This window comes from Rhyacophila brunnea, unplaced genomic scaffold, assembly GCF_057557595.1.
Source record: "Rhyacophila brunnea isolate RB1 unplaced genomic scaffold, BYU_Rbru_1.0 scaffold_13, whole genome shotgun sequence".
Lineage (NCBI taxonomy): Eukaryota > Metazoa > Arthropoda > Insecta > Trichoptera > Rhyacophilidae > Rhyacophila > Rhyacophila brunnea.
The window spans coordinates 14,352,239-14,424,327 of NW_028232785.1; the positions used below are offsets into that span (position 1 = coordinate 14,352,239).

General features: G+C 34.0%; 2 protein-coding genes and 1 long non-coding RNA gene across 6 annotated transcripts; 2 read left to right on the forward strand and 1 right to left on the reverse strand.

The window, feature by feature from the left end:
• Positions 1-4,050: 4,050 nt before the first annotated feature.
• On the forward strand, positions 4,051-12,360 carry LOC147076590 (uncharacterized). 4 transcript variants are annotated; one of them, XM_085940345.1, is made up of 4 exons: positions 4,051-4,303; positions 6,653-6,805; positions 10,006-10,160; positions 10,418-12,358. In XM_085940345.1, exons 1-3 carry the CDS (start codon positions 4,160-4,162, stop codon positions 10,024-10,026), a joined length of 318 nt encoding a protein of 105 aa, XP_085796471.1. In that variant the 5' UTR covers positions 4,051-4,159; the 3' UTR covers positions 10,027-10,160; positions 10,418-12,358. The 4 variants fall into 4 exon arrangements, 1 of the variants encoding a protein (XP_085796471.1); XR_015069323.1 differs by having other exon boundaries at positions 4,063-4,303; positions 9,981-10,160; positions 10,418-12,360; XR_015069324.1 differs by lacking the exon at positions 4,051-4,303 and adding an exon at positions 6,379-6,536 and having other exon boundaries at positions 9,981-10,160; positions 10,418-12,360.
• Positions 12,361-22,794: 10,434 nt separating this feature from the next.
• Positions 22,795-32,745, forward strand: LOC147076591 (uncharacterized). The gene is made up of 6 exons (XM_085940346.1): positions 22,795-23,329; positions 23,437-23,589; positions 25,101-25,253; positions 26,313-26,465; positions 29,832-30,011; positions 30,692-32,745. Exons 1-6 carry the CDS (start codon positions 23,183-23,185, stop codon positions 30,707-30,709), a joined length of 804 nt encoding a protein of 267 aa, XP_085796472.1. The 5' UTR covers positions 22,795-23,182; the 3' UTR covers positions 30,710-32,745.
• Positions 32,746-39,178: 6,433 nt separating this feature from the next.
• On the reverse strand, positions 39,179-45,225 carry LOC147076592 (uncharacterized). Its single transcript, XR_015069657.1, has 4 exons — positions 44,860-45,225; positions 44,499-44,750; positions 42,409-42,531; positions 39,179-40,459 (listed from the first exon to the last, which is right to left on the reverse strand). It is a non-coding gene; the product is annotated as an uncharacterized LOC147076592 (long non-coding RNA).
• Positions 45,226-72,089: the final 26,864 nt, after the last annotated feature.

The window sequence follows — 72,089 nt, forward strand, 5'->3', positions numbered from 1 at the left end:
AAAACTGTGAAACATTTTGTCGGAGTTATAATAAAACTTGAGCAAGATAACAGAATTCTGACAAAGAATGCTCGAAAACTTAAAACGATTAAAAAAGAAAACAAAACTATGTTTTCATTTCCAAGAGTAGAAGACATTTACGAAGTGAAAGAAGAGAATGTCATCTGCATATTGCCTCATCCATCAACTCGACGAAAAGGCGAAATAATTTTCAAAACAAAAATCTCTGGTTACAATATTCTGTAGGTACCTAGTCATGCAATTTCAAATATTGCAATTTGAAATAATTAAGTTAGAATAAATTGTTTTGTAAGTAAGCACTTAACTTGGATTGTAAGTACAGTAAAAACGAAAGAATGATTCGAGAATGAGACCCAAAACATTACTAGAGATTTAATGTTTTTGTGTAATGATTATTATTTTTTCTTTTATATCTTACTCTCTATTTGTATCCACATTTTATTTTTGTTAATTGTTATTTAATTTTGTAATAATACGAAAATAATCATGTTAGGTATATTAAATCTCATCGACTGTTTGTTAATGCTAACTGTTTCAAGCTAAAAAATATTATGTTTTACCCTGTTAATTCTTGGTGAAGCTATTAACTCATTCTTTCGTACACTTATTCTCACGCCGCACACAATCGACAAACCTTTTTAACGTTTCGATTTTACTGTAAGTGTTTACGTATTTGTCACGTAAGTACTGACTATTTTTAGGCTTTCTCTGCATTCCTGTATTGTATACTCTTTCGTATGCTCTTTCGAGACGAATAAAATTATAAGTAAATCAATAAAAGCCTTTGATTGATTTACCTACCACTCCTGTTGCTGAGATAACCACATTAAATAATTAGGTACCTACCTAATAAAAAACTTCATTTTCGTTTCAGGACATTACTAGCTCTACATACATTAGTATGACACACTTACCCAAAAAAAATGATAGAGATCATTTTTGTTGAAAATCTATACAAAAGTTGTAATTTAAGAATCAATATCCATTAAATGATATATTACCTTTCTATGCATGTAATACGTTATGGTTTTGAAGAACTTTTAGAATAATGGTGAATTTAGTTACACTTACCCCAATATTGGGGTAAGTGTAACAAACTGACTAGTAATCAAAAAATATTAAAATGTCGTATTATAGTAAGATATACAGTGGGTTTCTTCTGTACATATTAATTGTAATTATATTGTAGATCATTTGGAAAAGTTTTCAACTGTTTAAAACATCCCTATTCATCATGAACCAGGTTGAAATTCATCTCATTAAATTATATGTCACACTTATTCCGACTCACCTTACTTTGAATTATAATTGATTTAATTTTGTTTTATTGGATTTGAGTCTTTTTTTCAACCCTATTATAATTTACTACAATTTCTTTGTACTTATGTTTAACTAATTACATAGGTGCTATACCTTCCTAAAACTTGACATTTTGGTGACACAGTTGATGCGACGGTTATCGAGGTTGGTACCTACCTACCTATATTATTTACATTTCTCATAAGCCAATTTTATTAAAAATACATAACCTAGTGCCATTGTTTACTAGTAATGATAATTTAATGCGCTTACTTACTGAATGTATTAATAGTTATTACCTAGGTACCTATTCAATGTATTTTACAGGTTTTTACAAACATTTGTCGTCGTCGTCAGTGTGCATTTAATATGTCTGAAGCATAGATTAGGTATGAGAATACCGAAAGGCAAAATCCAGGTGGCAAGAAACCACTCAAATGGAATATCACATAAGCTAAATCAATTAAAACTCATTTAATAAGTTTGAGTTGAATGTAGACTGCTTCCTTCTATACATAACACCAGTCAGTTTAGAAGTGATCAATGATTGATCGTTGGGCACAGGAAAACCTGGGAATAGTCAAAATCATACATATAGAATTATGTATAGAGTACAGAACATTCTTAACGATACAATATAGGTAGTATCACTTCCTCCATTTTGCGTGTGAATTTCTCAACTGTCACTTTGTGTTTTGTTATCTGGTTATTTTCGTCTGGATTCGGGATGGAAGGTGGATAATTAAGCCACCGGAATTATGATGGAAGACGACGAGTTTATTTACGTTAATATTATACTATATGGTTACATTTTGAATAATTTATTTTATCCGTACGAAATCGGCGTGCTCGCGATTTTTCTGTTTGTCGCGAACTGCGCGCCATCTTGTGATTTTTTTCAACGAGAGCCGTTGGCAAAAGAAGGCGACGTTGCAACATCTCCAACGGTTATATTATAATCTACTCTACGGCATTGCCGGCTCGGCTCTGTTATTATTATTTATTTTCGTAATCAGCGCTTTATTATTTGTTGGCTTCGATAACGATTCGGGCCTCTCAAGATACACAAAGACATTCCACAAATGGGGACCATACGGGGTTGTCACAGTAGGTACTGAGATATCCCGGGACCTGGTGACTAGCTCGGGATGTTGGCGAGACCAGGGATTCACAAAAATTAAAACTAAATAGGTATCTATCTGTTTCATGGTAGGGTTAAAAATGACACTAGTTTTATTATAATTCGGTTTATATATTTTTTATATTACACGTGTTAGTTAATTACCTACACTTCCAATGTTTTATGCACTAATTTTAGTTTGGTTATTAATAATTATTATCGTTCACAATTACGGCCTTTCACTCCGTATCCCATTTTTCACATCCATGCTCGATTTATATTTTTTTTACCCTTTGAGTCGCGAGGAACAGTGTTTTTTTGTTTTTTTTAAATGGCAACCTCTACTCTCTTCTTTTTCTTAAGCAGTGTTGCCATCCTTCCCTTACATACTCGTCTCTCTTATTCGACAAATCACATTCTTCTCTGACTATTATTATAATTAGATAGATACAATTTTTACGTGCTAAGTACATGTTAAACATTTTTACAATTAATCAAGGAATAATGGACGTACGTACGCACATTCTTGACTAGGAGGTCAGGTGCATTGGTTATACCTAATAATTAATTTAATCTATCGGGAGAGGCCCAACAATCATGGGTATGATAGTACCTATCCATTATGAAGGGAATTACATACCTACATGTTATATGTACCTAGATACAAGTTTGACTTTGTTCCTTTATAACTCAAAATGTATTAGACGATATCGATAAAAGTGATAAAACTTACGGAGATTATCGTTGTTTTTGGTATTTTCTACAAAATTGGTATTTTGTAGATTTTCATCCTATCGTAATCGTTGAACACCAAATGTCAAATCGAGGGCTTAGTGTCAAACAACACTATCTACAAAAGTGCAACTTTACAGGAGAGCCAAAAATCGTTATTTTAGATTCTTGTAACTCAACAAGGGAAATGTTTATTTAAAACCTAATGTTAATATTTTATAATTTATTGTGTATTGTACATTTATCTTGCTTATGATGATGTTAAAATTTATAGGGATAGTTTTAAAAAAATATGAAAACAAGGGTAACTTATGTAGTTAGCGGTAAACTTTACTAACGATTTAATAAGAAATTAGAAAAGATTGACATAACGTTGTTTGACTATCATGTTGCCGTAAATGTAAAATAACGTTATCTCAAAAAAAAAAAAAACACTTTTTTGTAGATAACGTTGTCTGATTTTAAGCACTCGAAATGCAATGCAACAAAGTGATTAGGCGCAAAAGCTGTAAATATTTACATACACTGTCACGTTGACACGCCATGGCCCATACGTGGGATGATTCGGTATATAATAACAGCGGTTCGCTGCAAGTCTCTTTTCCCGTGCTGTAGCGTTTATAACAAGTACCATAATAGGTACGCAATCATTCGGACCGAAAACCCCTGTTATTTTTTATTTATTAAGGAAAACAAAGAGTTACATATTGATTACAGAAATTTAAAATATGACAATAAAAAGTTATTACAACCAGCAAACTTTCCATATATACATTATAATATAGTTAAGCCTAACAAGGTAGAGAGTACGAGTATTACTAACTGTTCTAATCAATTTTTGGCAACACTGCGATAAAAAGACGTCCGCATATTAAATTAGTTTATGGTCTATTATCACGGCGGCCAGTGCTTGACAGTTCGTTTACACGTGTTTAGACTTTAGTGTGACACGATAATCTTTGAGAACGGACGCTTTAATTGCGTAAAATGGACTTAAAACGCGAAGCAGTTGACTTCGAACCTTATGCAGATGAGCAACATTCGGTCGATATGTCTCTACTTGGAAATAATCCAGAGTCAAATACCTGTATCAAACAAGAGTATGCTGATAATCCCGGCCACCTTGCTGAGGTTAGTTTTCAAATGTTATTAAGTATAAAAGCAATCTTAATATTTAGTCTTTGTTTTTTATTCCATCGATAATAGTAGTGTAGGATTCAATAAATTATATTAGGTTCGTATCATTGAACCTGAATTGAACTAATCAAATGGCACCGTTTGATTTATTTGATTTGGAACCGTTTGGTAGAATGTCCACGGAAACGCTTTTCTGACAACTGATTAGTGTTGCCAGTACTTAAAACTAATTGATAACATATTAGTCTCTAAAACAGAAACACATTTAAATTCTAATAGATTCAAGCTCTGTACTATTACATTTAAGTCAAATGAAGTTTTTAAGTTTAGTCAAATAAGTTTTTGACTTAAATGGAATAGTACAGAGCTTGAATCCATTAGTATTTAAATTCAAATTCCATCAAGTACCTTCGGTCGAAAGTATTAATATTAGAAACATATTTATTGAAACGTCAAGTTGTTATGAAATTCTAACCTCCTATCGTAGTCTACAATAATACAAATTTAACAAACTGTCGTATTCATTCATTTTAAATGTACAAAATATAAAGAATGCTTCATGAATAGGTAGCCGTTAAGTTAATCTATAAGATTTATAGGTATGACGAGTTTTTAAAAATTACTCTTGATTAAAGCTTTTCATAATTATTGACCACTTGTTCATGTCGACAGTATGATATTGTGACTTAGACGACAATCGAACATATTAAATTGATAAAATTGAGTTGAAAATGTCCCTCTGAGGCGGACGAAACCGGTACCAATCTCTTGATTAAAAGTGGAATAAGTACAAAAAAAAATATTATTATTACTAATTATTAAATAAAAACAACAATACATGAATACACCATGAATTGACAATTAACAAAAAAAAAAGAAATTAATAAAATTCGTTAGCTAATAAATAAAAATCATTCCGGGTTGATTTAACTCAGCGTGTAGCTTTGAATCTATGTTACAAAATATAAATTCTTGGTCTGACATAATAATTATAGTAATACTATTAAATCGAATTCTTTGCATAGAAAAAATGGCTGGATTTTGAGATAATAAGACCAAAAGCGGCGTCTTGTTCGCGTATGGTTACTTATGAATAACATGTATTGATTATTAATCTATAATATACATATTTCAAGTAAACTCCTATGGTGTAAATGTCTAACATACTTATATGCACACCTCACGATATATAAATGCCGAATAATGCTTATCAACACTTTGACAGATTGCCATTAGTCTATGGATCGTCCGAATTGGTTTGACGTTTCATGTCTCATAAACGTTATGGTTGTCAATCTTTAGTTCAAATATTGACTACAGCACTTTTATTGTGGTAGGTACTATGTTCAAGTAATAGAGGAATATTTTTAAATGGTTTATGAGAAAATAACAATAAACTGCTCAGCGCAAAATGGTACTTGCGAAAAAACAATAAAATAAAATGTAATATTATGCTTAATTAGACGCATAACGTTGAACACAACTAGAAAAATAAAAAAACATTAATTTAAATGCGATGTTTATGCGTTTAAGTGGTTTAGGCTTAAGTCCTTTATTGGTTTAAAATGGAATTTATTGAATTCGCTGTATAATTGGAATAGCTACCTACTTTAATAAAAAGGATCTCGAAATTTCTCATATTCAATGCTAGTTTTTTGTGAGAAACAAAAAACCTATACATTTTCAACAGATGACATCGCGTACCTACCTACTATAATTTTTGCCGAAATACATACAACAATAATTTCTTGGACCTCGTACAATAATTCGATGACCAAAAGATGGCAGCACTGCTCAGATGAGGCTTCGTAGCTTTATAAAAGAGGTGATAGATTTTACTTGTATACATAACTACCTATATACTTTTACTTACCTACTTATATATTTTAAAGTTTGATTTATATATCGACTCGAAAACTCTTTCAATTCGACTTTACAATAAATCCCTAACACTCAATTCCAAAGATTTGTCTATGGCGGATTGCAACGACAAACGAAGATCAGTAGGTACCTAGCTGTCAAACTACTTGTTCTGATAATTGACTATGTGAGGCATTTTTGCTTTAAAGACGTAGGTAACATGGATATTAAACTTGTACCACAACAATTACATACTAATGCAGAAGGTTAGCATTGGCTTGTTGTGCCAATATTCTATTCAAACAGCCCTGATGGCGACACGAATATTAAACAAGCGAATGCCGACGATGTCAGCTGTGCATCTGAGGTTAGTTTCAAAAACTGATTTTGTATTGATTCATATCTATTTTATTTATATCGCTTCTGCACTCTAAAGACATAACCGATTTCCTTTAAGTGTATGAAAACATGTTTTTTTTACAGGAACATTTAACAGACTCGCGTGTCATAAAATCTGAGGCGATTTTTGATGGACTTGACTTGAACAACGAGTATGTTGAAGACACAATACAGGAACTCAAATACGTGGACTCACAACCTGGCTGCTCTTATTTGGACTGTGGACCAGAAAATCAGGTACGCAATCTTCAATGACACTACAAACAGTCACAGTATCCAACTTTTGATGAATAAGTTTTACCAAGGTATATTTCGTTAAGGAGACTTTTAATACAGCAATGTGCCTCATGCAGTACCTAAACGTAGTTTTTTTCCGAAAATTATCAACCATTTAGGCCACAGTCATTCTATCTTTATACAATAAAACTAACTAGTATTTTTTTAGATGAATTGCTTATAAAATGCGTGAATTTAGGTTATTATTAAAAAAAATCTATAATGGAGGTACATAGTAAAGGGTGTTACGTACGTTCAATTAGAAGAATGTTGCATTCGCAAATGTTGTCAAATTATTTGTTGAGGAAGAAATTCGTCAGATATAGTTTATTATACTGATATAACTTATCCATTTATTATGTACTACAAATTAAACCCTTACTACATTTTCACTTCTTACAAAATATGTATGATTATTAGTTGTAATATTTAAATAATGCAACTCTGGCAAATATCAGACGATTAAAACATTAAATTAATGGTTTACTGCCGTGGAAAAGACTCGAAAATATCTTCCTGCCGATGAGATTGTATGAAATGATCAGTAATTATTACAGTTGGCTTAGTAAAAAATACCTTAGCGGCAGAATTGGTACGAACTTACATAAGTACCTACCTAATCAGTCAACACATTTTTATTTAATAAACTATGCATATGTAGGTACTTAGAACATGTGATGCATGCTCTAAGACTGATTAATAGTTTTGGAATGCCCATTACGGAAAAATGCCTATATTTCAGGAGGGCAAAGGGGTTATAATATATTAATTCAATTTTGAATGTAAGTACTAATACCATTCTGTCATAACTGTCTTAAAAATGTTGGATATCTACTTTTCATGCAACTATTCATTATTAAACGACCAATAATGTACAATGATGGCCGCGCGGCTTAAGCGTCGGCCAATAACGTCGTGGCTGCCAGGTTCAAACCTATTGTTTTTCAATTTGTGTATGAGTCTCAGTATGAACCTAGTAAGTTGAGCAAGTGGTTGACATCCATTTCTCGTAAAAACAAAATCTGTTAATGCAATGCACATTTATTATGATTTTATTGGGATTGTACATGGTCCGAATAATTCAAAGAGGTACCTTTTCTTTTTTTTAAATCATTTATTGACAGTGATATTCAATAATAATTAATACCTTTCCCAACTTTACGTGTTAATAAAACCAAGACTAAAAGTTTCCACTGGGTGTGTTTCACTAACTACACTCGGCGGACTGCATTTCACATACTGTTTATATGATGCGCCTTCATACCATGCTTACATTGCGATAGCCGTATGTTACTCGCTACGCATTTCACAAATTATATATATATGGCGGTGACTATCGGTTTTCTTCGTTGATTCAACCGTGACCCCTTCACTTTCTCAAGGCATTCCTTATGGCCAGACACTCCTCGTTATGTCTTTCTAGTTATAACTATGTATAACATCTTACCAAGTAGCTATAACTACTGATAGGATGCTCATATACGAATCACACTCTGCGCAGGGCATTGATTCTAGCAAATTCTGACGGCTACTACTTACTTTTAATTTTTGAAATATCTATAATGAATTATTATGGGTATTTTATTGAAAATAACCCCAATAACCCCATACCACTTTCATATGTGTGTGCCGATACGTGTTTCGCTGAAGTTTTAATTTTACATTATAATAATACATGAAAGCATTGACCGCCTTGTATAGAAATAACACCATAATCCCATTTAAAATTACGTCACCGTTTCAGTAATAAAATATAGCTATTGGAAAAAATCAAACTCTATAGGATTCCGGCCAATGTGCTGAAATAAACTAATAGTCCCGCAAGTGAAATGTTCATCCATCTTTGATTTCAATAGGTTGATAGCTACGCTAGTTGTACAGCCCCTCGTGGCATTGTCGTCCATATTTTCAACACCAAAAAAATATTGTAATGGTCCGGTATTTTACGATCTCCATTTACCGTAGCGCTACCTCCTGCCTCATTTTTGAAGAAATAAGATCCGATGATTCCACTTATATAGGTACTCAGTATTTTACGATAATTCGATCGGAGTTTTTTATGTATTTGATTTTGCATGATATATAGAGGTGCATTTTTTTACATACTAGATCATTTGGTAACATTATTTATTTGATGTCTATCCCTCTATATTTTATTAAGTATGCGGATCATTAAATTAAATATAGCAATTTGTCCACAGAAATATCCGTACTTTCATTAACAATTAAAGTATGAAACCAAGTTTCCGTATCTCGTAAAAAAAATCAAATTTGAACGCATAATTTTTACTTCGCCAGCTTTCGGAAATATCTGTGTATTTACATACATGATTATGAATATATTGTACAGAAATCACAGAAGCATTTTTATTTTTGTAGCCAATTATCAATCAACATAATCAATAATTATTAACACTTAGACAAGATCACAACCAGATTTTACGCGCTCAGTGATCTCAATCCTTTATTTCTGTCTTCGGGTGTTTCCCACTTATTTTCAAATTTTCCAATTTCGTAATAAGTCGCATCCCGGTGTACTTTTTGACTTAAATGTATTTTTAAAAGAACAATCTTCATTCAATCCATTTCTTTACAGACATGAACTCTCTTTGCATACTTACTTCTTGCAAATTCATTGAAGATGGCTTTTCTGTTCCGACGTTTTTAGAGAGCCTTTCCAATTTAAATTTATCGCAGGATTTCTTTTTAATAATCGCAATTGAAATATCACATCAACTACTTTTTGACAATATTGTAGGGGATAAGTTTTCTATAAGAATAATTATTTCTATGTTAACAAGTATAATTATTGTACCTTCTATATATTATGTACACTGAACACACCTGTAGTTCATACTAAAATGTGGCCACGAAAACTCTCTTTTACAATATTTTTGTGTGAGGACGTGTGAAAGCATGTGTGGGGACGCATTTTCATAGGTGAGCGCGCGCACATGCGCACACCTTACAGGGAATATTGCTAAGTAGGTAATATAATCGTCTATAATCGTCAGTTATACTTTCATTTCTTTACTTGATATTGTCTTAAGATGTTGAAGAAAATAATTTACATGGAATAAATACTATGAAACATTACGAATATATAAAATAAAATTCGATAATTTTGGTTTTCTAGGCTTCTAAGAATGGATGTTTTGCAGGGCATCACGATACAGTTATGAGTCAACAATCCTCGCTTGATGGATTCCAAGATCAAATGTTGCAGTATTCAAAGGTGAAGATAGATGAGCAAAATGTTAAAAAAGAAGTGTTAAGACTAAATACTCCGAAGGAACTTCGTCTTATTCTGAGAAGGGTAATATATTTCTCACGTAATTTGATTTTCAGCATTTGTAACGAAGTTTTTGGATGCAGGAGTGCTATAAAAAGTCGCAAAATAATTTGTACAGAGGTTATTGACTGTATGTATATGTATTTTTATGGTCATTGTCACTATCAGATATTTATCTTATTATGTCTAAAGTTGCAAAAAGAATCGACAAAATTACTTAAATAGAATAATAAAATCATAATTTTAAATTATAATATAAAGAACAATTTTGACTTTTCTAGGTTTCTACCGAGGGATTTTACAAACGAAATCGCGGTACAGATAGGAGTCAACATTGCTCACCTGATGGAATCCATGATAGGACTATACATTATTCAGAAGTGACGATTGATGAACAAAATATAAAAAAAGAAATCCTAAACTTTAATAATCCGAAGGAATTACGACTTATTCTCAGAAGGGTAATACATTTCTCATGTAATTTTATATGCAGTGTATGTAACGCAGTTTTTGGATGCTGTGGTGCTCTTAAAAGTCACAAAATAATTCACACGGACTCACAGTTTAGTACTCTAAAAATACATAAAATGAAACATACTGATGAAAAGCCCTATAAATGCAATGTGTGTTCCTATCGATGCTCGCAGCTTAGTACTCTTAAAACACATAAAATGACACATACTGGTGTAAAACCTTATAATTGCGATATATGCTCATTTATATGCACGACGCTTAGTAGTCTTAAAAGACATAAAATGATACATTGTTCTAAAAAACCTTATATGTGCAATGTATGCTCCTATAGATGCAGGGATCTTAGTGATCTTAAAAAACATAAAATGACACATACTGGTGAAAAACCTTTTAAATGCAATGTGTGTTCCTATATTTGCTCGCGACTTTCCCATCTTAAACGACATAACATGACACATACTGGTGAAAAACCTTGTAAATGCAATGTGTGCTCATATAGATGCGCGAATCTTAGTAGTCTTAAAACACATAAAATGACACATACTGGTGAAAAGCCCTATACATGCAATGTGTGTTTCTATCGATGCTCGCAGCTTAGTACTATTAAAACACATAAAATGACGCATTCTGGTGAAAAACCTTATAAATGCGATGTGTGCTCATATAGATGCACGAATCATAGTAGTATTAAAAGACATAAAATGACGCATACTGGTGCAAAAAAACCTTGTAAATGCAAAATGTGTTCCTAGATATGCTCGGATCGTATTAGGCTTAAAAGACATGAAATGACACATACTGGTGAAAAAAAATATTAGTGCTTGCGACTTCAAAGTCTTATTAAACATAAAATGTAACATTTTCGTAAAAATCTTTTTAAATGCATTGCATTAATATAGAGATCGTCGATTTGCTGATGACATTAAATTATTGCCTATATTTAAATAAAATACTTGTTGTTCTTGCATATTATAAAGACTTGCCGAATAATTTAAATCCTTCAAGAACGCTGATACTAGTAAGAAAAAAAAGTTTAGATAATATATGAGTATCAAAAAAAATAAACAAACTTCTCGTGATGGAAAATCCCATGACTCCATTGCCACCAAGTCTGTGGATTCAGTTGTGATGTTTTTTCATCTACACGCCGTTCTCCAATTCCCTTGATGTAGCATTATATTTTTTATGTTTAATTTTTAATTTATCTGATAATATCTACCTAATTATCAAAAAGGGTCAACGCAAAAAAGATTGCACTGTCCAATCTCTTAGGTCGATGCTTGTAACGTTATTATTCCCGGACTCGTGATTAATATACGTTTTCAAACCCTGGCAACTTGTGATTGTGTTACATCGTCGGATTGGCAGGATTGCGCGGAAACAATTTTTAAGTTGGCGTCTTGCCTGCGCGTCGCTGGAGAAATGGGCATCGCAGTGAAGTTAGTCGAGTGTGGATCGCGAAGAAGGAAGGACGTTGAACGGGCAGGCCGCTCGGCAGGCCAGCAAGATGGCGTCATGGATCCCCGGTATTTATCGTATCATATTGTTTGAAGGATTAGATTCCTTGTTCTTAAGATTTTTAATAACCTCCCCCCGGTTACTCTAGTTGTGTTGATAGGTATTCTGGCATTTGGTTCGAACCTAATTTTGTAACTTTCATAATGTAACTGTGGCTGTGTATCCGCGTGTATCTTTGTTGTTTTACTGGTTTCAATAAACATGCTTTAGTGTCCATTTTGGAACATTCTTAAATGATCTTAATATTTTTCTTGTCCTGATTTATCCCGTATATAGAAATATGCCAGGAGAGGAGTCAGGCAAGATGGCGCCCTCTGATACTATAATTAATTTAATATTTTCTTAATCCTAAGTGCTGAAACCTGGAAGATCTATAACCAAAAGACCACGTGGAAATCCACGACCTACTATTATGTAGGTATTGTAATCCTACAGGGATGGAATCCTCATGTTGTACCGCCTTTATTGTTTTTTATTGAGCTAAGTCCGGATGTTTAAACGAATTATCTATATCTATTTAGCCATGGTAGATTCGTATCATGCTATTTTGGAATAAAGCTTTGGCTAACACAGGTGCCATCGAAATCTGTTCTTGCGTTTTGTTGTACCTTTACGAAAATACTGGCAAAGACATCAATTTTCAATCTTACAATTTCGCTCTTTAGAATATGTATAATGTAATTGCCAGCATGTATCTATCTACGTACTATTGTGAACTTGGAAATACCGATCATTGCCCACGAATACTTCGTTATAGGTCACACAAAAAACGAGATTGATTTTAATGAGTTAATATAATAGAAAGTTAATAGATCATACTTCTCATTCAGGTGAAATGGAACAAAGACGAAAGTCATGTTCAACTGCTTTGCGGGCTAAAAGTGATCATTAGCTATGGCACTCAGCTCGAACAAGTGATAAACCACCTATTCAGCATATTTGATGAAATTGTTCGCAGAGTAAAACTAGGCTGGTGTGCATTTATCGACATGAGTATTGTCTTCAAAGATGTGCCCCCACTGTGCCTAAAGCACAAAATTCGTTGATAAGTTAAAATAATAAAATTATTTTTAGATGTAAGTACCACGTCTTATATTTTTTCAAAGCTGTTAATATAAGAAGTGGATTAAAAACCCGGTTAGGTTAGGTTGATTAATGATGGTGATGGGTTTCACCTTTTGTATATAAATTAAAATGTTAGCGTGGTAATAATGGTGTGTAATGTAATTAAAATATTTTAAATAAATAATAGAAAAATATTTAGTTTTTTTTTATGATTAAAATAATAGAGCGTAGTTATACACAAGCAGCCAAGCCACAATTTTGAAAAAAAAATGAATTATTCTGATTTACATAATCTCACACGTTTGTTTTACGTTCTGTACAAATCAGCCAAGCTGTTGTCATACAAAAATCTCATATAAATGCGTTTTAAAAATTTTGAAAATCGCCGAATATGACTTTTTCGATCTGCATAAAGATATCAAGCTGCTATCATACAAAAATGTCATATAAATGCGTTTTAAAAATATGCCATTTTCGATCTGCATAAAGCAACCATATGATAATATCTGTACTACAGAGGCAGACGGATGCAAATCCAAATACCTACCCAATTGTTCAGGAGAGCCAAAAAACAATTTTTATTTTAAACGAATACTCATAACTTCTAAGAAAATATACATAGAACGATCATTATTTTTTTTATTCTAATTCAATTCAAGTTGTTCTGGAATATGTAAGAAAGGAATAAATATAATACAATTTTATATCTAAAAAAATAAAATAAAAAACCTAGTGTGGATTTGCATCCTTCTGCCTCTAAAGATATTTTGTTAATGTGGATTTGTATCTTATTTACCTAGCCAAAATAAAAATTTATAGGTATAAATATAACAAAGCAAAACACATTTTTTTTTTAATTTTTATTATGTCATCATCATCATCACCAGCCTGAATCTATTCACTTCTGGATGAAGGCCTCGCTAATCTCCAAGCTGATTCCACTTCTCTCGTTCCTGTGCGTTGCGTTGCCAAGTTTTTCCGCAGAACTTTATCATTTCATCGATCCAGCGGCCTCTAGGTTTACCTTGCGGATATTTTTTACCTCTTGGATACCACTGCATGACTAAATTTGTCCAACGATCGTCCTTTCTTCGAGCCATATCCCAGCCCATTTCCATTTGAGGTTTTTAGCAAACTCTATCACATCATTAATCCTTGTCTGTTCCCTTATCCACTCATTCCCTTTTTTTGTCCTTTTGCGTAATGCCCAGCATGCACCTTTCCATACCACGTTGTGCTACTCCAAGTTTCTGGATCTCTCTTTTACTTAGGCTCAATGTTTCATACGCATGTGGTTACGGGAAGTACACACTGGTTGAACACTTTGCACTTAAGACATTTTCGAAGAAATGATTCAGGCGGCCAAAAGCACTCCAGCCTAGTGATACACCCCTGTTACAGGCGGGCTTCTCCCGGTGTAAAATAATCATTTAGTAGCTCAAGTCGAAACGTAACCCTGACCTCTAGAAACGGCTTCATAAAACATCTAATCTGATTCCTTGCTCAACCACGTAAGTATTTTTTTATTTAAAAAGTAAAAATGATGATGGATGAAAGAGATAATTTTAAGACTAAATATAAGGATTCAAAAATAATAAATTTTGCCGCGCTTGTCGGCAACGTCCAAATTTCGACGCGCCTGCGCCAGGGTGGTCCTCGTGATTCGTGACATCAAAAAAACATCACGCGATAAAATTTGGCCAATCACGAGAGTCCTTTTGTGGAATGGCGTGGGTACGCGAAGTTTGAAAAAGAAAAAAAAATTAGTAAGCGTCCCCTCTCCGATAGGACTCTAACCGTTTGAATTTCTTTTTTTGTGAATCCGGGGTTCGATGGACTCCTGAGCTAGCCGCTGGAACCCCGGGGATCTCACTAGCTTTACTCTGCAAACAATTTCATCAAATATACATCCATCTATAGACACTTATTGTGCCAGATAGATGTAGTTTTTCACCTGTTCGAGCTGAATGCCATTGATGAGGATCTCTTTTTGGCCCGCAAAGCAGTTGAACATGACTTTATTCTTTGATACATTTATTTTCAAGCCTACTTTGTTGCTTACTCCAGCGAGTTACTGCATTCTGCTTTGGAGGTCTTCTGAGTCTTGTAAACTACTATTTATTGTTATCGGCAAAGCGTAGATGACTCACGTATTCTCCATTTATGGGGACCCCTGTCATTTCAGTCAAGTTGTCTAAATAAGTCTTCAATTAATCTTCTATTGAAAATTTCTTTATGGAATCGAACGCTTTCTCATAGTCTATAAAACCCATGGATAGCGGCAGCTTGTATTCCTGTTACCGCTCTGATTTCTCTGATGACTTGGATAATATGGTCCATAGTGCTGTATCCTCCTCTAAAGCTCGTTCTCCTGGCTGGTTCTCGTCTAGTACATATTGCAGACGGTTTGAGAGAATTTTATCTTAGTAGATTATTGGATTTGCATCCTTCTGCTTCTAAGGTAGGTATGGCACTTGCATCTTTATGCTATGAATATCTTGGACTAGGACTTTCATCTCTCTGCCACTAATAGATAAAGCCTTTAGCATGACGATTCTTAAAAAAACTCATTTTCCCCAAAAACGGAGTTGCATCCGTCTGCCTCTGAGGTACAGATATTATGTACCTAATTATTCAAATCCTAATTGTGTAAGGTGTGTTTTTGTACATTCAATTAATAAACATTATTTACTCAATAATATTATATGTTTTTCATTTTATTATATATAAAATATAATTTAATATATAATTTTGTAATGTAAAAAATAGTGCCGGGCAGCTAAATATTAATATATAGTTTACAAAACTTTCGAATTATCTTCAGAACTTTGAAATTCCCATAATACTTGAGTAAATTAGAAGGATTTTTTAAAAAAAGTAGTCGCAAAAATAAAGATTTTTCTTACATAAATAAGATTTGGCTGCATTTCAGAATGAACATTCATTAAAAAAACGGTTTTGCACAATACAGCCTGGACTGCTAAAACAACATAATTTCATAAATTTATGCTTTTATTTTTGTAAAAGTTACACAAAAACATATTTATACATAATATCTGTCATTCAAAATTTATAAACAGTATACACAGGCTTTGTGGATTAAGTGAAACACAAATTTATATAAAAGTGCTTCTATCTCTGATTGAGATTGGTGTGGAATGGCTGCTTTGCGTATAACTACGCTTAATTCATAGTGCGTGTAATAATACGTAATAATATACTCACTCGAATAAGATTTTCGAAAAACAGCAACTCGACAGTCGTGGACGAGTCAGTCGGAAAATTTCCAGTCCAGATCACACGTCTGGCATCATTATAACAAATACTAATAACTTTTTATACTTAACTCAAATCGACTCTCTCCGCATTAATTATAAGAATAATACACTAGTAAAAAAAAGATATACATAATAAAAACAAACGATACGCTAGTGCTTATAATTTTAAAATAATAACTGTGTCAAGTATCCCGGACCCCACAGATATAATATATTAATAATATTATTTATTTAATAAATATTTTACCAGTCACTGACCTACTGAGCTAGCCAGGGTTCCCCTGCTTTCAGTATGTTCAATAAAAAGAATGTTACATTATAAAAATCTTGTGGATTACCTATTCGTTGAATAAAAAAATAGTTAATACCATTATGTATACACAGAGAAAACAAAAATAATGGGAACTGAAATACCTAACGGGTAAGGATATGCAGGAAACCGATCTCGAGTAAGGTATAATTTTGTTCTCCATACTAATCCTACTTGGCAAGTACCCATATACCTAATAAGAAAGAACCTTTTTGCAGTGAAAGTATTGTTAATGATTTATTAAAACTTCAAGAAGAAAAACGAACCTCCCGCGAATACTTAAACTAGCTAAAATATAACAGAAATATCGATATAATTAGGAGAAAATCCTGAAACTAAGGGCTGTTAGTTGACCAAAGGTTAAAAAGTAACTGAGGTACTTTGAATTCTAATTGATTTAACTTTTGTTCTGTTGGATTTGTGTCTTTTTTTCCAACCCTATTATAACTTACTATAATTTCTATGTATGTTTAATTAATTACCTACTATATTTTCTTAAAACTTGAAATTTTTGTGACACAGTTGATGCAACAGTGACTGATTAGGTATAGGTACCTGAACAATGTTTATTCAGTTGGTGGGTACATTTATTTATTGACATTTCTCATAATTCAATTTAATTAAAAATACATTACCTAGTTCCATTGTTTACGAGTAATTATAATTTAATGCACTTTCTTACTGAACGTATTAATAGTTAGTTCCTAGGTACCTATTCAATGTATTTTACAGTTTTTTACAAACATTTGTCGTCGTCGTCAGTGTGCATTTAATAATTTTGTCTGAAGCATACATTACGAATGAGAATACTGATAGGCAAAACACAGTCGCGAGAAACCACTCAAATGGAATATAGGTAAAAAAACTCAAATCAATTAAAATTCATTTAATCGGTTTGAGATGAATGTAGACTGCTTCCTTGTTTGTATAACACCAGTCAATTTAGAAGTGATAATAATTAATCGTTGGGCACAGGTAAACCATGGAATAGTCAAAATCAAACCTATAGAATAATTATGTATAGAGTACAGAACATTCTTAACGATACAATATATCCGTTATTGAGAGAATTAAATAAGATACCTGTTTGACTAATTCCATGATACCTACACCTTCTAAATTAATTTGTACGTTCCATTACCTATAACTCAAAACGTACTAAACGATAAAAGTGATAAAACTTGCCCAGATTATCGTTGTTTGTACCGATAGTCAAATGCAATGCAACCAACGGATTAGTCCCGAAAGCTCTGAATATTAACATACACTGTCACGTGGCCAAGTCACGGCGCATGCGTAGTTCAATAAGATATATAATTACAGCAACTCGCATGCAAGTCGCTTGCCAGTGCTGTTGTTTTTTTAACAAGTACCATATTACACAATGATTCGGACTGAAAAACCCCTCTTACAATAAATTGTTCTATTCATTTTATGGCAACACTATTGAAAAAAGACGTCCCCATGTTAAATAAGTTTATGGTCTCTTATCACGGCGGCCAGTGCTTGACAGTTCGTTTAAACGTATTTAGTCTTTAGTGTGACACGATAATCTTTGAGAACGGAAGCTTTCATTGCGTAAAATGGACGTAAAACGCGAAGCAGTTGACTTCAAACCTGATGCAGATGAGCAACATTCGGTCGATATGTCTTTACATGGAAATAACCCAGAGTCAAATATCTGCATCAAACAAGAGTATGCTGATAATCCCGGCCACGTTGCCGAGGTTAGTTTTCAAATGTTATTTATTATAAAAGCATTCTTAATATTATTTAGTCTTTGTTTTTTATTTAATCGATAATAGTAGTGTAGGTAGGTAGGTACCTAATAAATTATGTTGTAATATTCTAAGAATGTTGATTCCCAGAGAGAATCAACAAATAACACCAACAATATAGGTAGGTAGGTAAGTAAACATGAAGCAAGTGTGTTTCTGAAAGAAATGTGAGGTCCTCGCTTTCCTATTCGAAAATGCGTAGTACGGCGAATATAATATTGTCTTATCAGTCTGGCATAACCTATTAAATCTCAAAGAAGCCGCATTCACCTCATGGTGATCAATATTTAGTTCAAATTTTGACTACAGCACTATTAATTATGGTGATACTATTTTCTTAAAAGAGATAAAGTATTATATTTCAATGGTTTAGGAGAAAATAATAATAAACTACTGACCGTAAAATGGTACTAGCGAAAAAACAATGAAATACAATGTAATATGCTTATTTAGATTCATAACGTTGAACGCAACTAAAAAAGATAACAAAAAACATTAATTTAAATGTGATGTTTGTGCGTTTAAATCGTTGATTGATTTAAAATGGAATTTATTGAATTCGCTGTTCAATTGGAATAGCTACCTACTTAAATAAAGAGGACATTTTCAACAGAAATACATACCTACTACAATAATTTCTTGGACCTCGTACTATAATTCGATGACCAAAAGATGGCAGCCCTGCTCAGATGAGGCTTCGTAGCTTTATAAAAGAGGTGATAGATTTTACTTGTATACATAATGTAACTACCTATTGAAAAGGGAAGGAGACTCGGGTGGTCGAAATGAAACGCTCGATCGTCTCAACAGAGATCCATTTAATGCGGTAGACGACAGAAATATTGGGTTACAATCTTATTTATTACAAATACAGGTTTACTCGTAAAGTTACATAAAAACAAGAACATTTGATCAACTATTATATGAGGAATTTACATCGCCAAGCGTAGTGACCTGAAGGGGTTAATCCATCATGCAGGTACAGCACACATTATATTGTCATAGGAACACGTCAAATCACAAGTATCAAATCGAAAATCTTACTATTATAAAGAAAAATTGCATACCAATTTATTCCTATAAAGTACGAACAATATAGGGCTTTGTTTGGGACTACTGGGCCAAAGGCGCCCAGTGTGACAACCGCTGGTTGAAGCTTTATAGATTCAGCTACCCAAAGCCACTCCACAATCCTCGAATTAAGTCCTTTGCAGGGAGGGGTACGCCTGCGGGTTTTCTATCTCAATTATTTTATTTAATTAAGTGCATTTTTCCTCGTGTTCTATGGACTGAACACAGATGGCAATAGCATAAAAAGAAAGAAGAAATTATACTTATTTAATTTATATTCGAGGATTGTGGACCGTCAAAAGCTGGCTGGTCAGACGGGTGCGGTTGTATTGATGATTAGACCAACCGAAGACAAAGAAAGCCCTATATATACGTATATCTGGTGAGATGTGGCACCACAAAGCTCTCTGATCATATGACAATCACGTCCGGTGAAATGCCCTTTCTGCACGCGGGAAGAACGGTTTTGTCCCGCGGAAATTAACCCGGCGTAATTAATTTATTTGGTAGGATTGATTTGCCCGGGCGGAATAACGGAATGCGTAAACAAAACAATTTTAAAAAAAACTTAAGAAGGCCAAGCATAGAAATCGATATATCGACGCAAAAGGTTCGCGCGTCAGGTAACGTGCCTCTATCTGATTTTTACAGATGGCAGTACGGGTTCAGGAAATCGATAAACGCCGTTCTTTTTAAACCAAGAAAAAGGACGAAATATGAGAATTTAAGACGACAATTGACTACTTTACACCTCGCTTAGCGTATATTGTGGTACCACATACCACACTACAAACCTCACAGGTCAATTAGACTTAATTCCTTAACATGTAAAGGGCAATATTCGAATTAATAGAGCGGGAATTAAATTTAAACACAGCCGCGGAATAATCTAACGCACACATAAATCGGCAATACAAAAAAAAAACTTTTAAACATTAAAGGGATCCTATACGCTACGAAACAATTACACTATGACAATTAAAAATAATACCAATAATACCTAGAATTATTTTTTTCACTGACAGGGCGTGGCTTTAATATTATATAATCCCAAAGGGGGGCAAGCTTGGAATGAATTTGCGTAAAATTAGACACGAAATAAAAAGAATAAAAAAAGGGAAGACAAAAGTTATTAACAAACAAAGTTATACTTATAGTTATACAAATATTGTATAGTTATAGTTATACAATATATAAGTTATACTTACAAAGGAGAAATTAACAAAAAAAAAATATTGATACAGGGTACTCAGGGTTTGGCGGCGTGCTGGTGGATGGCACCTTCGGATGAAGGTCCTGTGGAGACCCAGGTAGGGTCTTCAAGGCGTCGGAGGAGAAAAGAGGCCTCTTCGAGTTGCGCAAGCTTCTTTTAAAAGCTTCTTTGTGCCGCCCGCGTGGAGGGGGCACCTCGGCGGCCGTCGTTAGTTCCGCTATCCGCCGCTGAGGTAGATCCCGGCCTTTTTTTACTACGGCACGGTATGTCGGTGGGATATTTAAACTGGCCGAAGGCCTTATGGGATGTCGTCCACCCCGCCCTCCTGGTTCTGGGGTTCTTGGCGTTCGCCTTCCTTCGCATAGGTGTAGAACGGCGATGCCTCACGCAGGTGACCGAGTTTGCCGCTACTCGCGGCGAGATGTCGCTAGGATGCCCGTTTTTGATATCCGATAGCTGCGGCGGGAAAAGTTCGATCTTTTGAAGATACCGACCTAACCACTATTGCCGGCTCATTTGAACATCAGTCATTTACAATATTAAGTCAATTGGAGTGGATATTCGAGCGGTAATGTCTATTTCCCGGGCTTTGAGAGCGTCAGGTTTTGCGCCGTTACGTAAGTCGATTTTTGCATCGGATGCCTTATTATTCACTTGCTCTGCGTAAAGCCGCGTTGACACGGTCCAAGTACGATCCAAGTAGACTTGGATAGGAATAATTAGTATGAAGATGTCTCATCCAAATGACGGCTTCATACTATTTATTCCTATCCAAGTTAACTTGGATAGGAATAATTAGTATGAAGATGTCTCATCCAAATGACGGCTTCATACTATTTATTCCTATCCAAGTTAACTTGGATGGCACTCGTATGTGACATCTTCATACTAATTATTCCTATCCAAGCTACTTGGACCGCGTCCTACTCATCCAAGTTAACTTGGATAGGAATAAATAGTATGGAGCTGTCACTTGGATAGGAATAAATAGTATGAAGCTGTCACTTGGATGAGACATCTTCATACTAATTATTCCTATCCAAGTCTACTTGGATCGTAATTGGACCGTGTCAACGCGGCTTAAGACAGCAGGTAGTACGGTAAAGGCCATATTCCATTGGCAGACGCACAGACCCAACCCGATCCAACGATCGACGCCAACCGTTGTCGCTAGCCATAGACTAATATACTATATACTACGCTAGCTATATGCAATTACACGCAACGATTCAATCTCGTTGGTACTTGATTTGATTTGTTAAAATAATACTAGTGTTGCTGTTATTAAAAATATAGGTTGAGTGAAAACTAGATATTTCTTAGATTGGTGGCTACACTGAACGCATTCCCGCGCAATTTTACGTCAACAAAACTGAGCTGTCAGCTGTCAAACCTAGCGAGCATCAGATCTGTTAAAATTTATGCGGCCGTTTGACATTTATAGAAAGTTTGTATACTTATTGTTAATAATTTACATCATGAATAAATGGGCGAGCTTGAATCTCCAAACCAATTGAGTAATTCGAATATCGAAATCGAATAATCCAAAGACTAATTTATTGTAGCGAGTATGGCTATATTTCAACTGGCTCAGGCTCAGGGTAAACGAAAACACTGAATATGGCGGGTTTTTTACGTTCCACACTATATCTTTGGCGTGTATTTATTCGACGAGGACTGTGTCCTCGGTGATACTCCATATATAATTTTTTAAGTTTCCGCCATCTTCTAGTTGTTCAGTTGAAATCGACCAGTAGAATGATATGAACGACCGTTTGCATGACTCAGGCGCATATTCGGCTATTTTCGTACGCTTTCGGCAATCTTCGCTTGATAATGAAAGGATCGCACGACGGATAATAGAAAATTTTCCACTTTCGACCCGATCGCTCACGATCCTTGAAAACCATAGAGAATAGAGTTTGACAGTCGTGGCAGAGGATCGGGCCAGACGCAATCTGCCAATGGAATATGGGCTTAAGGGTCGCATTGCTGACCTTGGAACGTCCGCGATCCGCCGCTTTCTGCGAAAGAAGAACCGTTATCCCTTTGCCCTGTCCAGTGCAGGGATAGACAACCTTAGCGCGACGGGGGTCGCACGTATTGATTTGGTGACACTATATACTTTTACTTACCCACTTATATATTTTTAAGTTTGATGTATATATCGACTCGAAAACTCTTTGAATTCGACTTTACAATAAATCCCTAACACTCAATTCTAAAGCTTTGTCTATGGCGGATGGTAACGACAAACGAAGATCAGTAGGTAGCTGTCAAACTAGGTACTTGTTCTGATAATTGACTGCGTGAGGCATTTTTGCTTTAAAGACGGTAACATGGATATTAAACTTGAACCACAACAATTACAAGCTAATGCAGAGGGTCAGCATTGGCTTGTTGTGCCAATATTTCATTCAAACAGCCCTGATAGCGACACGAATATTAAACAAGCGAACGCCGACGATGTCAGCTGTTCTTTTGAGGTTAGTTTGAAACTGATTTTTCCTTGAATCATATGTATTTTATGTGGCTTCTGCGCTCTAAATACATAACCGACTTCCCTTATATGAAAAAATGTTTTTTTTTACAGAAACCTTCGACAGACTTGCGTGTTATAAAATCAGAGGCGATTTTTGATGGAATTGACTTGAACAACAAGAATGTTGAAGACACAATACGGGAATTCAAATACGTGCACTCACAACCTGGCTGCTCTTATTTGGACTGTGGACCAGAAAATCAGGTAGGCAATCTTCAATGAAACTACAAACAGTCACAGTATCCAACTTTTGATGAATAAGTTTTACCAAGGTAGATGGGTATATTTCGTTAAAGAGACTTTTAATACAGCAATGTGCCTCATGCAGTACCTAAACGTAGTATGTTGCCGAAAATTATTAACCATTTAGGTCACAGTCATCCTATTTATTTACAATAAAATTAACTAGTATCTTCTAGATTAATTGCATATAAAAAGTGTTAATTTTGGTTGTAATTTAAAATAATAGAGGTACATAATCTGGGTTGTTATTTATGTGCAATAAGAAGAATGTTGCATTCGCAAATGTTGTCAAATTATTTGTTGAGGAAGAAATACGTGAGATATAGTTTATCATACTGATATAGCTTATCCATTTATTATGTACTTGCCCCTTAGTAAAAATTATACCCAAATCTATCCACTGCTGGATGAAGGCCTCCTTAAGCTGCTTCCACTTCTCTCGTTCCTGTGCGTTGCGTTGCCAAGTTTTTCCGAAGAACTTTATCATTTCATCGATCCAGCGGCCTTTAGGTCTACCTTGCGAATGTTTAGTACCTCTTGGATACCACTGGATGACTTAATTTGTCCAACGATTGTCCTTTCTTCGAGCTATGTGTTCAGCCCATTTCCATTTGAGGTTTTTAGCCAACTCTATCACATCATTAATCCTTGTCTGTTCCCTTATCCACTCATTCCTCTTTTTGAACTTTCGCATTATGCCCAGCATGCACCTCTCCATACCACGTTGTTCTACTCTAAGTTTCTGGATCTCTCTTTTACTTTGGGTCCAATGTTTCACACGCATGTGCGATCACGGGAAGCACACACTGGTTGAACACTTTGCGCTTTAGGCACAGTAGAAGGTCACTTTTGAAGATATTATTTAGGGGGCCAAAAGCACTCCAGCCTTGCTTTACTCTCCGAACGATTTCATCAAATAAACATCCATCTATAGACACTTGTTGTCCCAGATAGATGTAGCTTTTCACCTGTCCGAGCTGAGTGCCATTGATGGAAATTTCTTTTTGGCCTGCAAAGCAGTTGAGCATGACTTTCGTCTTTGTTACATTTATTTTCAAACGTACTTTATTGCTTACTTCAGCGAGTTCTTGCATTCTGCTTTGGAGGTCTTCTGAGTCTTGCGAGAAAATTACTATGTCATCGGCAAAGCGCAGATGACTCAGGTATTCTCCATTTATAGGGATTCCTTTGTCATTCCAGTCAAGTTGCCTGAATAAATCTTCAAGGGTAGCTGTAAATAGTTTAGGTGAGATTGTATCACCATGTCGGACTCCTTTGCTGATAGGAAATCGGTGCGATGGTTTACGGAGATTGACAGATGCTGTTGCGCTCGTTGACAGATGTCAGCTGTGCATCTGAGGTTAGTTTTAAAAACTGATTTTTCCTTGATTTACATCTATTTTATGTGGCTTCTGCGCTCTAAATACATAACTGACTTCCCTTATATATATGAAAATATGTTTTTTTTACAGAAACCTTCAACAGACTTGCATGTTATAAAATCAGAGGCGATTTTTGATGGAATTGACTTGAACAACGAGAATGTTGTCGACACAATACGGGAATTCAAATACGTGCACTCACAACCTGGCTGCTCTTATTTGGACTGTGGACCAGAAAATCAGGTACGCAATCTTCAATGAAACTACAAACAGTGACAGTATCCAACTTTTGATGAATAAGTTTTACCAAGGTAGGTGGGCATATTTCGTTAAAGAGACTTTTAATACAGCAATGTGCCTCATGCAGTACCTAAACGTAGTTTGTTGCCGAAAATTATTAACCATTTAGGTCCCAGTCATCCTATTTATTTACAATAAAATTAACTAGTATCTTCTAGATTAATTGCATATAAAAAGTGTTAATTTTGGTTGTAATTTAAAATAATAGAGGTACATAATCTGGGTTGTTATTTATGTGCAATAAGAAGAATGTTGCATTCGCAAATGTTGTCAAATTATTTGTTGAGGAAGAAATACGTGAGATATAGTTTATCATACTGATATAACTTATCCATTTATTATGTACTTGCCCTTAGTACAAACTAATCATTAGTACCTACTATAATTTTTGCCGAAATACTATAATTTCTTGGACCTCGTACTAGTCGTACTATAATTCGATGACCAAAAGATGGCAGCACTGAAATCAGATGAGGCTTCGTTGCTTTTTAAAAAAGGCGATAGATTTTACTTGTTTACTTAATATAACTACCTAAGTATATACTTTTACTTACCTACTTATATATTTTTAAAGTTTGATTTATATATCGACTCGAAAACTCTTTCAATTCGAAATTTACAATTTCAATTCCAAAGCTTTGTCTATGGCGGATGGCAACGACAAACGAAGATCAGTAGCTGTCAAACTACTTGTTCTGATAATTGACTGCGTGAGGCATTTTTGCTTTAAAGGCGTAGGTGACATGGATATTAAACTTGAACCACAACAATTACAAACTAATGCAAAAAGTCAGCATTGGCTTGTTGTGCCGATATTCCATTCAAACAGCCCTGATGGCCACACGAATATTAAACAAGCGAATGCCGACGATGTCAGCTGTGCATCTGAGGTTAGTTTTACAAACTGATTTTTCCTCGATTCATATCTACTTTATTTATGTCGCTTCTGCGCTCTAAATACATAACTGACTTCCCTTATATAAAAACATGGTTTTTTTACAGGAACCTTCAACAGACTTGCGTGTTATAAAAACAGAGGCGATTTTTGATGGAATTGACTCTAACAACGAGTATGTTGAAGACAGAAAACGGGAACTCAAATACGTGGACTCACAACCTGGCTGCTCTTATTTGGACTGTGGACCAGAAAATCAGGTACGCAATCTTCAATGACACTACCGACTGTCACAGTTTCGTGTAAAGTATCCAACTTTTAATGAGTAAGTTTCACCAAGGCATATTTCGCTAAGGAGACTTTTAATACAGCAAGGTGCCACATCCAGTAAACGCAGTTTGTTGCCGAAAATTATAAACCATTTAGGCCACAGTCATCCTATATATAAACAATAAAATTAACTAGTTTTTTTAAAAAGCGTTAATTTTGGTTATTTTTAAAAAAAAAAATATATTAGAGGTACATAATCTAGGGTGTTATGTATGTTCAATAAGAAGAATGTTGCATTCGCAATGTTGTCTAATTATTTGTTGAGGTAGAAATACGTGAGCTATAGTTTATTATAATGATATAACTTATCCATTTATTATGTACTTGCCCCCTAGTGCAAATTATACTCTATACTACATTTTCACTTCTTACAAAATATGCATGATTATTAGTTGTATTATAAATAATATATAATTAGTTGTAATATATAATTAATACAACTCCGGCAAATATCAGACAATTAAAAGAATATTTTAATTGTTTACTGCCGTGGAAAAGACTCGAAAATATCTTCCTGCCGATGAGATTGTATTAAATGATCAGTAATTATTACAGTTGGCTTAGTAAAAAATACCTTAGCGGCAGAATTGGTACGAACTTACATAAGTACCTACCTAATCAGTCAACACAGTTTTATTTAATATACTATGCATATGTACTTAGAACATGTGATGCATGCTCTAATACTGAAAAATAGTGTTGAAATGTCCATTACGGAAAAATGCCTATATTTCAGAAGGGCAAAGGTGTTATAATATAATAATTCAATTTTGAATGTAAGTACTAATAACATTCTGTCATAACCGTCTTAAAAAATGTTGGATAACTACTTTTCATACAAATATTCATTCTTAAACGTCCAATAATGTACAATGATGGCCGCGCGGCTTTAGCGTCGGCCAATAACGTCGTGGCTGCCAGGTTCCAACCTGGTTCTGGCAGGTACACACAAATATTGTTTTTCATATTGTGTATGAGTCACAGTATGAACCTAATAGGTTGAGCAAGTGACTGACATCCATTTCTCGTAAAAACAAAATCTGTTAATACAAACGTACACTAAAATTGATGGAGGCACATATTATGATCTTATTAGGATCGGTCATGGTCGAAATAATTTATAGGGGTACATTTTCTTATTTAAAAATCAATTATTGACAGTGATATTTAATAATAATTAATACCTATCCCAATTTTACATCTTTATAAAACCAAGAGTAAAAGTTTCCACTGGGTGTGTTTCACTAACTACACTCGGTGGAATGCATTTCACATACCGTTTGTATGATGCGCCCTCATACTATGCTTACCTTGCGACAGCCGTATGCTACTCGCTACGCATTTCGCAAAGGTCACATTTTAGGCGGTGACTAACGGTTTTCTTCGTTGATTGCACCGTGACCCCTTTACTTTCTCGGATGCATTCCCTATGTCCAGACACTCTTCTTTATGTCTTTCTTGTTTTAACTATGTACAACATCTTACCAACCAGCTATAACTGCTGTCAAGATGTTCATCTACGAGTCACACACTGCGCAGGGCATAGATTCTAGCAAACTCTGACGGTTACAACTCACTTTCAATTTTTTAAATGTCCTTAATTAATTATTATGGGTATTTTTCTGAAATTAACCCCTCCCATACCCCTTTTATATGTGTGTGCCGATACGTGTTTCGCTAAAGTTTTTATTTCACATTATAATAAATTATAATAATACATGAAAGCATTGACCACCTCGTATAGAAGTAACACCATCATCCCATGTGAAATTACGACGCCGTTTATTTCGTTTCGGTAATAAAATATAGCTATTGGAAAAAAATCAAACCGGCCAATGTGCTGAAATTAACTAATAGTCACTTCAGTGAAACGGTTAAATTTAAATTGCACTAGGTTGAGGCGTAAAACCCACTTAACGCAGCAAGTGTGGCTCTCGCGCTAAATTTCACAAGTGGCGCGTAAATCAACGAAAATACAACGTAATCAAATACGCTAGTGCCCACTGGATTTGACGACGCATTATGAGCGCCCGCCGCATGAATCATCGTTTTTTGGCTTCTCGGCGATACGAATGAAAGAAAATACAATGGAGTCCATTCATTGAACACAGCGATCAAAATCACGCTCGGCAAGCGTCGTCGTTCGACGGGCGAGAAGTCATTATTTAATAACAGAGAACTCAGTGTTTAATTTTATTCCGTGTCCTATATTTCGCTGGTTGAATAATGTCGTCGTAAATATTAATTACAAGCCCCGAAATAATATAATATTTTTATTGCTTTGTTATGAGAAACGCTGTAATAATAACTATTTTGTGCTGCTTGGGTCGCTTATTACATAGGTGAAGGGTAATGCGCGGCAAGAGACTTGTTATTATGGTTATGAATAAACGCTTCATAAGCCGACTTCGCCCGCTCGTCCGTCTTGATGGGCTTTATGCCTGACAGTTACGTTAGTTGTACGGCACGTAGTAAATCATTCTCGCCCATATTATCAACACCACAAAAAGTATTGTAATGGTCCGGTATATTGTAGAAACAAGATGCGATGTTTCCACTTGTATACTAGGTACTTAGTATTTTACGATAATTTGATCGGAGTCTATTTATGCATTTGATTTGCATGTTATATGGAGGTTCAATTTTTTTTACCTACCAAACTAGATCATTCGGTAACATTATTCATTTGATGTGTAAGTAATACCTCAGTAGGTAATATTATAATATCTAATCTTTAGTTATACTCTCACTTCTTTACTTGATATTGTCTGAAGATGTTGAAAAATAATAACCAACATGGAATAAAAATTTAAAAGTATAAAACATTATTGAGAATTTATAAAATTAAGTTCGAAAATTTTGGTTTTCTAGACTTCTACGAAGGAATGTTTTGCAAGGCATTACGGTACAGTTACGAGTCAACAATCCTCGCGTAATGGAAAAAAAGATCAAATGATGCATTATTCAAAGGTGACGATAGATGTGCAAAATGTTAGAAAAGAAGTCTTAAAACTAAATACTCCGAAGGAACTTCGTCTTATTCTGAGAAGGATAATACATTTTTCACGCAATTTGATTTTCAGCGTTTGTATCGCAGTTTTTGGATGCGGAAGTGCTCAAAAAGTCGCAAAATAATTCTAAAGGAGGTGATTGCTTATATAGTTTTGAGGTCATTCTCACTCTCTATTTACCTAATTATGTCGAAAGATACAAAAAGCATCGATAAAAAAACTCAAATAAAATAATAAAAACATAATTTTAAATTATATTATTAAGAACGATTATGACTTTTCCAGGTTTCTACTGAAGGATTTTACAAACGGCATCGCGGTACAAATAGGAGTCAACCATCCTCAACTGATGCCATCCAAGATAGGACTCTAAAGTATTCAGAAGTGACGATTGATGGACAGAATATAAAAAAAGAAACCTTAAACTTAAATACTCCGAAGGAACTACGACTTATTCTCAGACGGGTAATACATTTCTCATGTAATTTTATATGCAGTGTTTGTAACGCAGTTTTAGGATGCGGGAGTGCTCTAAAAAGTCACAAAATGATTCACATGGACTCATTGTCTAGTACTCTTAAAACACATAACATGATACATACTGGTGGAAAGCCTTATGAATGCGATGTATGCTCATATAGATGCACGAATCATAGTGTTCTTAAAACACATAAAATGACACATACTGGTGAAAAACCTTATAAATGTGATGTATGCTCATTTAGATGCACGACTCTTAGTAGTCTTAAAAGACATAAAATGAGGCATACTGGTGAAAAACCTTATAAATGCAATGTGTGTTCATATAAATGCACGCGTCTTAGTGGTCTTAAAAGACATAAAATGTTACATTCTGCTAAAAAACCTTATATGTGCAATGTGTGCTCCTATAGATGCATGGATCTTGGTGATCTTAAAAAACATAAAATGACACATACTGTTGAAAAACCTTATAAATGCGATGTGTGCTCACATAGATTCACGAGTATTAGTAATCTTAAAAAACATAAAATGACACATTCTGGTGAAAAACCTTATAAATGCAATGTGTGTTCTTATATATGCTCGCAGCTTAGTAATCTTAAAGAACATAAAATGACGCATACTGGTGAAAAACCTTATAAATGCAATTTTTGTTCCTATAGATGCGGGAAACGTGGTAATCTTAAAAAACATGAAATTACACATTCTGGTGAAAAACCTTATACATGCGATGTGTGTTCCTATCGATGCTCGAGGTCTAATACTCTTAAAACACATAAAATGACGCATTCTGGTGAAAAACCTTACAAATGTGATGTGTGCTCATATAGATGCACGATTATTACTAATCTTAAAAGACATAAATTGACACATAGTGGTGCAAAATCGTATAAATGCAATGCGTGTTCCTATACATGCTCGGACCTTAGTAGGCTTAAAAAACATAAAATGACGCATACTGGTTAAAAACCTTATAAGTGCAATGTGTGTCCACATAGATCCTCGCGACTTTCCCATTTTAAAAGACATAAAATGACACATACTACTGAAAAAACTTATTAGTGCTTGCGACTTCAAAGTCTTAATAAACATAAAATGTAACATTTTCGTGAAAAGCTTTATTATTGCATTATATTAATATAGAGATCGTCCCTTTGCTGATGACTTTATATTGTTGTCTATATTTAAATAAAATACTTGTTGTTTTTTTTAACGACTTACCGAATAATTTAAATACTAATAAGAAAAAAGAAGTTTAGAAGTGAGTATCAAAAATTAAATAAACAAACGCCTGGTGATGGAAAATCCCATGACTCCATTGCCACCAAGTCTGTGGATTCAGTTGTGATGTTTTTTCATCTACACGGCGTTGTCCAATTTCCTTGATGATAGAACAATAAATTTTTTTAACAAAAAAATAGTTAAAACGTTTAAATTTTACAATATCTGATAACCTTATTATCAAAAAGGTTAAATACCAAAGAGATTGCACCGTCCAATCTCTTAGGTCGATGCTAGAATGGGCTGGATGTTTTGGAATGATGCTTTGACTAACGCAGGTGCCATCGAAAGCAGTTCTTGGGTTTAGTTGTACCTATACGAAAATACTGGCAAACACATCAATTTTGAATCTTGCAATTGCACTCTTCAGAATATGTATAAAGTAATTGCCAGCATGTATATATCTATGTAATATTGTGAACTTGGACATTCTGTGCATTACCCATGAATACCTCGTTGTAGGTCATACAAAAACGAGATTGATTTTAAAAATGAGTTAATATAATAGAAAATTAATAAATCATACTTCTCATTGAGGTGAAATGGAACAAAGACGAAAGTCATGTTTAACTGCTTTGCGGGCTAAAAGTGATCATCAGCAATGGCACTCAGCTCGAACAAGTGATAAACTACACCTATCCGGGACAAAATGTGTCCATAGATGGGTGTATATTTGATGAAATTGTTCGCAGAGTAAAACTAGGCTGGTGTGCATTTAGCCACATGAGTAATGTCTTCAAAGATGACCTCCCACTGTGCATAAAGCGCAAAATTCCTTAATTAGTTAAAATAATAAAATTACGTTTAGATGTAGGTCCCACGTCTTATATTTTCAAAGCTGTAAATGTAAGACGTGGATTAAAAACCGGGTTAGGTTAGGTTGATTAATGATGATAAATGGGTTTGACCTTTTGATATAAATTAGAATGTATGCCCGTAATAATTGTAAATATTGGTTTGTAATGATGTTATTAAAAATGTTTTGAATTAAGAATAGAAATGTACTTAGTTTTTTAAGATGATTCAAATAATTCGTAGTGCGTGTAATAATACGTAACAATATACTTACTCGATTAAGATTTTTGTATGTAATAATCATTAGGCTTAATACTAAGAAAATTCACTTGTATTTAATTGCAACATGCCATTTATGGAGAGAGTCACACCTCTGTCACGTGCTTTTAAAAAGAAAATGGGAACTTCGTAAACAGCAACTCGACAGTGGATGAGTCAATCAGAAAATTTACAGACCAGATCACACGTCTGGCATCATTATAACAAATACTAATAACTTTTTATACTGAAGTCAAATCGACTCTCTCCGCAATAATTATAAGAATAATACAATTGTAAAAAAACAAGAAATAACTAATAAAAACAAACGATTTGCTAGTTCTTATAATTTTAAAATAATAACTGTGTTATCTATCCCCACCCCACAGAAATATATTCCTAATATTGTTTATTTAATAATTTTTATACCAGTCACTGACCAACTGAGCAAGCCAGAGTGCCACTGCGTATTAGTATGTTCCAATGACATTAATATGGACGAAGCATCTAGAAAATAAAATGACACTCACTTTGTGTCGGGTCTGCCGGATGGCGAAATTCATATTTTAATATCGGTATCCTACGCTCAAATGAACATTCTGATTGCAAGCGGTCTGGCGACACCGCTGGGTCTGCCCGTACAAAATTTCTGAGTGTCAGGTTTCGACTCCACCGTTATTATTGTGTTACAAAATGCCAATGTGCCTAGTTAAAAATTGTAAAAAAAATCTACTAAACACTCCAAGAAAGATGGGATATCACTTTTCATGTGTTAGTATTATTTATTATTTATAAAATGCCATTTTAAGATAATGTTTATTCAATGCAATTGAATGACAGAAATCATTGGACAGTCGCCTGTGATTCGCTGGGCTCACTTGCGTCTAATCTCCGAAAAGTCGTAAGTAACCGAGAATCTGTTTCTAACGCAATGAGTCATGACACTAATACGCCCCTACAATAAAGGTTATATTACTATAAATTCTCGAAGCTTGTATCGCATAATGGGAATGGATACGTCGAATGGTCACGTGACATCTACCTATACATCTGTGAATGACTTTCATGCACAATTTCTCGTGCGCGCCGGTATGAAGTGAGTTGTCCATTTAATATGTCATTGGTATGTTCAATAAAAAACATATTGAAAAACTTGCAAAAAAAATCATAACCATGGAAGCCACTAATAAAAGTTTAATATATCATAAAATAAATTTGTATTTAGACAGACATATGCGAATATATGTATTCTATTAAATGTCTGTATATATTATTTATTTTATCAAAATAAAAATGTTTTTTAAATATTAAAAAATTGTTTCAAACTTTTTTTACCCACTAACCAAATATTTTATTCAAAATTAAATATTTTACGCAGTCTCTTTGGTTGGGTTTGGTTCTAAGATTACCGACCAATGATCTAGACCGAGTATATTTACAGATTTCATTTCACTAAAACCAAAAACATACTACCTTAGCCCACGGTGGCCGCGCGGCTTAAGCGTTGGACTATAACGCCACGGGTCCCAGGTTCGAATCTTGGGTCTGGCAAGTTTACGTCATATTGTTTTTCAATTTGTGTGTGTCAGGGTATGGACCTAATAGGTTGAGTAAGTGGTGTCACCAAATCAATACGTGCGACCCCCGTCGCGTTAAGGTTGTTTACTCCTGCGCTGAACAGGGCACAGGCATAACGGTCGTTTTAAGAAAGCGGCGAATCGGAAACATTCCAAGGTCAACAACGCGATCCCGACTCCTACTACCTGCCGCGTTATGCGAAGCAAATAGAAGATAAAGCATCCGATAAAAAAAGACACACGTACCCGCGAGAAACATGACGTTCCCTGATATCAAGAACAAGACGTGACTGCTCGAATATCCACCCCATTCTGTAAATAATTAAAGTTCAAGTACGCCGGCAACAACAAAAAAAACGTCGGCATCTTTCAAATATCGAACTCCCCACGTCACGGTTATCAAATCTCAAAAATGGACACCCTAGCGGCCTCTCGCGGTGTATAGCGGAGCCCACGGCCGCCAGGAAATACCCCCCCTCCTTTCTGGTAGCACAGGGGAAGCTTTAAATGAGCCAGCACAACGTGAGGGAGCGCTTTTTTTCTTCCCCGACGTCTTGAGGACATCTCCTGGACCTCCACGGCACCTTCACCCAAAGGTCCCGAAGATCTCACCCATCAGAACGTCATAAAACATAAGTACCCTGTATCGATATTACTGTTGATTTTCTATTTGTTTATAACCTTGTGTATTATTAGTTTTCGTCTTTCCCTTCTATTTCGCGCCAAATTCACTTCAAGCTAGTGCCTTTCACTGGGTCTAATTAATACTAAAACCACGGCCTGTTAGTACAGAAATAATTCCAGTGCCATTGGCTTTGTTTTTAATTATTATTAATTATTGTTTCTTCTTTTTCCGCTGTATATTATTTATTTATGTGTGTTTTTCTATTTGTAGAGATAGTGCCGTTATTCGCGGCCTGACATATAATTTCATATCATGGTTATTTTAAAATTTATTCCGCGATCTACTGACTTTGATACTGTCATTCACGTGTTTAGAAATTAAGATTAATTAAGGCTCGTAATTTTTTAGTATGTCGTATTGTGCCATGATATTTTAATCGAGGGATAAAGTGAAAGGATCGTCGTGTTAAATTATAATAAATCGTGTCCGAGCGGTTTGAAACCAATGCAATAAGCGCGATACGGTGTATATATCGCCATCTGTGAATACCCGTCGGAAGCGGGTCAGTCTGGCCGCGCGATGTTTATTACGATTTGATATGTATTAGTGTAATTTTATTTTTTGTTTTAATTATTTCGCAGTTATGTCGGTATAAATCGAATCAATAAATAAGTGGCGGACGTTGTAGGAGTACCTCTATTCCTGCCCGTAAAAGTAAATTTCATTGAATGCCTTCATTCTAAATTAGGTGAAATTTTGTGGTACCATATCAGCTCACCAAGTACGTAAGTAAGGTAGCCTAATCTCTAAAACTTCAGCCAGTGGTTGTCACACAGGGCTCCTCCGGCCCAGTAGTTGCAAACAAATGCCCATATTAAGGCGGTTTTATATGAACAAATCTCTGTATAATTTGTTTGATTTTTGAGACTCCTTTCTCTGAATCCATGCTATACCTGTATAATTAATTAACCCCTTTAGGCCCCTACCATTAGTTAAGTAAATTTGTGTTGGAACAAGTTGAATATTTTTGTTTATGTATAACGCAATAATTAAACCTGTCATTGTAATCGAATAATATCTGTACCTCAGAGACAGACGGATGTAAATCCAAATACCCAATTGTTCAGGAGAGCTAAAAAATATTTTTTATTTTAAACGAATACTCATAACTTCTAAGAAAATATACATAGAATAATCATTATTTTTTTCATTCTAATTCAATTAAAGTACTTCTGGAATATGTAAGAAAGGAATAAATATAATACAATTTTATATCAAAAAAAAAATAAAATAAAAAACGTAGTAAGGATTTGCATCATTCTGCCTCTAAAGATATTTTGTTAATGTGGATTTGTATCTTATTTACCTAGCCAAAATAAAACAATTTATAAGTTAAAAAAAATTATAGGTATAAATATAACAAAGCAAAACACATTTTTTTTTAAATTTTTATTATGTCATCATCATCATCACCAGCCTGAATCTATTCACTGCTGGATGAAGGCCTCGATAATCTCCAAGCTGATTCCACTTCTCTCGTTCCTGTGCATTGCGTTGCCAAGTTTTTCCGCAGAATTTTATCATTTCATCGATCCAGCGGCCTCTAGGTCTACCTTGCGGATGTTTTTTACCTCTTGGATATACCACTGGATGACTAAATTTGTCCAACGATTGTCCTTTCTTCGAGCCATGTTCCAGCCCATTTCCATTTGAGGTTTTTAGCAAACTCTATCACAACATTAATCCTTGTCTGTTCTCTTATCCACTCATTCCTTTTTTTGGTCCTTTTGCGTTATGCCCAGCATGCACCTTTCCATACCACGTTGTGCTACTCTAAGTTACTGGATCTCTCTTTTACTTAGGCTCAATGTTTCACACGCATGTGGTTACGGGAAGTACACACTGGTTGAACACTTTGCACTTTAGGCATTTTCGAAGAAATGATTCAGGCGGCCAAAAGCACTCCAGCCTAGTTTTACTCTGCGAACAATTTCATCAAATATACATCCATCTATAGACACTTATTGTGCCAGATAGATGTAGTTTTTCACCTGTTCGAGCTGAATGCCATTGATGAGGATCTCTTTTTGGCCCGCAAAGCAGTTTAACATGACTTTATTCATTGATACATTTATTTTCAAGCCTACTTTGTTGCTTACTCCAGCGAGTTACTGCATAGAGATGTTGTTGCGCTACTGTATATATTATTGAGAATATTTATATAGCGCCCGGGGATTCCTCGATTTCTGAGTGCATCGAGTATTGAAAATTTCTTTATGGAATCGAACGCTTTCTCATAGTCTATAAAACCCATGGATAGCGGCAGCTTGTATTCCTGTTACCGCTCTGATTTCTCTGATGACTTGGATAATATGGTTCATAGTGCTGTATCCTCCTCTAAAGCTCGTTCTCCTGGCTGGTTCTCGTCTAGTACATATTGCAGACGGTTTGAGAGAATTTTATCTTAGTGGATTATTGGATTTGCATCCTTCTGCCTCTAAGGTAGGTATGGCACTTGCATCTTTATTCTATGCATATCTTGGACTAGGACTTTTATCTCTCTGCCACTAATAGATAAAGCCTTTAGCATGACGATTCTTAAAAAAACTCATTTTCCCCAAAATTGGAGTTGCATCCGTCTGCCTCTGAGGTACAGATATTATAACCCATATTTCTGTTGTCGATTGTATTAAAGGGAACTCTGTCGAGACGACTGAGTGTTTCGTTTCGACTACCCGAGTCACGTTCCTTCTCAGTGGCTGACATCTATTTCTCGTAAAAAAACAAAATCTGTGAATACAAACCACTACTCTGTGAAGGCCCATATGATCCTATTAGGATCGGACATGGTCGAAAGAAAAGAGGAAAACCAAAAACACTTAACGAGGCGGTATGTCTTTTTCACAAACACATAATTTGAATTATGTTGTCTAAAATTTTTATTAGAAACCCAGTTTTTGAATAATGGGGCAAAGTTTTGCTCAATGTTTGACTCTACTGTTGAAAGGCCGCGGGTTTAAATGTTCCATTTTCGATATTGTTCGATTCAATTGAATAACCAACTTTTCTGTTACGGTTATTATTTCTTTAATGTTTGTAACGCCACCCAGAAAAAGAGGCCCGATTGGACACAATCCATCCAATCACACGAAGACCAGGCCTGTTTGGTAACACAGTTACTACTTTTCTTCTTTTACTGTGTAATGCGTCAATTACATTGGGCTACTTTACGAGCTGTTTGTAGGCGAATTTAAAAGCGGGCGATTCAGCTACTGCGATTGTAATGATGAACATAAAACTTTCCATTCGCTGAGAAGCTACAAGCCAGCGACTATTTTGACAGAACGTAGTTCGTTTTTTTACCGGGAGGTTGCTACTACGCTCTTCTGCGCAGACGCAGTAGGCCCACACGCCGGCGTGCAACATGTAAAGTGTACCGGCTTTCAACTTTTCTCGGTAGATTGGTTACAATCTGCTTATTAGCTTGTTCAATGATGACACTGGGCAACTTTACAGGCAGATTGTAAATTCGCCAACAAGCAGCTCGTAAAGTAGCTCAATGTAATTGACGTGTTTCTGTCAATATATGGTGGAATTGCATTGTATTATTAATTAATTTAATAATACGCATTTTTAGTACTTATACTACTTTAATGAGCCATTCATTAAAGTGGTATAAGTACTAAAAGTACTTACTACCTTCAGTACGTACATCTACTTAAAAAAATGTGTTTTTATTTATTTACTTATTTGAAAAAGACACGTTGAGTACATAACAAATTATTAATTCAGGACGTTCACAACATGACATTTTGAATACAAATTACAAGTAATCAGTTCAGAAAATCAGAAAAAACAAGGTGGAGGAAAAAAAGAAAGCAAAAATAGTTTTATACAAAAGAAATAAAATCAAAAAAAAACAATGATAATTTTAAAAGTACAAATTAAACAATAAAATAGAATTTAAAAAACAGAATATATAATGGATCACCAAAAATATGTACATCTCTAGGGAGTGCATTGACCAGCCGCACATCCCACGCTATTGGTGCCTGGAGAGCCTGACATGAGGAAACAGCTTTCACCCTAAATAATTGACCACGCATGTAATTGACGGGTGCGTAAAAATTTTAATTTTCTAGAATATCGGGATTGAAAATGATACCACGTGAGAGCAGGGAATAATGCTTAAGGAGCAGAAGTGACCTACGAGCTTCAAGAGAATGAAAGGCGAGCATGCCTAGAAGAAAGTTAGTCGGAAAAGACTCGTTTGAGAAGGTTTTAAAAGGAAAATAATTATCAACTTTAAAATAAAGATGACGAAGAAATTTTTCTGAACACGCTCTAAAACAAGCTTATAGGAAACCTCATAAGGACTCCAGATGATGGAGCCATACTCAAGAATACTCCGTCCTAACGACACATAAAGTAATATGTAGATAAATATGTAGATGTTGTAGAATATGTAGATGTTATATGTAGATAGATAATAAATGGAGTAACATTTCAGTTATCTACGTACCCAACTAATTTATCTTTATTATTCACTAGTATTGAATTCAAATTGTGTGTTGTAAAAAGTTACATTAAAAAGATTTTTATCTATTTTTCTTGAAATATTTATTTTCTATTAATGATTAAGCAAATTTCTTTGATAATGGTTATGACAGACTTGTATTTTAAATAGATACAACGGTATTTTGGCCAATAGATCTTTAAAAAATAGCTTTATTAATTGTGAACTTAAATATTACATTACAAGTTAGTTAGTCATCACAATAAAATGATTCTGAATTTTTCATCTACGGTTTTCATTGAGTAATGAAAAAGATTTATTTAAATGATTTTTCACCAGAATGAGTCATCTCGTGCATTTTCATTTGATAAGATCGTTTGCTGGCGTAATTGCAATCCCCACATTTAAACGGTCTTTCTCCAGTATGGGTCATTTTGTGACGTTTCAATTGACCAAACCGTTTACATGAGTAATCGCAATCCACACATTTAATGGGGTTTTCACCAGAATGAATCATTTTGTGCATTTTCATATTATTTGACTTGACGCATGAGAAACTGCACGTATCACATTTAAATGGCTTTTCACCAGAATGTATCATTTTATGTAACTTAATGTGTGCAGAATGTAAGCAAGAGTAATTGCATTCATCACATTGAAAAGGTTTTTCTCCAGAATGTGTAGTTTTGTGCAATTTCAATTGACCAAACCGTTTGCATGAATAATTACATTCCATACATTTAAACGGATTTTCACCAGAATGCGTCATTTTGTGCAGTTTCATGTCACTTGACTTGATGCATACGTAATTGCATGTATCACATTTAAATGGTTTTTCACCAGAATGAGTCATTTTGTGTTTCTTCATATTACTTGACGCTATGCATGAGTAATTGCATACTTCACATGTAAACGGCTTTTCACCAGAATGAATCATTTTGTGCAGTTTCATGTGGGCAGGACGGGTGCATGCGTAATTACATGTATCACATTTAAAAGGCTTTGCAACGGAATTGGTTACTGACGAATTATTTGTGTTTTTATGTAACAATTTATGATGCTTCATTAAGTATAATGAAGAAAACAAATCAAAACAGATACTACACACAAAATTATTTTTAAAGAACATTTTGTTTTCCACTTTTATAACGGGCACTAATAATTCAGTGTTTGCAACTTTCGATGGGGAAATATCTCGTCTCCCAGTGCGACAAAGGGTGTTTACATCAGTAAAACTTTCAATATATTCCTTCAGTGCTATTTTAATGTCTTGTTTGTTAATATGTAGATCTTCGTTAGGCGCTTGTATCTGAGCCACCTTCCGCGATGATTTGACATTGTTGGCAATGTCGGCCGTTACGATGCTTCCAGCTATAAGCTGAAAAATAAACATGGACAAAATAAAAAATATATTATTGGACGCTGTATTCCCTATTTTAAAAAGATTTATTGCCCTTAGATGATATTTGTTCGATTATTTTGGCGTCTGGCCTATATTAAATATTAGTATTGGTGCAACAGAGACAGACAATATTTGAATCATATCAAGCACTTGTATTCTATCGGGAATTTTTTACACGTTTTTGCACTACCTAACTGAATTCACTTTCAGGAGCTAGTTATAGTTATTTAAAAAAAAAAAACATAGGTTATCATATTAGTATTTTTGCGTATGTGTCAACGTAACGCATGTGAATTTAATTCCGTGCTTCCACGTATCGATTTATATTGTTCAACCTCTGTTTAATGAAAAATAAATTATTAGGAATATGCCGACAAACCAGTTTAAATGGTGGCATTGGGTAAATTTCTTAGTACGATAACATCATTTTATCAGATCACTACAATCATAACATATTTAATATTAAAACAACGTGGTTTTTTTAAACTTAACTTATTTAATTGAATTCAGGTGTTTCTGCGCGCGATCATGATTTACAGAAATTGAATCCACTAATTTCAAAAAGATAGAAAATTCGTTCTTCATTAAATAATTCAGTTTACACGTAGTAAATAGGTTTTATTGAAATATAGGTCCTGCCACCGCCATCTTTAGATTAATAAAGCCTGAACATAACTTTTTGCACAAGCAACGAGTGGTCCACTTTTCAGCTGTCAAAATCAGATCTGTCAGCTTGACATATTGATTCGCCCTTTCTCATTTCAAATTGAATTATTAAAAATTCTCAAAGCTAATATATTAACTATCGGTGTTATTTACAAATAATATACATTCCTGTTTATTCATCAGAAGTCAAAGTCAGACTAGTCCTTCACACAGAAACCGGTGGTCATATCGATTTCCAAAAAATATGTAGCATTGATCTATGAATTACATTTTGTAGAAGGTGTGTTAATGCTAAAGTATTATTTATCATGTAACTTATCTATTCAAATCAAACAATTCCCTGTGTGAACACGACAGACGAGTCAGAATGAGCACTCTATAGAATAAAATATATATATAAATTCACAGACAACAACGGGAGAGGCGGAAAAAGTAGGCCCAGTCGTTGTGAATGTATCGGCTTTCTACTCGAGTCGGCAATGGTCCTACTTAAAAAAAATAGTTTCAATAATTGTTATTATGTGTACAAATCACTAGGTAGGAACAAAATAAATCAATAAATTATATATTTTAAGGGAATGATTCATTTTACAAATGAGTTATGTCATTAAGAATTTTAGATTTTTTTCAATCTAAACTATTTTATTTAACTGGTGGTAACTCTAACACACCGCTTTCACACAGTAGTGTATATATCTCTTTATATAACATGTGCGGTCAATGACTTCGGGCCTTGTCAGCATTGTTTCGACAGTGTAAAAATTAGTAAGTCATTTCAACTATCGCACAATCGCCGCATCCACAGCCAGCATATTCTACGCGTGTGACATTATTCGATGGGATGGAAACGTTCGAAGTGGAATAATACGAACAGCACTTTTCTCAATTTCGTTGTTGATGAGTTAGAATACCTATTCGTTGCTTTTTGAACCTCAGTCCGATCAGTAAGCTTCGTGTCAGTCGCTCCGCACAGCATTCTGTTCCACCGAGACTCAGACCTCGGAACAGTATCTTAAGTATTGTAACACAAGGCTCTTGTAACATACTCTTATACCGATTGTTTTCACTGCAAATAAAACTCGCTCCTTCATCCATTGGAGCAACCACCAATCTCGACTTTCCTCCTGAGGACTCTCCATCTACACCTCCTGGTTTTCTCCAATCACAGCGGTCTATTCTCTTAACAACGAGTCCCGCCAAAAACAGTTTAAATAATATATATAAGTATGTTAATAATTATGTGTGAGTGCTCGACTTACTGGTTTGCATTCCGTATACGAGCAACCAGGCTGAGGATAATCATAATTGAGTGGCACTTCCTTGAAGTCGACTGGTTGAAAATCTGTCTCAGATTTTATATTATCCGGATACGGTTGTAGGTTCTGAAAAAACAATACACCATGTTTCAAAATAAAGTACCCTTTTAAACAAGTCGGTGATTTTTAACGGCAATGCATGCAGAGGCGTGTCTATGTTCGTGTATTATTTTCACGGAGATTAAATTATTTTTCCGTAGCACTACCCTTAATGAAAACATACTGGAAACCAATAAATGTAATATTAGTTCGGTATCGGATACAAAAAAAAATTCTAAAAGAATTTAGATCAAACAGAATGTGGATAAGTAAGTAAGTGGGAAAGTCATAATCAAAATCATAAGTCAAATTGTTATGCAAAAAGATCTATACAATATTATTATAATATAACATAGTATAATATTTTATAGTATAATTATTGCAAGCATACCTCTCCAAACTGTGAGTAAGCACATGCCCACAATATATATCAACGTAGAGTCTAAGCCGGCTCTCACATCTAAACTCGCCCGTCTGCCGCACACCCATAAATCAAACCTTTAAGAACTTCGATCCGGTGTTGCATAATATGAAAACTGCGCAAATCTACTTATCGACAGTCACACGTAACCTTTTATACGTATAGATATTTGAATGCGACGATCGGCGAGCGGGTAAGTATAGGAATGACCAATTCGTAGGTGTTCATATGCGTGCTGGAGTCTTCGACTCGCAGCCCGGAAATCATGCAACTTGCCGATTGCAACAGCAGATGTTTTTTTTTCAAACTAAAAAGTCACATTTGACCAATCTGCGGAGCTCCACTTGGCAACGTGTTTTATGAATAACGATGACGTCACATCGACGTATTTGAAGGTTGCAGGCGAGACGTGAGAGCCGGCTTAAGCTCAAATTACACTAACATACTTATTCTCAGTCCGACCATCTGCCACGATCGTGAAACTCACTTTTGAACCGTTCCACGGAGTTATTACCAATTTGGAAAAAATCTTATTTTCAGACACGATTCATCCGACGTAAGAAAATACCCGATTAACTATGAGCTTCCAAGGATGGTTCTAGTGGCGAGCCGTCTTGCGTTTTACAAAACAACACAAATTTGACGATTACCTACGTCATGATGGATGCCGGACAGAAAGCAATAATGCATAACAAAAATTATATCCTAGTAAATACAATAGGCAACTCTGATAAAGCTAAGTTATGCCGAATCTCCAGTCTACGTCCACCCTTCGTCACAACAATGCTCATACCAATTATTATGTCTCGCACGGTCACACACAACAATTAGGTATTGTAGGTACCTAATTCCGTTTAAACTAGGTGCAATTATGGGAAAACCACGAAACATATTTTTTGTTTAAAAATTTGAATGACAGATTTTGATCACAAGATTAAGGCTATAACTCAGTTAAGGCATGGTCTAAAAAGATCGTGGCTAGGCGATGCACGAATTGCGGGTCGCGGGTGAAAATGACGAATGCCGAACGAAATATAACTTGTCATATAAATCCAACATGCGTCTATTTATTGTTCTGTTTATTATTCTATTAGTAACAATAATAATACATGTTTTCTTTTTCAAGTAAATGGGTAACGTTTTTAGTCATATTTACACGATTTAAAAATTAATAACCCCGTCGCCATCACGAAACTAATTGACGTATTCACTCCTCGACGTTCGCTCTCCGAATGCCAGTGAGTCCAAAAATTCGTCGGGTCTATAGTTGAAAATTATTTGCCGTTTCACTGAAGTATCGTCTTAAGTAGTTATCTAGTTACAAAAATAAAATGTTTTACAATAAACGGCTGAACGAGCGAGCTTTGTCGATATTTTTAATCTACAATACGACTAATGCGATTGTCACATCAAAACAATAGTAAATTCATTTTTATGTACATAATTATGTACTGTAGTGGTCTTTAAAGTTAACAAAGCCATTTATGTTGACAAGGCTATCTGTATTGTATCGGTCAAATCGACAAAATAAACTGATAATCATTACCTATGTAAACAGTATTTTAAATCTAACCTCAAAATTAAAACAGCTGTCATCTTCAGCATTGCCTTCTTGCTTTATTGCTTCCGTAGAGTTTGATCTTGAATGTTTTATTGTCGCATCAGGAAAATGCTGGTCTCCTTCGTCATATTCAAATTCTTCTGGTTCAAGTTTCACCTCAATTTTGTGTGTTTCTGGTAAATACGTTGAAGCCATCGCGTGTGTTTTTATCGCAGATATAAAAATATCGACGAAGGTATTTACATTAGATGTAAGGTGCTCACTCTACAAAATAATAATATTATAAAGATCAAATTGAATGCGACAACTGATTTCAACTCTACGATATTTTGTTTGACGTTTATATTGAAGGGTACAGGAGAACATTTTTTACCTATGTCACATAATTTATGTCAAACTGAGATAAATCGTTGATTAAAGGCTAAAGTCAATGACTCTAAAGAGCGTAGGCTTTTCTCTGGCATCCCTATGCACTAGTCTAACATGAATTTACACCATAGATAGATAATACAATTTGTTGACAGTTCGAACTACGATACTACTTTGCTAGTTTTAATTACAGGTTCGTTTCTTTCAACCTGAACGAAACAAATCAAATGAAACCATAGACAATATACATACAAATTGTATGAGTAGAAAGTTGACCGGAAATGGTTTGAGATTTGACGTTTGGTTCAGTGTATCATTGAAAATCAAACCGTTCTGGACATCAGAAATGGTTTGACATGAAACGTCAACCGATACGGACGTTCCATAGACTAATGGCAATCTGTCAAAGTGTTGATAAGCATTATTCGGCATTTATATATCGTGAGGTGTTCATATTAATATGTTAGACATTTACACCATAGAAGTTTACTTGAATTATGTATATTATAGATTAATAATCAATAGGTACCTATTATTCATAAGTAACCATACGCGAACAAGAAGCCGCTTTTGGTCTTATTATCTCAAAATCCAACCATATTTTCTATGCAAAGAGTTCGATTTAATATCATTACTATAATTATTTTGTCAGACCAAGAATTTATTTTCATTTTATTTATATTTTGTAAAGGAAATTCTAAACTACAAACTGTGTTAAATCAACCCGGAATGATCTTTATATTACCTACCTAACGAATTTTATCAATGTAATATATGTTCGATTGTCGCCTAAGTCAAAAAATCATACTGTCGACATGAACAATAGTGCTCAATTATAAAAAACTCTTATCAAAAGTAATTTTTAAAAACTTGTCATACCTATAAATCTTATAAATTAACTAAATGGCTACCTATTCACGAAGCATTCTTTATATTTTGTACATTTAAAACGAATAAATACGAATTTGTATTATTGTAGACAACGATAGGAGGTTAGGATTTCATAACAAGTTGACGTTTCAATAAATACGTTTCTGTTTCAGAGACTAATATGTTATGAATTAATTTTAAGTACTGGCAACACTAATTAGTCGTCAGCAAAGCGTTTCCGTGGACATTTACCAAACGGGCGCAAACCAAACGGTTCAATTTCGTTTATTTGATTCAGGTTGAATGATACAGACTTTACATAAACAATAAAAGTCGACGATAGTATTGCCATTTTAATAATGTATTATTTCCTTTTAAATAATATTAGCTAAAGACATTAATAATGGAGGTGTAAATAATGAAAAAACGATAAACAATTCATTAATAATATATTTAATAAAATAATATTTATATATGTATATAATCAAATAATATTGTGTACGTTGTCCTGGAAATTACAAAATTTTAATAATAGTGTTTTTATTATTAATCTCTTATATATTATTATCCTAAGAGAATTTGGAAAACGCACCAATGTTTTTTATTTAAATATCATTTTGTTGATTATTAAAGAAATTCACTTCAATTTTTGGAGTCCCGAATTTACTCCTATTTGAATCCGGCACAATCTGATAAAACTCGACACAATCACAGATAATATCGTTTTTAAATAGCGTTCTATATCCGTCACCATACATTTTCGCATCTTGCTGTCCGTGTAACTCAAATTGATTATAATGTCGTTTAATACTTTCTATATAATCGATATTTCACAAATTTAAATTATTATTCCACAAAACTATTCAACTCTGTAAGATGCACATTGGCGTACTATGGGTTTTAAATGCATATTTCCTCACTAATTACTACTAAAATATAATCTAAAACCACTTCACTGTCTTTTATCGGTCAAACTAATAGACTAATGATTGTCATTTTGTTTTGTTTCGCAAATCGCATATAAAAAGTTCATTTGACGTGTCAGAATTCAAATTTAGAATTTGCAGGAATAATCGAAAAAATGTGAAATTTCAATTAGCACCCATAAATAATCAATTTCAATCAAGACATTTATTATAAGATGAAGATAATTTTAATACTTCTATCAATAAATTGAATAATTTCAGACTTAATAAAAAAATAAGAAACTACATTATATAGGTACATATTACGCTCTTCTCAATATTATAGTAAGTTGACGTTGATCTGACAATAGTATCTATCTGCAGTTTTGGCGAATTCTAGGTTATTGGTGTATTTTGTACAAAATGGTGACGGATCGAATGGAAATATTATTGTTCTACGAAAAAAATCCTAAAATGCTCAAATTTGACGTGGACAATGGTGTCTATCTGCATTGAATTGTCTAGAAACTAAAAAGAAATATTATTTATCTGCTTGATTTATTTTATTATGACATTACAATTTCCATACATCTTTAAATGACTGTTTTAGTACTAATATTGAGGGAGTAGGTACATGCTCAGCGTAGGTCAAAATGCAACTATTATTGCATTTTCAAACCATGATCCTGGACATTCCTTAAACGTTGTAGATAATCGATTTATATAATTTTGAAGCCTAGTTATCCTTTATATTTATTTTAAACATTTGACTGCAAAAAGTATTTTTATTACATAAAATAGTGTTCTTTTAAAGCTGTCGCTCTAATGTTTTAGAATATAGTCATATTTCAGTACATGAATGTGCAGCGGTGTTAAGATTTTTTACATTTATTAATTTTTAAACGCATTTATAAAACCATTAGTATAATTTATGACGAGATAATTTTAGTAAAATATTTACGATAAAAAATTATATTGATAATCTCTGTGATCCCAAATTTGACAAGAATTAGGCATTTCATTATTCAAAAAATGGCATAATAATTATTGACCTAAGTATAAGGTAGTGTTTTTTTGAAATACGCCATTTATTTTGTCATTCCCCAGTAGTTAAGCTACAACATACAGCCGTATCCATAAATTGACAAACTAAAATTGAATTAGGGAGTAATATTATGTTAACACGCGTGTTTGAACATGTTTAAAAGTCAAGTTGAAAGTGTCACCGTCAAAAAGGTTGGACGTTGCCAGAGATCCTAAAAATGTCAGTGATTTGCATTTTTGTCAACCAGAAATCTATTAAAATGAAATGAGGTACACTTTGTCGCAAATGGGCTGTACTTGGATATAAAAACGCCCAACTTAGTATTTTTTTAGGAATACCATAAGTAGTTCCGTTTGTAAACATTTTATGATCTGATTGTATTCATTATCAAAACTTCATGAAAAAAAAACTTTATTAGGACTGAGGGTAAGAAAAAAAAATGCAGATAAAAGAAAATTTCCTTTTTTTAATAGCAATACAAAGAAAAGACAATGCTTGCTTATTTACCAGTTGGCATATTTTTGAAATTAAAAAAAGGATTGTACTATTTTTTGAATATTCATACATATAAAATTACATATTATTATTTGAGCATATAAATCAATAAAAAAACACAATGGTAGGTAGGTAGTAAAATACAATATTTACTAATTTCACATATTATCAAATAATCCCTAGGTACATATCGACCTTGTTTAGGAAAAATGGCGTAAGCGTCAAAGAACAAAATTTACAGGAGAGGCAAAAAACGTTTTTGAGAGATTTTAGTTTATTATTTTTTTTAAATAGGCACATACATTAGGTGCATGATGATTGATGATTTGGTGTAATATATTTTCGATCTAATAATAATTAAAGAAGTTATTACAAAAAAATCATTAAAATTGAGGATAAATAGTTTTTTCCATAAATTAAAAATTAATTAATCTCAATTAAAACCCGAATTTAGATAATAATTCGACATTTGTGGCTTGCTTCCTTTTTATAGAACGTATATTTAGTTGTATACCTTGGTTATATCTAATAAAAGCACTTTCGAAAAATCGAGGGTTACGCCCTTTTTCATAAACACAGTCGATATGAAAATACCCATACAAATAAAAAGCGATTATTTAAAACTTTTAAAATCAAGATGCTTTGGAGTTTGGACGACTGTTGAATTTAGAGTACAGAAGACATTACGAACCAGTCAATCATCCAGAGACTACAGGTATACGAAGGGCTCTCGACAATATATCTGAGACGCATTCTGCAGCTGTTTTTTACATTTATTGTTCTGCCCGGACTGGATAACCTGGAGAGACGGGTGGTTTTGGATAGTCTCCAGAGAAAACAAAGCAGAGGTGAGCATCAGCGCACTGAAGCTACCGTCTGAAAGAAGTTGTTTGACAGACTTTACTCTTCCCTGAGGGAAGCAGAAAAGAATGGAAAGCTTGGTCGTTTAAAAGATGAATTACAAGATTGTCACGATCCTCAGCCACGAGGGCACGATCGAGAAGAAAAAACATTTGATTTCGTGTCACCATTCTGGAAGGCTAAGAACACATCGGCAGGTGCATTGCTTGGTGCATAGCTTGGTGGCTACGTACTAGGTGACATATCCTAGCGAACGGACGCACACTATACTATAGCAATGGCCACACTGCACGTTTTGCGCCTCGCTACGTGATTATTAGTCATCTAGTGAGTTTCCCGGCGAACAAACGCGATGGTTATTTTTATAGTGTCACCTAGTGATTTTGCAAGATCTCTTTAGTATGACAAACGTCAAACACCGTATATTTTAAGGTTATGAATAATGACGCAAGGGATGAATTGACGTTATTTATGCACCCAACAAGTTCGAATTTGAGACTTTCAAAATTTTAAACTTAAATTCTCTGTGAGAAGTAGCTTTCTGGTTAGTTTTGAAAGTCGCATATCGCTGTTGACTTGAGCGCTCCCAAATGTTAAATTAATTTGTACCTAAACACGTAGCGGACAATGTGGCAGTAGTGTTTTAAGTACACAAGCATAGCACCTAGCTCGGCACTAGCGAAACACCATTCTATGTGGCCGAAGCCTAAGCGGATTGTCTTATATATATTATTTGAACATCTTTTGATTAGAACTAGTCATTTTATGTACTTTCGGGTGACCAAAGCGTATCGTAAAAAATTAAAAAAGAATTACGAGATAAAAATAACTTTTTATATACAACGTTTTTAAATTTTCTGTTGAATCATTTATAAACTTGACTTGCCTAGCTTAAACGATCAAAAAAAATGTACATGATAGAAATAATAATGAAATGTTATATTGATTTCCATAGTAACGCATGTATATATTAATAATTTAGTTGCTAGGACCCCAGACCCCTAACAACCAATAATGGTATCGAAATAACTTTTATTACAAAACAGAATTAACTGAAAATGCATTCAATTCTACTTAAAGATGGCTAAAAGTATTTAAAAAAAGCATTGGCATCGTGATCTGGTATATTCTAAAAGTTTCAAATGTCTAAGCTAGTCGGAAAGTTAGTTAAAAATCGATTACAAGATTTGTACCGGACAAAGAATTGCCGGACAAAGAACCACCGGCCAAATAGGAATACGAGCTGAGAAAAACGTTGTAAAATGGCTTTCATGTTAATCAAACTTTTTTGTGTAATTATAGGAATGAGAATGAGGAATTCGATTGAGCACATTTTTATAAGTCATTAGAACGAGTCAGTATCTCATGTTAATTAATCTAACTAGATCATATACACCAGAAATAATATTCAACTCACTTAACACTCCCGTTGCCACGATGGTCTCGCAGTTTAAAAATGACCTTAAATCATAGATACCCCACTTATTATTATGTATATAAACGTCTACTTTTAGCTATTTGTAGATAAAATATTTAGGCATAAAAAGAAAAATATATAGGTGGTTGAATTGAATGTTTTATATGTAAAATTAATCATTTTTCGAAAGTCTAATCAATATTTTGATAAGACAGTGATAGGGCTATCTAGAAAGATATACGTTAGAGAAACGCGCATAATAGTAATGTAAACATGAGACACTATTTTAAAATGTCATTTGTTAGTCAGAGATAGAAATGTATGTCTTTGTTCAACATAATTCTGTGAATAATGCAATCAGTTATAGCCTCCCATAATATATCGAACCTTGAAGTATACATTGTTCAAATACATCTGACGATAAACGCCAAAGCAACCCTTAACGCAATGTTATTAGTGTTCATTTTACCGTGTTAACTTCGCTACATGTGGCGTTTATTCATAAACAATTAACGAAAAGGATCCAATGCTATTGACCATTGTCTAGTCAAGTCATAAAACCTTTTTTCCCGGATTTAGAATACAGACCCTTGCTACAAGGTTTGTAAAGATTACATCAGTTTGTGGGACATAGACAATTGAAAAAAATTCTCGAGCGGGCTAAATAAAAACAGCACAGCATGTGGCGTGGCGTATTCACATGTTCTACATGTTTATACTATTATCATATTAGGCAATGCAATATGTTAAATATTGGCAAGGGTAATATTATTTCATTCTGTTTTAGAATTTTAGGAAAATAATACAATGGGATAAATTTCATAATATTGATGTACCTACCCATTCAAATGTTGTATTCAAACCCAAATATTAAACCCGTTTAAATAAATACCCTGCATTGAAATCAGACAGCTACAGAAAATGTAGGTATGTTCTAATGACTAGCATCAATAATAATATATTTGTATCTATAGTTAACTGTAGCTTTGTAAATTGCGGTGCGGTGCGGTTAATACGATATTCTAAAATATCCTTTTTTTGACGATATTACTAATACCTACCTATATTAGTTTTTTTTAATAATAAAAGATTATAAATGAGACATTATTTTGTTGGTCCATGGTTGAACCGTAATAAATTGTATTGTCGTCGTAAATCACTAATAATAGCTTTCATCCGAAAATAATAATGAGTCAGCAAATGCAATTTAAGTGCAACTAGGTAGTACATGTGGAGTTTCTTTTGTTTATGAAGTAGACACATAGTTGCAAAAAATATTTTATAGTGTTTGCAGCATTTTTATTTTTTAATTTTACAAGTACCAATAATAAAATTATAAAGTAGGTACCTACTTACATACCTAATATGTAAATAAATAATTATAGTGAACCTGTTGTGTTTACATGATATTGTGTTATAATATTATATATTATTATTAACTATATATAATAATATGTCCATAATATCGGTGGATTGTATGTAGGTACAAGAAATTCATATTAAGATTACTGAATCATTCTAATTTCATAAGTACTTACCAAATAATATTATTATATAAATAAATATTATCATACTCAATCTGATGTAGGTATATACATAATAATATACTATTATATTATTTCTCAGTGGTGAAGTGTGGAGGTAGACTGTTAAGATCCGACATAAATAGTGCATTGTGAGTCATACGTACCTATTTGTTTTTATTGAACTAATACTACAATAATTTACATAATATGGTGTTATATAGTTTTTAAAAATCAGATAAACCCAGGCCGAAATAAAACCATAATAGTTTCGGTACGCTTTGGGCAATCCTACAATTTTGTGCACACTTTTTCATTCATACTTCTCTTTTCGTTAAATATAAAATACATATTATTATTACACGTCATGTTGTTGGTATTTTTTAACTCTTCAAGTGAAGCGCCTAGTTTCAGAAGCCCTAAAAAGGTTTTCATAAAATTTTGAGTTTGATATATATTTAGATATATGTTTTTGTCCACTATATATTGGACAAAATGTAAGCAATAAAACTTAATGTGTTCATTAAAATATATCGAAGCCAATATTATTTCATAATATGCTAGGTATCTATTATTTTATGTGGCGAACGTAATAACGAACGCCTGCACACGTGTTATTCTACCTTACAACACCCTCGTCCGCTTCGGATGAATTAGCCATCCCCACTCTCCGTGAAATGACAGCGTGTGTTCGTTGTTCCATTTAAAACAGATCGAGACACACCGTGGTTTGGTTATGACGTACATTTATCGATGTCCGATTATTATACACGATTATAAGATAATTGCATGTGATATACACAGAATAACATGTTAAACGATGACTAAATAGTATTTAAAAACATACTTTACCTTTTGAAGCAATGAATTAGCTTTTAAAATGCCTTGAAATGCCAAATTTCTAGCGGGACACTGAGTGGACGGCATGGGAACGGGCGTAATTTTTTTACCATGGTAAGGGAAAGGTTAATTACTCATTTGATGAGATATATAATGCATTATAATTACAATCATCACGATAAAAATGATTTTGCATTTTTTATCTGCGGTTTTCATTAAGTAATGAAAAAGATTTATTTAAATGATTTTTTAGCAGAATGGGTTATCTTGTGCATCTTCATTTGATAAGATCCTTTGCTGGCGTAATTGCAATCCCCACATTTAAACGGCCTTTCTCCAGTGTGAGTCATTTTGTGCCGTTTCAATTGACCAAACCGTTTGCATGAGTAATCACATTCCGCACATTTAATTGGGTTTTCACCAGAATGAATCATTTTGTGCATTTTCATGTTAGTTGACTTGATACATGAGAAACTACATATATCACATTTAAATGGCTTTTTACCAGAATGAGTCATTTTGTGCCGTTTCATGTCACTTGAATTGATGCATAAGTAATTGCATGTACCACATTTAAATGGTTTTTCACCAGAATGAGTCATTTTGTGTTTCTTCATATTACTTGACGCTATGCATGAGTAATTGCATACTTCACATTTAAACGGTTTTTCACCAGAATGGATCATTTTGTGCCGTTTCATGTCAACAGGCCGGTTGCATGCGTATTTGCAAGTATCACATTTTAAAGGCTTTGCAACGGAATTGGTTATTGATAAATTATTTGTGTTCTTATGTAACAATTTATGTTGCTTCATTATGTCTAACGAAGAAAAAAAATCAAAACAGATACCACAAACAAAATTATTTTTAAAGAACGTTTTGTTTTCCACTTTTATAACGGGCACTAATAATTCAGGATTTGCAACTTTCGATGGGATAGTATCTCGTCTGCCAGTGCGACAAAAGGCGTTCACATCAGTAAAACTTTTAATATATCCCTCCAGTGCTATTTTATTGTCTTGTTTGTCAATCTGTAGATCTTCACTAGGAGCTTGTATCAGAGTCATCTCCCGCGATGATCTGAGACTCGCATTGTTGGCCGTTACGATGCTTCCAGCTATAAACTAAAAAATAAACATGTAGAATTTAAGAAATACATTATCTGACGCTCTATTCAGTCTATTCCCTACTTTAAGAAGATTTATTACCCTTAGGGCGTAATGATCAATTCATACATACCACAAACTTACAGTAAAATTGGTAAGTAGCCGAAATCCATCTGTTAACTATAGATTATAGAGATAAGGAATTCTTAACCATAGACTACTTTTGTTATGAACTCGCCCCCTGCTGTATTACCATTTACCACTGACAGCTGCTGTCAAAATAAATTAACGTGTCTATAAACAGCCCATACACTCAAATTCATTTAACAATTGATCTCAATATGGGTATTGAACAACTATTAAATATCCGTGACATTTAATACGACATATTTTCTTTTACTTTCGTTGATTCTGTACATGTCTTAATTTAGTAAAACCGATTATCGAATTGAAATGTCAGTGTCAATGAATTATGAATTAACTTTTCTTATTCGGATTTAGATATTTATGTAATATTAAACCAATAGATAGGTAGTTAAAATATATAAGTACTTAGTTACCTACACACCAACATGGTAATATTAGTTTTAATCACTCTATATAATTATTCATATCATGGCATATTTGTAATAATTGTAAATGACAAAATCTGACATTTCAACGGCAAGTGTTACCGTATCGGGAAAAACATGGGTCAAAAAATAACTTATATTATTCACTAATTGCGGAGACATTTAATCATTTTAATTAAATATTAATTGCATATTTATAGTTATTAACTTTATTTTGTATATTTTTCATATTACAATTACAAAATAATTTACCTAAATTATGAAAAAGAGAATTTTTATATATGGTATTATTTTCAATATGCAGATCTGGTGGACCATAGACAACTCGATCATAACTATGAAAGGCTTACTGGATAGTGTTTTGTTGTTAATAAATTTTAGTTATGACAGACGATTGAGCATCGCGCTCTTTTTTTCGATCATTTTGGCATCGTCTAAATTAAATATTACTATCGATGCAACATAGACGGACAATAATAATTAAATCATAATAAGCACGCGTATTTCATCGGGAATTTTTGACATGATTGGTTTTTTCGCGACTGTTTTGCACTATCAATTGTATAGCGTCCATTAAGTGTTTAGCAGTTTTTTTAAGCAGCAAGATAGGTGCTGTTAAAATATATCACTTATTGCAACAATAAAAACCAAATTATTGTAATTGTTACAATAAGTGCTAATATTGTGATACAAACCTACCCTAAGTTTGATAATATGTATCACCTTATCACTTTAGAGGTCGATAAGTATAGAATAGATTCACTGGCCATCCCCAATCACAGCAGTCTATTCTATTAACAGCGGGACCCGCTAAAAACAGTTTTGAATAGTATATTATATAAGAATAATTTTATTATGTGTGAGTACTCGACTTACTGGTTTGCATTCCGTATACGAGCAACCAGGCTGAGGATAATCATAATTGAGTGGCACTTCCTTGAAGTCGACAGGTTTAAAATCTGTCTCAGATTTTATATTATCCGGATACGGTTGTAGGTTCTGAAAAAACAATACACCATGTTTCAAAATAAAGTACGTTTTTAAACAAGTCGGTGATTTTCACGGCAATGCCTGCCGAAACGTGTTTATTTTCGTGTAATATGTTCACGGAGATTTAATTATTTTTCCCTTCATGAAAACATACTGGAAACCATTAAATTTAATATTAATTCAGTATCGGATACAAAAAATTCCTTTAAAATTTAGATCAAAGAGAATGTGGATAACTAGCAGTGGCGAAGGCTCCATAGTAGGCGATTATTTAAAGCCTACCTACTAAGAAAAATAGATCTTCAAGCAAAAAATTTAAATTTAAATAAAAAATACACTGAAAAATCCAAGATAATTGATAGTCATCTATCGTCAAAATTCAGAAGTCCATAGCTTTATTTTATAAATTAGTAAGGTTTATAACCATAACTACAGCCGCATGGATTCAACTATGTTATGAAATATTCGATGGGAATTTAAGATGTGGTTTGTATGCGTTTTTAGTCACGTGACGCCACTGACGCCAGTCTCTGTCTGGCTTTTTATTCCAGTTTAGTTAGCGCTTACATCCGCACATTTATTCAAAATAATTAATAAGAAGATAATTTAAAAATTATTTCTATGGGATTCAATCACCTATAAATATCGACTGTGTTTAGGAAAAAGGGCGTAACCCTCGATTTTTTGAAAAGTGCTTTTATTAGATATTAACAATGTATACAACTAAATACACGTTCTGTAAAAAGGAGGTAAGCCGCAAATGCCGATTTATTATCTAAATTAAGGTTTTAATTGAGCTTTAATTAAGTTTTAATTTAAGGAAAAAAGCATTTACCCTCAATTTTAATGACTTTTCTGTAATAACTTTTTTTATTATTATTAGATCGAAAAGATATTACACCAAATCATCAATAATCATGCACCGAATGTCTGTGGCTATTTTTCTATTAATGTTGAACCAAAATCATTCATAAAACGTTTTTTGGCTCTCCTGTAAAATTTGTTCTGTGTGGGTTACGCCCTTTTTCCTAAACACGGTCGATATTGATTGTTGTTAAAAATATAAAATAATTTATCTCGCGATTTTTATTTATCAGTTATTTATACCTAAGTCTGTCTTTTAAATATACTTACAATGTCTAGCTTTACGGGTTAAATTATAAATTGTTATGGAACATATTATACACTACAACGAATATTTTCAAAGTTGATAAATAATATATTTTGAGCGTATGTTACGTTTATAAATGTTTAGGAAAATACATAATTCAATCGAATTGCTTATTTATAAACTAATTATATCAAACTAATTGAGATTTTGAAATTACATAGATTTAGTGTACCTATTCATCAGTAGTAATTTAGGGTTATCTTCTTATTTCCCGTTAATATATCTGATAAGCTTGGTTACTCCACAGCCTACCTCTTTCCAAAAGTCACCCTTCGCCACTGATAACTTGTAGGTATTGAAAGTCATAATCAAAATCGTAAGTCAAATTATTAGGCATATCATTATAGCGAGATCTGAACAATATTATTATATATTGGGAATGGACTACTGGCCTCCGGACAATTGGACGCCGCACTGTCGTAGACACGTATACAGAATGTGGACGAGGTATTTTAATCAGTTTCTATCTACTGCTTAGTAGTTTGAATTTATTTTATTAACATAATGTATTCTTTATCGCAGATTGAGAATTACCATGCCTAAGGCTTTATATAAAATAAAAAACTCTTTTTTCGTTGGAACTTAAACATAATATGTTAATATATAAATCATTGTTTACGTCTGCATGTTTACATTCTCACCAACTATTAAATCATAATATAATCATTTAAATAAAAATAATAATATTGAATATTTTTTTTAAGTACCTATAAGTACCTAACGTCTATTTATTTTCGAATTCCGTGGCGTGTAGTTGTCCGGTGTCAAATCGTCCTAGACCCTATATATTGTATAGTTTATTATTGCAACCATGCCTCTCCAAACTGTGAGTTAGCACATGCCCAAATCAAACATTCCAAGAACCTACCAAGATCTACCTCGCGACTGTCGCACATAACCTTAAAAACGTATAGATATTTTTGGATGCGGCGATCGGCGAGCCGGTAAGTATAGGAATGACCCATTTGTAGGTGTTCATATGCGTCCTGGCGTCTTCGACTCGCAGCCCGAGAAGCATACAACTTGTCGATTGCAACAGTAATGTTTTTTATTAAAAATAAAAAGTCACATTCGACCAATCTGCGGAGCTCCATTTGGCAACGTGTGTTTTTATGAATAACGGTGACGTATTTGACACGTTGCAGGCGAGATGTGAGAGCCGGCTTAAGCTCAAATTACATTGACATATTCGTCGACCGTCTGCCACGATCGTGAAAGGAGGTAATTCAAAATTTTAAAAATTCTTATTTTTGGACACGATCATCCGACGTACAAAAATACCCGATTAACTTTGAGCTTCCAAGGATGGCGCTCGTGGTGATCCCTGTCTTGCGTTTGACAAAACAACACAAATTTGACGATTACCTATGTCATGATGGATGCCTGGAAATAGGTGCCTAGTAAATACAATCGGCAACAAAGATAAAGATAAGTTATGTCGAATCTCCAGTCTACATCCACCCTTCGCCACAACAATGTTCATACCTATTATTATATCTTACTCGGTCACACACAACAATTAGGTTTTTTACCTACCTAATTCCGTTTATAACTGGGTGGAATTATGGGAAAACCACGAAACATATTATTTTTTGTTTAAAGATTTGAAAGACAGATTTGGGTCAGAAGATTTTGTAGGTTCCTACCTAGCTAGAAAAATAAAATGTTTTACAAAAAACGGCTGAGCGAGCGAGCTGTCCCATTTAATATCTACCCTGGGCCTTTAGCGTCGTGGGTCCCAGGTTCGAATCCTGGGTCTGACAAGTACACATATTGTTTTTCAATTGGTGTATGAGTCAGTCAATGACATTAATATGGACGAACCATCTGGAAAAAAAATGACACTCACTATTTTGTCGGGTCTGCCGGATGGCATAATCTGTTCTAACGCCATTACAATAAAGGTGATATTGCTATTAATTCCCGATGCTTTTTGTCGGGTCTGCCGAATGGTTCTGTTCGAACGGGTTCGCTCAAATGAACATTTACACTAGAAACACTGTTATAACGCCATTACAATAAAGGTGATATTGCTATAAATTCCCGATGCGTGATATCGCATAATGGAAATTGCGTGACGTCTACCTATACATGTGCGAATGTCGCTATGTGCGAATTTACTTGCTAGCTACTGTATTGAGTGCGTTGTCCATTAATAATGTCATTGGAGTCAGAGTATGGACCTAATAAGTTGAGGAAGGGGCAGACATCCATTTCTCGTAAAAAGAAAGTTTGTTAATACAAACCTCCACTCTGTGGAGGCCCATAATAATAAAATCCCATTAGGATCGGACATGGTCGAAAAGAATGATTAGGTAAGGCTATTGTAATACCAAAACAATGGTAAATTAATGTTTAAGCACATAGGTACTGTATTGCTGTTTACTATTAATATAGGTACCTAAGCTATGTATACCTCTGTGTACTATCGGTTAAATTGACAATATAAACTGAAAATCATTATTTTAAAATCTAACCTCAAAAGTGAAACAGCTGTCATCTTCAGCATTCCTCTCTTGCTTTATGGCTTCCGTAGAGTTTGACCTTGAATGTTTTATTGCCGCATCAGGAAAATGCTGGCCTCCTTCATCATATTCAAATTCATCTGGTTCACGTTTCACCTCAATTTTGTGTGTATCTGGTAAATAGAATGAAGCCATCGCGTGTTTTATCGCAGATATAAAAATATCGTCGACGGTATTTCCATTAGATGTAAGGTTCTCACTCTACAAAATAAGGTATTTCTTTGAAATTTAACGTGCTAATTCTACTAAATGATAATATATAAAGATCAGATTGAATGCTACATCTGATTTTCAACTCTGTGATATTAAGTTTGACGTTTACATTAAATCAAATTTTGATGGGTAGGTACCAGTGCTGCCATCTTTTTGTAGTACGCAGTCCAAGAAATTATAGTATTTCGGCAAAAATTATAGTACGCATTGTCACGTCATGTTGAAAATTTATAAGATTTTTGCTTCTCACAAAAAAAATAACGGAGAGTGAATATAATGATAATATGAAGCGCCTAGTTTCAAAAGCCTCTAAAACGGTTTTTGAAATTTTTTGAGTTAGATAGGTATGTATTTAGATGGATATTTTTGTTGCCTATATGATGGCCGAAGATTTCACAATATGAGACGCCAAAAACCGGCAATACATAATATGATCAAAAATTCGAGTGAATTTCAAAACCCTCTAAAATGGTTGGGTGTGCTTTTCAAATACCTCGAAAATGGAAAGCCAAAATACTCTTTAGAATGTAACGAATTAAAAAATAAATGCACAAAGTTCACAGATTCAATAGATGTTATTTTTTTCTCATTTTTCTCAAAACTACCTAAAATCGTTTTAGGGGCTTTTGAAACTAGGCGCTTCATATTATTGTAACTAAGATGAGTCAAGGCTAGACCAGGATGCACAGCGAAACAATCAAAAAGGTAGGTACGGTCAGTCGGCAACCTACCCCGATCCTTGAACGTCGCCTCTAAATACAATTTGCCACATTTTTGCGTCAAAGCGTGCATTTACAAAACAATGTTGCTAATAATTAATTGTACGTATATTGGTAGAGACGTATCAAGTGGAAGTGTAGAGCACCCGTGCGGTATGATTCTGAGATGAAACATAATAATATTATTAAAGTGTTTAAAGCCCTCGTCAACGTCAAGTCAACGGTATTCTGTGAATTTTCAAGTTCGTAACTAATAAGAAAAAAATAGTGTCGCCGAAAACTTTACTGTTCTCTGTTGTAGGTATTGATCTGTTTGCTCTGATAAGTTTTCGGAAGACATCGGGACTATCACGTCATGTTTGTTCTCTCAATATGCAGAACAAGCTAATCATTATTTTTGCCTATTGCGTAGGTAGGCAATAAATTCCTGTATTCAACCAAATCCGCTTAAATTTTGATACCTACATTAGTACCTAGTATAATATTCCTTTTGTCTGTATAATTATAATATAATAAGTAGTATAATTTACTTTATTGTTCTATCTAATGTTTATCTGTTTGCCCTGATAACTATTATAGGAAGACATCGGGATTATCAATGTTTGTTCTCTCAATACGCATAACAAGCTTATATCATTGTTTTTGCCAATTGCGTTGGCAATAAATAGCCGTATTCGACCAAATCTGCTTAAATTTTGATCCCTACCCAAGTACTAGTATAATATTCGTTTGTGTGTTTCTACGTTTTAGATGAATAATTTATAAAGTAGGTACCTCGGTGTAGTCACGTACATACTCAGTGACGTGGGTATTGGAGATAAAAACGCCCGAGATTTTTTTTAGCAATACCATAAATACTTCCGTTTGTAACCATTTTATGATGTGAGTTCATGAAAAAAAACTTATGTAGAGTTCATGAAAAAAAGCTATGTAGTTTTATGTAGTTTTATGTATTTATGTAAAATTATGTAGAGTTCATGAAAAAAAACTTTATTCGGAATGAGGGTAAGAAAAAATTATGTTAATGAAAGAAAATTTCTTTTTTTTATTATCAATACAAAGGAAAGACAATGCTTGCTTATTTACTAGTAAAGTTGGCATATTTTTGAAATTAAAAAAAAAAACTATTGATCTTACTGTTTTTTTATATTCATACATATAAAATTACATATTATTTAAGTATATATAACTATAAAAAACACATAGGTCGGTAGTGACATCACCGGGTTCGCGACTAGCTCGTAAATGTTGAACCAGGAGTCAATTAGGAAGCCAGGAGTAAACGAAAGTGGTTCGCTATTGTAGCACCACAACTTTTAATTTGTTCAGTAAATAACTCTCGATAGTGTGACACCAAATTTATTTACTACTAAAGTTCATAGTTATTTTTATCACCATAACCTATTTATAGTTTTTATAAAATAAAACTTATAAAGTCTATCTATAAACTGTTCGTTCGATTATTATATAATCCCAATAAAACTTCCAAAAAGTTTACAATATTCACACTTAATTATTCAGGGAATGTACATAATAGTTCTATATTTATTTTATTCCGTAAAATATCCTCATACAAAAGTTATAATTTATTTGTATTCACATAATCTTGAGTTTCAAAAATTTATTTTATATTTATAAATTAAAGTTTCAAAAAATTATTTGATATTTAGGTACAAACTTACGTACAAAAAAATTTCAAAATATTATGTTATATTCATAAACTTTGTTTCGAAAATTAATTTTATAAACGGATTTGTTTAATTTGTTTTTCTTTTAAAACAAATCTTCACACAAATCTATAGTGCTTACGTCACCCCGGAAAAATTGAAAAACCGATCGCGTATTTTGATAAGTATCGTGGAGTAATAATTCGGATGACGTCACGTATTTTACGTGGACCGGAAAATCTATCGATTGCTATCGAAGAAATGCTTTTCCGATTCGATCTCACCCCGAGGACAGGTCAATGGTATCGCGACTTTTACGAAGGCTTACTAGAGGCCATGCTCTGAATTCGAGGACTTGCTGCGAGTTGTAGGAGAGTAGAACTGGTTTTTTATAGGAAAAACGTCGCCTTTTATACCCTCCAGAGGATCTATTGTAAATAGTCCATAAGGGACAGAGAATCTATCTCTTTCGCACAAAGACAAACTTGTGTATATTTACCACCTGTGTCACTTTTCCTATGAAGAAAATTTCGGATATGATCGAAGTCATTTTCTGCTATGCGATTTTCTCAAAATTGTATATATATTAACGCTATTTCGGGTAGCTCCCAGAACATAGTTTGTAACTACGCAGTTTACGTAAAGAAATTGAATTAGCTGATTTTGCGTATATTCAAGTTTCTAAATGGTAGATAAAGTGTTTACCTTTTCTATAAGCTATTGCAGTAGGAAATTGTGAGTGAATCATGCGAGGCCCTACCACCTCCCTAGAAAATTAAGCAACAATTTTACCACCACCCTTGATTTTTACAAACCAATGAAATGTAACTGGTTTTATTTATTTGTATATTTAAGAATACAAAACATTGTGGACATAACAAATCTAAATTTAAGACGTACACAACATGAGATTTACATTATAAGTCAAATATTACCCTCACAAGAGAGAAGAGAATATAGAAAAAAATATAAGTTATAATAATAAAAACAAAAAAAAAATGAAATAAAATCAAACATACTAAAGTAAGTACAATTTTATATAAAAAAATACAGTTCCAAAAACAAAATGCAAAGTACATCATTGAAAATGTCTATTCCTTTAAAGAGCGCATTTACTAATCTTGCACCCGTCGCCAATGGTGCCTGATAGGCTTGACACGAGGGAACGGTTCCAATCCAGAGCAAAACATGGCTGCCATCACGTAGGTAATTGACAGACGCATGTAAATTCAAATTGATTAGGAGACCAGGATTGGAAACTATCCCTCGCGATAACAGGCAAGAGTTTTAACAAAGAGATTCCAATGACTTCATGTCTATCTTAGTATTTATATCAAAGCTTTCATTTTAGCGACCTACTAATTATCGTAGGTCTAAAAAATATTACATTCAAGGGCATCTATTCATATTCCGCCGAAGTGTGATAATGAACTACGAAAGAAATGCTCGTAAATTTTTTCGAATTAAATCACGTATATATTTTTAGTTTATATTATTTGTAGGTCAAAGCTTGCTACGTAAAGTAATCATTATAGGGTGATACCTACCGTCTATTCAAACGTAAGTATATGTTCTATAGAGGGGGGGTGATGAATACCTCCACCCTTTGGTTTATCTTTTTATATAACCGAGTCAATATTACGTATGTTTTAATGCGAACTTGAATTTATAACTCTCTCGATCTATTTCGGGAGTGTTATTATGAATAACATCACGTTTCAAATATTAAAGTTCAAGGTAACGAGACTACTCTGTTATGTTGAATTATTATTTATCTTATTGTGATAATTGTTACCTACTTTGTTCATTTATCTCAGGTGTGATCGACAATAATTAATGTATTTTAAAGTTATATTTTACAGGTGTCAGTTTACCTGTACCTAGCAATATTTTACAATGCTTTAACCGAGTACGCGATCATATTTTTATTGAAACTGTCGACTTATTAAACGGTTAAAGTGAGTTTAAAGTGGTATAGATTTATGTATACAATACTTATATATGAGGCGTCTAATTCCAAAAAGCGATAAGTCCACATTTGGTCAAAATTGCGAAAAAAATTCATTGTATAATTTTAAACAATATGTATTGATCCATTGATTCCAAAACGCGACAAAAACCTACGAAAAAAAATATTTTAAGTCTCGGTTTATTACAAAAAGCGCCAAGTCCGTGTTTCATATTATTTAATGAATGGTTGATTTCAAGCGTGCTTAATTCAACCAATAAGGGAACGTTAAATATTTGAAAGGGCGTCTCCCATGCTGTAGCATCTGGTAAACTCATGACAGTGCCACGGAAATATGTGCCTTATGCGGAATAAATTAAAAAGTGAGGTTCAAATAGCGCTACGTCCAATTTTATTTTGCCTATATTTATTACATTCAAGAGTTTATCGGCTGAAACAAATTGCCATTCGGTTTTAATTTCGACAAAGAATACAACGGAAAAAAGAATCTCATGTTAAAACAAATAGTTGAAGCTTGAAACATAAAAACGTTGTTTCCCGCAAATATCGAATTGTGGACTTGTCGCTTTTTGTAATTAGACGCCTCATATCTATAATGTTGGCTTAAAACTACTTTGATCTAATTACATTGGCACATGTTTTCTTTCTTTACAATTATACAATACAAAGGCTTATAAGTATTAATAATTTAATGTTCTATTATTCTAACATTTCGTATTCTACAAAGTTCAGTTACATTTACTCTTATAGAGTTCTACATGTGCATTTATTTGTACTTTCTATTTATCATTTCAATAGTCGCCAACTCTTATTCCGATTATATCAAGGTCTGTTATCACTGCGCTAAGATTTTTTTACAGCGTAACTCTCGATTTTTAATGACATTTTTACATTGAAAATTTTCTTTATGTTATTGACATGTTTAACATTAACATATTTATCCTCTGTGTGTTTATTGCGTTTATTGCTTCTTATAGTGTTTATTGCTTCTTTAGGGCCTTTCGGCCGACTTTATTTCTCTTTTATCCATAGCTCACTCTGAGCAGTTGTTTGGGCGTGTCAGTGAGAACTATGGGACTCATGTACATTTTATTTCTGCTTTGTCGTCAGGTTCGCAGAATTGACTAGAAGGCTAGATTTGTATAGTTATGTCGGCAAACTATACTCTTTTTAAATACCAACTAAAGGTCGGCGTTTTGGTTTTTGTCAGTAGGTAGCTAGTTAATTACAATATTTACCAATTTTACATATTATCAAAGAATCTCTACATATGGAAATATTTATAAAAATAAAAAGCGACTAGTTAAAACTTATAAAATCAAGATGTTTTGGACTTCTGAAGACTGTTAAATTTAGAGTACAGAAGACAGTACGAACCAGTCAATCACCCAGAGAATACAGGTATACGAAATGCTCTCGACAATATGTCTGCATGACGCATTCTGCAGTTTTTTTGACAAATTGTTCTGCGCGAACTGCATAACCTGGAGACTGGTGGTATTAGGTAGCATCCGGAGAAGACATCGTCGGCGCACTGAAGAGACTATGTGAAGGAGTTGACTGAAAACAGCCTTCACACTTCTCTGAAGGAATCAGTGATGGAGAAAGGTGGAAAGCTTGGTCGTTCAAAAGACGAATTTCAAGGTAGTCACGATCCTCAGCCATGAGGGCACGAGCGAGAAGAAAGTTCTTTAGTGTGATTTTGTGTCGCCATTTTGTAAGCGGGTTGACTCATTTTATTTGTCAACATCTTTTGATAAGAACATGGCATTTGGTGAAGCTACTTTCAGATGACCAGAGCGAATGCACGAGTAACAAATAAAAAAAAGCTCATTTCACTATGATCACATTTTTTGTGTAATTTTAGGCGTAGTTAATCGAATTGATCACTTTTTTATCGATCGTCACTAGAACTAGCTAACTTAATCTAACTAGAAACATTTGAAATAATGTTCAACTAACTTAATTGGCCAATCACCAGATTTACTGTGTGTTTGATTTCATTTGACGAGATATATACATTATAAATTAGAATCATCACATTAAAATGGTTCTACACAGGATGAGCAATGTTGCATAAGTCTATAAACAGACTGTCTCAGTAATTTTTGCATCATATTTAAATGGCTTTTGTACCAGAATGTGTCATTTTGTGGATTTTCATTTTTCTGCGCTTGACGCACAAGTAATTGCATGTATCACATTTAAAAAGCATTTTACCAGGATGTGTCTTATTGTGCAATTTCAATAGAGCAAACGTCTTGCATGAGTAATAACAGTGCAGACATTTATAGGGATTTTTACTAGAATGAGTCATTTTGTGGATTTTCAATTTGTGGATTTTCATTTTCTTGGACTTGACGCATAAGTAGTTGCATGTATCACATCTATAAAGCTTTTTACCAGAATGTGTCTTATTGTGCAATTTCAATAGATCAAACGTCTTGCATGAGTAATTGCAGTGCAGACATTTATAGGGATTTGCCACAGAATGAGTCATTTTGTGCATTTCCATTTGATAAGATAGTTTGCAGGAGTAACTGCAGTCCACACATTTAAACGGGTTTTCTTCAGAATGAGTCATTTTGTGCAATTTCAATTGACCAAACCGCTCGCATGAGTAATTGCAATCCATACATTTAAACGGTCTTACTACAGAATGAGTCATTTTGTGACATTTCAATTGAGCTAACTGTTTACATGAGAAATTGCATTCATCACATTTCAGAGGGTTTTCGCCAGAATGAGTCATTTTGTGACGTTTTAATTGAGCAAACAGTTTACATGAGTAATTGCATTCATCACATTTCAGAGGGTTTTCGCCAGAATGAATCATTTTGTGACGTTTCAATTGAGCAAACAGTTTACATGAGTAATTGCATTCATCACATTTCAGAGGGTTTTCGCCAGAATGAATCATTTTGTGTATTTTCATCTGACCAGATGAAATACATAAAAAATTACAATTATCACATTTAAATGACTTTTCTCCAGTATGAGTCATTTTGTGTAACTTCATGAGGTCAAACTGGTGGCACGAGTAATTACATCCATCACATTTAAATCGTCTTGCAATGGAATTATCAATTGACACGTTATGTGTGTTCTTATGGTGTTTCAATAATTTGAATGATGCAAAAAAATCAGAACAGACACTGCACACAATTTTTTTTTTCAATTTTACAACAGGTACTATTAATTCTGCGTTTGCCACTTTTAATGAAAAATTATCATGTTGACCAGTGCGACAAATGGCTTTCACACCTGTAAACTTTTCAATATAATCCCCAAGTTCTTTCTTGATATCTTGTTCGTCGATCTGTATGTCTTTATGTGTGTTCTTATGATGTTTCAATAAGTTGAACGATGCAAAAAAATCAAAACAGACACCGCACACAAAATTTTCTTTATAAAACGATTTTTTTTCCAATTTTATAACAGGGACTATTAATTCTAGGTTTACCACTTCTGATGAAAAAATATCACGTTGACCAGTGCGACAGATGGCGTTCACACCTGTAAACCTTTCAATATAATCTCCGAGTTCTTTTTTAATATCTTGCTCATCAATCTGTAGGTCCTCCTTGCAAGGCGTTTGTATTTCAGTCACTTCCCACGAAGAATTAGTCATGTTCGCTGTATTTTTATGTAATGCTTTGTGAAGCTTCAGTAAATCTAACGTTGCAAAAATGTGAAAACAAATACAACAAACAAAATTAACTTTATTAAAGGTTTTTTGCTCCAATTTTATAACAGGCACTAACAGTGCAGGGTTTGTCACTTTCGATGGAATATCACATTCACCAGCGCGATTGATGTTGTTGGCATCGGTAAATCTATCGTAGTATTCCGCGACTTCTTTCTTGATGTCTTGAGCGTCAATTTGTATGTTTTCGCAAATAGCCTGTACGTCACACATCTTCCACGATGATTTGAGTCTCGTAATGTTGGCTGTTACGACGCTACCAGGGATAACCTGAAAAAACAACCAAAATAGTAAAAATCACAATTTTATATGATTATAATTAAAATATATGTCACCTTGAAGAATCGAAATAGCTACCTAGACATGATAGGGCTCCTCAAATACAGTCGAGAAGACGATATTAGCAAAATATATATTTTTATTATATGAAAAATTGAAACCGATTATTAGACCGGGAAACTGAGACAATAGTATACGAAAAGGCGACGTAACGTGTTAATACTCACGAGGATTCCCACCCACAGCGTGCTAGTGACAATAAAATTACATGTGTGGAAGAGAGATACGATTGCAGACGGATTAAGTTTTGATCAAATTGAGGTGCATGTCGCCTACATGTCGTCTACTGTCACGCTGTCGCGACAAATTTAGTCAATGGTTTTATCATTTGGCAGAATATTTTAAAAGATCACCACCTCGATTATTTGTGATGACTGTTATTATATTATAGTGGAGGGTGCCAACTCTAATATTATATTAGTATTTTGAATTATTGTTCATGCTAATTTCAATTAATTTTAACGGTTTCTACGTGTGCGTACTGTTATGTCCTAGTGATATGTAGCTTGAGGAAGTAGGAGATCTGGGTTGGCAGGTCCTGTATGGTTTCATGATATTAACCTTCCTTAAGTTTCTTACCAGAATTGGGACACTGTGAAACTCCTTGATGTAATTCTTCACAGTTTTCTTGTACGGTTATAGACTGTACGTCTTGAAGGTAGTTTGTCAGGAGATTTACCTTCTAGGATGCTTGAGCGGTGGGCGTTTGTAATTTATTGTGAACACGGCAGAGCAATAGTGTTTTACGTAAAGTAAAACATTACTATTTATTTCAGTAATAATTTTAGTACAAAGTGTTTGACAGACAGAGGTTACGTACTGTACAATGGTTGGAGACTAAAGACAACAGGAGTGACATTCCCTGAGATTTTATAGGTACTATTCTCTTTAATGGGTTTTTGACTTGAACAGACTCCATTTCATCTGCACGTGTTCATTATGATATATGCTTTACATTAACAAGAAATAACATGTGTAACATTATTTGACTATGCAGGTGTCCATAAGTATCTAAACTAACCCAAAAAGATGCACACTTATGCAATTAATGTAGATAATATATAGCTTTACTTCGAGTATAAAACATAAGCTCGTAAATAATATTGATGTTTACCAGTTAAGTGCATTTTCTGGTTTATTTCTACGCTTGCAAAAGCGTGAGAGCAATTTCATAATGATGCATTTGTTTAAATCAACATAGTTAAGTGCAGGTGTTTACCCCAAAAGGGTGAGAACAGATTGCATGAGCTCGTAAATAATATTAATAATTATCAGTTAAATGTATTTCTTAACTCGTGTCAGTATTTTAAAAGAGGGTAAAGTGCTATTTGAATAAAAAGATACATATATGATCTTATTTTTTACTACAGGTGTGCATTCGGTTCAAGACGTTATTTTAGTTAATTTACTGCTTCTAGATGGTGACCTGAATGCTGTGAGATCCTTTTGAACATTTCTTAAGTTGACACAGTCAAGTGGGTACATAAATGTTTATACTATATTATATTGTTTACTATAAAAGCTTTAAGTTTATATGATGCTAAAATCAAATAGCATTGTAAATTAAATAGGTGTGATGTCTTATGAGTGTACGACAGTACGTTAAAATTACTTGCGACGTGACATTCATAGATAATATTTTAAAAAGAGCCCAACCAGCAGTTCATAGGTAATATACAACATTCTTATAGAAAAAACAAAGAGTCTGTATTCTATAAACTGGCGTACACGTCACACGGAAAGCATTGTGCCATCGCGTTCAACTGTTGCAAGTTTTCAATGGGAGAGAACGAGATGGATGCTGAAGCGGGGGGGAAACCGGTACGCCAGTTTATAGAAGAGAGACTAGTGCCATTCGCTAAAAACAAAAAAACTTGTTTTTGATATGACAGTCGAAAAGTGTAGGTATGTATAAGTTGCACCGGAGCGCCGTTCCGGTTCGTGACATCGATAAAAATATCGCTCCGTCTCGTGGAAAAAATATTTTGACCGTCTGAGCTAACACATTTATTTTTATGAAGTAGATACAAATATAGATACAAATTTGGTAACTATGTAATATCTTCAGAAAATTGACGAGCGCTCCGGTTCGTAAACTTGTCCATTTCGAGCGCTGACCGGCATGTTCGCCCCTATCGCTCTACTGCGCAGGCAAAGATCGAAAATAATCGTACTTGCGCGTAATAAATCATCACAATTCGGAAGCTTCCAAACTTGTTTGTTTCATGCACGCAATCTTGCCAACTGCAGGATAATAAATGTTTCCCAATACATTTTCTTACTGTGCACAGTAAATCTATGCACGTGTAAACGAGGTATTAGACCAATGAGCAAAGTAAACATTAGGTTCGTATCATTCAACCTGAATTGAACAAATCAAATTGCACCGTTGGATTTGTTGGATTTGTTGGATTTGGGACCGTTTGGTGGAATGTCCACGGAAATGCTTTTCTGACGTTTGACAGATCGTCATTAATCTATGAACCATTCGAATTGGTTTGACGTTTCATGTCAAACCATTTCTGATGGTCTGAGAATGGTTTGATTTTCAATGATACACTGAACCAAACGTCAAATCACAAACCATTTCCGGTGTATTTTCTACTCATACAATTTGTAAGTATATTGTCGATGGTTTTGTTTGATTTGTTTTATTCAGGTCAAACAATGACATTAATATGGACGTAGCATCTGGAAAAAATATGACACTCACTTTTTTGTCGGGTCTGCCGAATGGCATAATCTGTTCTAACGCCATTACACTAAAGGTGATATTGCTATAAATTCCCAATGATTTTGTCGAGTCTGCCGAATGGCATAATTCATCTTTTAATATCAATATAATTCGCTCAAATGAACATTGACACTAGAAACACTGTTCTAACGCCATTACAATAAAGGTGATACCTATTACTATAAATTCCCAATGCGTGATATCGCATAATGGAAATTGCGAAATATTGTCACGCGACGTCCACCTATAGATGTGCGAATGTCTATATGCGCGAATTTACTCGCTAGCTACCTACTGTACTGGGTGCGTCAGTGGCGCACCCAGGGGGGGGGGCAAGGGGCCCTGGCACCCCCCAAAAATTAAAATTATCAGAATGATTTTAAATATTGAAATTGAAATCCAATAAACTATACCTTTGGGCTTAGACAAATAAAGACACGGCAAAAAAAAGATTTGTAATAATTCTCCAGCACCCTTTATAGAAAAATTTCTTAGATTTTAATTTCCAACACAACAATTTCGAAACACTAATGTCAGGTTTATTTAGAAACACAATCCCTAACGGAACTATCAAAAAATTCTCGGTGTTCACCCGAATTCCGGAGTGGTGTAGGTCATGGCTGGGGAGGGCTGACAGAGCTCTAGCCTGGGGGCCCGGGCTGTGGGGGGTCCGGCGTGTCGGGTTGACCAGATAAGTGAGATAAACACACATCATAAATTAGCGTTAATAGTAAAAAAAAGTCACCTGCGGCGATATTATACTTCATGACCATGAACATTTTCAATTACTTATATAATTGTGCAATATATTTTTTGATTATTATGTGTCGATACTCGACAGCTCCATTATTAAAGTAGATGTATTAAAAATCGCCAATAATTCACTGTATAAGTACCCTTATTTGAACTGAAACACAATTTGAAGAACGTTAATGTAGTGTTTCACACTGCCTTTAATCTTAGCGGTAGGTAGGGGGGCCGCCAAATATCGTAGCCTGAGGGCCCGTTTCAGGATGTGGGGACCATGGTGTAGGTACACCGAGTGCAATAGACAAAAGACCGATAAACGAGAAATTAGGCTGTGAAGAAGAAAAAGATCCTATAGACTAATTTACATTCTCCTCCTTGGCCCCCCCCCCAATATTAAATCATGGGTGCGCCACTGGGGTGCGTTGTCCATTAATAATGTTATTGGGGTCGAATGATACGGACCTTGTATTGACTGGTAATCATTACATAATATAAATGTTTATTGTTATCATGACGCTTTAAATAGACGTGCCATTTCGTAACGCTTGCATATTATATTTCGGTCCACAAGACGTATAATTTTGCATTGGTCATTTCGTCAAAATAAACTAGATATCATAATAAAAGCATTTTAAAAAACTAACCTTAAAATTGCAGCCGCCATCGAGCACATTATTCTCTTGGTTTGCTGGGCAGTTTGAATGTATTATTTGGCCATCAAACGATTGCTGGTCTTTGGCGTTAAACATATTCAAATCTTCTGGTTCTCGCTTCACATTCATTGTTTGTATATTAATTGGCAAATAATTTTAATCAA

Coding starts and splice junctions, on each gene's coding strand:
- LOC147076591 (XM_085940346.1), top strand. CDS start 23,183: ATGGATATTAAACTTGAACCACAACAATTACAAGCTAATGCAGAGGGT. Junction 23,590..25,100: donor ACTGTGGACCAGAAAATCAG/GTAGGCAATCTT, acceptor TTTTTTTTACAG/AAACCTTCAACAGACTTGCA. Junction 25,254..26,312: donor ACTGTGGACCAGAAAATCAG/GTACGCAATCTT, acceptor GTTTTTTTACAG/GAACCTTCAACAGACTTGCG.
- LOC147076590 (XM_085940345.1), top strand. CDS start 4,160: ATGGACTTAAAACGCGAAGCAGTTGACTTCGAACCTTATGCAGATGAG. Junction 4,304..6,652: donor ATCCCGGCCACCTTGCTGAG/GTTAGTTTTCAA, acceptor TTTTTTTTACAG/GAACATTTAACAGACTCGCG. Junction 6,806..10,005: donor ACTGTGGACCAGAAAATCAG/GTACGCAATCTT, acceptor GATGTTTTGCAG/GGCATCACGATACAGTTATG.